At 40.6% G+C, this 71,687-nt stretch overlaps 4 protein-coding genes and 1 long non-coding RNA gene across 6 annotated transcripts in view; 3 read left to right on the forward strand and 2 right to left on the reverse strand.

Moving 5' to 3' along the window:
* The first annotated feature begins 21,867 nt into the window (after window positions 1-21,867).
* Window positions 21,868-23,764, forward strand: tuba8l5 (tubulin, alpha 8 like 5). Its single transcript, XM_056243753.1, has 4 exons — window positions 21,868-21,973; window positions 22,063-22,285; window positions 22,373-22,521; window positions 22,605-23,764. Exons 1-4 carry the CDS (start codon window positions 21,971-21,973, stop codon window positions 23,577-23,579), a joined length of 1,350 nt encoding a protein of 449 aa, XP_056099728.1. The 5' UTR covers window positions 21,868-21,970; the 3' UTR covers window positions 23,580-23,764.
* Window positions 23,765-24,811: 1,047 nt separating this feature from the next.
* LOC130078224 (tubulin alpha chain-like) lies at window positions 24,812-28,572 on the forward strand. The gene is made up of 4 exons (XM_056243752.1): window positions 24,812-24,916; window positions 26,875-27,097; window positions 27,308-27,456; window positions 27,542-28,572. Exons 1-4 carry the CDS (start codon window positions 24,914-24,916, stop codon window positions 28,517-28,519), a joined length of 1,353 nt encoding a protein of 450 aa, XP_056099727.1. The 5' UTR covers window positions 24,812-24,913; the 3' UTR covers window positions 28,520-28,572.
* A 28,868-nt stretch (window positions 28,573-57,440) lies between these two features.
* Window positions 57,441-66,036, forward strand: dnajb2 (DnaJ heat shock protein family (Hsp40) member B2). Of its 2 annotated transcripts, XM_056243756.1 has the most exons (11): window positions 57,444-57,724; window positions 58,467-58,553; window positions 59,538-59,647; window positions 59,766-59,819; window positions 59,894-60,010; window positions 61,040-61,132; window positions 61,364-61,481; window positions 61,793-61,863; window positions 62,936-63,193; window positions 65,220-65,282; window positions 65,590-66,036. In XM_056243756.1, exons 2-10 carry the CDS (start codon window positions 58,489-58,491, stop codon window positions 65,246-65,248), a joined length of 915 nt encoding a protein of 304 aa, XP_056099731.1. In that variant the 5' UTR covers window positions 57,444-57,724; window positions 58,467-58,488; the 3' UTR covers window positions 65,249-65,282; window positions 65,590-66,036. The 2 variants fall into 2 exon arrangements, with proteins under 2 accessions (XP_056099730.1, XP_056099731.1); XM_056243755.1 differs by lacking the exons at window positions 65,220-65,282; window positions 65,590-66,036 and having other exon boundaries at window positions 57,441-57,724; window positions 62,936-63,551.
* LOC130078230 (uncharacterized) lies at window positions 64,988-65,632 on the reverse strand. The gene is made up of 2 exons (XR_008805903.1): window positions 65,451-65,632; window positions 64,988-65,399 (listed from the first exon to the last, which is right to left on the reverse strand). It is a non-coding gene; the product is annotated as an uncharacterized LOC130078230 (long non-coding RNA).
* A 551-nt stretch (window positions 66,037-66,587) lies between the features above and the next one.
* The window catches only part of ptprna (protein tyrosine phosphatase receptor type Na), a 43,587-nt gene continuing 38,487 nt past the window's right edge, over window positions 66,588-71,687 (reverse strand). Inside the window, exons 15-23 of the mRNA XM_056243754.1 lie at window positions 71,449-71,596; window positions 70,853-70,926; window positions 70,630-70,707; window positions 70,281-70,400; window positions 70,024-70,190; window positions 68,413-68,466; window positions 68,246-68,310; window positions 68,094-68,167; window positions 66,588-67,456 (exon numbers count right to left, since the gene is read on the reverse strand). Of these exons, the coding sequence (XP_056099729.1) occupies window positions 67,385-67,456; window positions 68,094-68,167; window positions 68,246-68,310; window positions 68,413-68,466; window positions 70,024-70,190; window positions 70,281-70,400; window positions 70,630-70,707; window positions 70,853-70,926; window positions 71,449-71,596 (852 nt within the window). The 3' untranslated portion in view covers window positions 66,588-67,384. The remainder of the gene's footprint in view (window positions 67,457-68,093; window positions 68,168-68,245; window positions 68,311-68,412; window positions 68,467-70,023; window positions 70,191-70,280; window positions 70,401-70,629; window positions 70,708-70,852; window positions 70,927-71,448; window positions 71,597-71,687) is intronic.

Below are 71,687 nucleotides of genomic sequence, written 5' to 3' on the forward strand. Positions count from 1 at the left end.
AGCCTTAAATCACCAAGTGCAATGCAAGGCATCGAATGCAGTGATGTAAAGCACGCCGCCACTGGACTCTGCAGTGAGTGGACACGTGTTCTCTGGAGTGACGATGGACAAGTCTGGGTTTGGCGGTTGCCAGGGGAATGGTACTTGCCTGACTGCATTGTGCCAAGTGTAAAGTTTGGTGGAGGGGGGATTATGGTGTGGGGTTGTTTTTCAGGGGTTGGGCTTGGCCCCTTAGTTCCAGTGAAATGAACTCTTAATACTTCAGCATACCAAAAAATTTTGGACAATTTCATGCTCCCAACTTTGTGGGAACAGTTTAGAGATGGCCCCTTCCTGTCCCAACATGACGCACCATTGCACAAAGCAAGGTCCATAAGTTTGGTGTGGAGGAACTTGACTGGCCTGTAAAGAGTCCTGACCTCAACAACCCCGATGGAACACCTTTGGGATAAATTAGAGCGGAGCCAGGCCTTCTTGTCTAACATGTACAAATGCGCTGACCTCACAAATGCGCTTCTAGAAGAATGGTCAAAAAGTCCCATAAACACACTCCTAAACCTTGTGGAAAGCCTTCCCAGATGAGTTGAAGCTGTTATAGCTGCAAAAGGTGGGCAGACTCCATATTAAACCCTACGGATTAAGAATGGGATGTCATTAAAGTTCATGTGCATGTAAAGGCAGACATCCATAGTTCGAATTACGGGGGGTCCGACCCCCCTAGATGGGACTTGGACCCTCCCAAAAGGGATGAAAATAATAGTTTGGGGGGTACTGAAAAATAATAATAAGTAGTAATTGTGTAGGCTACACAAATTCGTGTTCACTTCAGTCGTGTTATTTCAGCGCGCTCTTCATCTTCAATCCGCAGCGGCGCAGAGCAGTGCACGTCAGAAACAGGGGACAGTGTGTGTGCGTGTTCATCTGAGTCTCATTGGTCTGTCACTGCTCATCAATGTCAGAATATTTCAGATGACCAATCAAATCAAAGTAGGCAGGCTTAATGTTCACAGAAGCTGCTGTGCTGAGCACGAATTTTAGCAGAGCGACTCAACGCTTCAGTTTATGGTCAAGTGCGAGATAAGATGTAAGTAGCTAAACTAAACATTTCATAATTGACCATTTTTTAGGTCATAAATGTTAAACGAATGACAAAACAGGCAAACTAGTAAAATTTAGTCTAATTTCGCCATTTTTAACAGTAAATAGGCCTAATAGGCCTAACGTGACTCATGTAATGTAGCCTAATAATTAGTTTACTGTCATTGTGAGGGGACAAGACACATTAACAAAGCCGTTTTCATCATGTTAGGCATGAGATGTCACGTTTGATCAATTAACTTTCTCTCTCTCGTCTTGTGTGCTGTGTGTGTGTTTAGTGTGGGCGTGGTCACTGATCACTTCTGATCAGCAGCGCCAGCTGGTTTCACTTTGTATGTGGCTTTATATGCTCAGTAACTGGTGTCTCATGTTGTCAGATCATTGTTCGTCTCTGGTGTGTTCCTGTTCCTCGTGCCCCTGTGTATGAGTGGATTCCTGTTCTTCGTGTCGTCGTCGCTGAGTGGTATTCCTGTTCCTCGTGCTGTCGTTCCCGGTGTGGATTGTGTATCTCGTTACGTGTTCTCTGGATTGTCTTCACGGGACTTCCACAAGCAGTCACGGATACTCACCACGGGATCACCGAGCACCTTCACGGAGGATTATCACCAGCACCTGCACCATCAGCTCACCTGGGTCCCTGCGCCACTGTTCCATCTGTGTTGTGCCGTCTCGACCCTCTTTGTGTCTGTTCTGACCAACCTGTCATTGTGATCTTTAATAAAGCGTTATTTGCAATTGCATCCAGTGTCGTTCTGAAATGTCACAGAATGATCTGACCTCAATGGATGCAGCAAGCGCATCAAACTGGGACAACTTCGCTGCCAACAGCATCGCGAGGATGGACCAACAAGAGGAGGGCATTGAGAACATGGGTCGAGCGGTTCAAGCACTTGTGGCGCAGGTGTCCGAGCTCACCCAACAGCTACAACATCTTAGAGTTCCCACTGCGCCACCCACACCGCCCGTTCAGCCCACACCCCCACAGGATCTGAGTCTTCGCGAGCCTCGCTTACCCACACCCGAGGGATATGCAGGTGAGCCCGAGTATTGCAGAGCATTTTTGACCAGATGCTCTATGCACTTTTCGTTACAGCCGCGGACGTTCGCTCAGGAACAATCCAAGGTGGCGTTTGTACTAACCCTGCTGTCTGGAAAGGCTGCACTCTGGGGAACGGCGGTGTGGGAGAACCGAGATCCATGCTGCGCCTCGTTCCTGGCACTCTCGGAGGAGATGAAGAGAGTTTTCGATCGGGCTGTGGCGGGTAGGGAGGCGGCCAGACTACTCGCCGATCTACGCCAGGGAGACCGCTCGGTGTCGGAGTATTCCATCCAATTCCGCACCTTGGCCGCAGAGTGCCAATGGAACGAGGAGGCGCAGTGGGACCATTTCCTGCATGGGTTGGCTGACCGTGTCCAAAATGAGATTTACATGTTGGATTTACCCGCGAGACTTAATGGACTCATTGAGTTGGCTCTTCGGGTTGATGCTCGGCTGAGCAGGAGGAGTCGGGTCGTCCAGAATCGTCATTTCGTCAGCACGGAGAGGGCACGCGCCTTAAGCGAGGACACGGTCAGCCCCGTCACCGATCACGAGCCCATGCAGGTGGGCAGAGCTCGGCTTTCCCGGGAGGAGAGAGAAAGGCGGAGATCCCAAGGACTGTGTCTCTACTGCGGTAAATCGGGGCACTTCATCCATTCGTGCCCGGTAAAAGAGCAAGCCCGATAGTAACAGTGAGGCTACTATCGGGTGGGATCTCCGCCGAGAAGACCTCATCATCTACTCTCCTCCCGGTAAGGCTCAGGTGGGCTACTCACTTTCACGACACCAAGGCTTTACTGGACTCTGGGGCAGAAGGTAATTTTTTGGACATTAGACTAGCTAAGCAGCTTCTCATCCCCATTTCCCCACTCCATCACAAGATATCCGTCAACGCACTCAATGGTCAAGAGCTCCCTAACATTTCCCATGTTTCTGAACCCATTACACTCACTTTATCTGGCAACCACACTGAAACTATCACATTTTTCCTCATGGATTCACCCATTGCACCAGTGGTTCTCGGGCACCCCTGGCTTACACTGCACAACCCGAGAATTGATTGGGGCCAGAATTCTGTGTCCGCTTGGAGTAATAAGTGTCATGAGTCTTGTCTCGTATCTGCGTGTACGTCTGTACCTGTTTCTGTGTTCCAGGAGGAGGAAGTGAATTTGTCAAACGTGCCCGAGGAGTACCAAGACCTGAGAGAAGTGTTCAGTAAGTCTCGTGCTGCTTCTCTACCTCCGCATCGTCCTTACGACTGTGCCATAGACTTAGTGTCAGGTGAGTCTCCGCCTAAGGGCAAGTTATATTCACTTTCTGTACCAGAGAGGGAGGCTATGGAGAAATATATTTCTGATTCTCTAGCATCCAAGTTCATTCGCCCTTCCTCATCTCCAGCGGGGGCGGGGTTCTTTTTTGTGGGGAAGAAGGATGGATCCTTGCGACCTTGTATTGATTACCGAGGGTTGAACAACATCACGGTAAAGAATACTTATCCTTTGCCGTTGATGTCTTCAGCTTTCGAGAGGTTGCAGGGAGCATCCATCTTCACAAAACTGGATTTACGTAATGCATATCATTTGGTCCGCATAAGGAGGGGCGATGAGTGGAAGACCGCATTTAATACCCCTAGGGGGCACTTTGAATATTTGGTCATGCCGTTCGGGCTGTCCAACTCCCCGGCGGTCTTCCAGGCACTCGTCAATGACGTGCTGAGAGATATGGTTGACCAGTTCATATATGTTTACCTGGATGACATATTGATTTTTTCATCTTCTCTCCAGGAGCATGTTCAGCACGTCAGACGAGTGCTTCGGAGGTTGCTAGAGAATGGGCTTTTTGTCAAGGCGGAGAAATGCGTTTTTCATGCACAGTCTGTTCCTTTCCTAGGTCACATCGTTTCGTCTGAGGGAATGCGTATGGATCCTGACAAGGTTAAGGCTGTGATAGATTGGCCAAGTCCAGATTCCCGTAAGGCCCTACTGAGGTTTCTGGGGTTCGCCAATTTCTATCGGCGTTTTATTCGCAACTACAGCCAGCTAGCCGCACCTCTGACTGCCTTGACCTCCCCCAGAACGACGTTCAGGTGGTCCGATACAGCTGAGGCTGTATTCGTTAAACTCAAGAGCCGCTTCGTTTCAGCTCCCATTCTTGTCGCCCCTGATCCATCACGTCAGTTCGTGGTGGAGGTCGACGCGTCAGAGGTGGGGGTAGGAGCAGTTCTTTCCCAACGCTCTTCCTCAGACGACAAGATGCATCCTTGCGCGTTTTTGTCCCATCGTTTATCTCCTGCCGAACGCAATTATGACATAGGTAACAGAGAGTTGCTGGCAGTCAAGTTAGCGCTGGAGGAATGGCGTCACTGGCTAGAAGGGTCAGGGGTACCTTTTATTGTTTGGACTGATCACAAGAATCTAGAATACATTAGAACTGCTAAAAGACTCAACTCTAGGCAGGCTCGGTGGGCACTGTTTTTCGGACGTTTTGACTTTTCTCTCTCGTACCGCCCGGGCTCCAAAAACATCAAGCCCGACTCATTATCTCGTATTTTTGATCAGACCGAACGCCCGTCTACTCCCGAGCGTATTTTACCAGAGTCTATAGTAGTCTCCGCTCTCAGGTGGGAGGTCGAATCGAGGGTCTTATCGGCCTTAGAAGGGGTAACGCCTCCGCCCGAGTGTCCACCGAACCGTTTATTTGTGCCAGAGGGGAATCGGTCCGAAGTTATTCAGTGGGGACATTCTTCCAGCATAGCGTGTCATCCAGGAGTTAACCGCACCAGTTTTTTGGTCAGACAACGATTCTGGTGGCCCATGATGGCTCGTGACATCCGCAATTTTGTTTTGGCTTGCTCGGTTTGCGCCACTGGTAAGACTTCCAATCGACCTCCAGATGGGTTACTCCAACCGTTGTCAGTCCCTTCGAGACCCTGGTCCCACATCGCTCTAGATTTTGTTACCGCCCTCCCGCCCTCCCAGGGTAAGACTGTCGTTTTGACGGTCGTGGACCGGTTCTCGAAGGCGGCTCATTTCATTCCCTTGCCCAAATTACCCTCAGCCAAGGAGACAGCGGTAACTGTCATAAATCACGTCTTTCGACTTCATGGCCTCCCGATAGACGTGGTCTCTGACAGGGGTCCCCAGTTTGTGTCCAAATTTTGGCAGGAGTTCTGTAGGTTACTGGGGGCGACTGTCAGTCTATCTTCAGGGTTTCATCCCCAGAGCAATGGACAACCAAGACTTGGAGAGAGTGTTGCGATGTTTGGTTTCCAAGAATCCTTCCTCCTGGAGCCAACAACTCCCTATGGTGGAGTACGCCCACAATTCGTTACCAGTGTCATCTACGGGCCTCTCACCGTTTGAATGTAGTTTAGGTTACCAACCACCAGTTTTTGCTAGTATGGAATCCGAAGTCGCGGTCCCCTCCGCTCATGCGTTTGTCCAGAGGTGCCACCACACCTGGAATAGAGCCCGTGAGACTCTCCTCCAGGCGGGGAAGCGCACCAAGGCTAAGGCCGATCGCCACAGGTCAAGGCCTCCCGTTTACGTCGTGGGTCAAAAGGTGTGGCTTTCTACGAAAAATATTCCTCTCCGATCCGTATCTAATAAACTTGCCCCCAAATTCATTGGCCCGTTCCCTGTCACCAAGATCATTAGTCCGGTGACAGTCCGCCTCAAACTTCCTCCGGCGTACAGGAGAATTCATCCCGCCTTCCATGTTTCCAAAATTAAGCCGGTGTTTTACGCACGTATTAATCCGCCAGTCCCGGTTCCCCCACCGCCGCGTCTCGTAGACGGGGAACCAACGTATTCGGTAAATCGTATTCTGGACTCGAGAAGGAGGGGACGCGGATTTCAATACCTGGTGGATTGGGAGGGTTACGGTCCGGAGGAGAGTAGTTGGGTACCTGCTAGAGACATCCTGGATCACTCTCTGATCGATGATTTCAATCGACAGGTAAGGCGTCCTGGGGACGCCAGGAGGCGCCCCTAGGGAAGGGGGTACTGTCACGTTTGATCAATTAACTTTCTCTCTCTCGTCTTGTGTGCTGTGTGTGTGTTTAGTGTGGGCGTGGTCACTGATCACTTCTGATCAGCAGCGCCAGCTGGTTTCACTTTGTATGTGGCTTTATATGCTCAGTAACTGGTGTCTCATGTTGTCAGATCATTGTTCGTCTCTGGTGTGTTCCTGTTCCTCGTGCCCCTGTGTATGAGTGGATTCCTGTTCTTCGTGTCGTCGTCGCTGAGTGGTATTCCTGTTCCTCGTGCTGTCGTTCCCGGTGTGGATTGTGTATCTCGTTACGTGTTCTCTGGATTGTCTTCACGGGACTTCCACAAGCAGTCACGGATACTCACCACGGGATCACCGAGCACCTTCACGGAGGATTATCACCAGCACCTGCACCATCAGCTCACCTGGGTCCCTGCGCCACTGTTCCATCTGTGTTGTGCCGTCTCGACCCTCTTTGTGTCTGTTCTGACCAACCTGTCATTGTGATCTTTAATAAAGCGTTATTTGCAATTGCATCCAGTGTCGTTCTGAAATGTCACATGAGATTAATAATGAATTTGTACATATTGAGAATTAATATAATACATTTTTTAGCCTTCAGTAAATTAAAAAATCTCAGCTTTAGGAGGGGAAGGGACAGGGCAAGATGAGGAGACTGAGAGAAAGAAAGGGTGATGGAGAGAGCAGGTATTGACAAATAATCTACTGCCCGCTAACATGGTTTTAAAGCTATTTCTTATCCTTTTTTTTTTTTTTTGGCCTTCAAACGTCTTGAAATGCACATATCAGAGAAATGACAGAGAAGTGACGTCACCAGTCGAAATAACTGTACCCCCCCGAACTCCCGAAGCTCACATTATAATTCGAACACTGCAGATATCCTACAACTTTTGGCAATATAGTGTGTGTTTTTACATTACTTTAACTCGTCGAAATATTTTAAGCAATTTCAAGTTTTTTTTTCAAGTTATACAAGATTCAACTCATTTTTTTAAAGTCAGTTTACTATGATTTATGGGCACATTTACAAGACAATGATGTACTAAAATTGGAAAAGTTTTTCATTCGTTTTTTTGTGTACATTGTCAAAATGATCCCCGTTCACACGGATCCGCAAAAATGACTAAAAACACTGTATTATTAATGCCAGGCCAGTAGTTGGCGCTGTGACTATGTAAAGAAACACTACACGCCTATAGACTGAACATGTAATACGCCTGTCACTGGTTTCACAAATTCGCGTTATTGTAGTTTACACGGTGACATTTTACTATGAAACCCGTTTTCAAAAGTTTGCGTTTTCATCCCCCTGAAACGCTATTGTCATGTAAATGAACAGCCAAAACGCATAAAAAGTTTTCCGTTTTTAGTTGAAAACAGTGTCATTTAAATGGCCCCTTAGTTGAAATGACTTGCACAGCCAATTTGATTATACTTATAAATTTGAGGCAGCAACTAAACTTATGTTTATAAGTTAAAATAGGTGGATTTATTTTTATTTTAATGAAACATCTAATGAAATGTATACATTTCATTAAAAAAAGAATAGTAAATAAATAAACTAAATACATGCAATGCAATCTCTTTCCAGACATATAAAATATTAAAACAGTTTAATCAGTACATTTCTTTGGGGTCATTTCTGCTCCTGAGCCACAATAATTTATGGGATATCATTCCAGATTCCTGGACCACAATGTAATAACTTCCAAAGTATAGCCGTATTTTTATATGTCAGGGTGAAATTTAATTAGCAAAGCAAAAATCAAACAACATGCACAGAAGCCTGGGCTGAATTGCCGTGGCCTTTGTGTACGGGTATGTGTGTGTTTGGTCAGTCTGGAGATATATAACAGGACAGGTATGATGGATAACTACTACATCTAATCAGGCTCTGTGTTTATCTTCCAGGACCATCCTAGTCAGCTCACAGATTCATCCAGGGTTGTATGTGTGTGTGGCTGTCAGAGGTGAGCAAATTAAATATGACAGTTCAATTAGCCCTGCTCGTCCGAATGGTTGCACCTAATCCTGCTGTAGGATAAGCAGCCCCACCCACCAATAGACTATATGTTTTTTAATCAGACAGTCCTCACTGTGGCAGGAATGAAGGGACCACATGCAGCCATAATTCAAAACCACCTCACTTTTCTGAATTGTGCACCCTTCCCATAGTTCACATGCTAAGCAATGCTTTCTTAAAAGAAAAGAATGATATTGCATATCTTAAGTAGAAAGCAGAAAAGCAAAAACACTACAAAAAACAATAACCTTTAGCTTTTAACCCCAATCGAAATGTATATCTACACACCATTAGCCATTTGAATTTCCCATGAATAGCCAATATTTGAATAGCCATCGTGAATAACTCTGAAACAAATATCTGTGTACAGCCTGCGATCCCTTTATGTACTGATTATGTCTGTGCTTTTATATCATAAACCTGTCATTCATAAATTACAGCATCGGATTTCCATCAGGAATTCATTAAATATTCTCTTAGATAATGACATGCACAAATTAAATCTCTGTGTTTGTCTGGAAGGTTGTCGTTAAAATTTAATATTTGCTTTGCAAATCTATGCCAATTTGCAGAGTGACTCCATAGACTGCGAGGTGTATTTAAATGTGTGATGATCTATAAGGGGATCAAGTCTAAGGGGCACAGAAAGGGTCCTAAAAAGCATGTTCTCATCCAGAAAGAAATCTCACTTGTGAATAATTTAGTATCTTGAACATTACTGAAACTTGGGTCTTGGGAACACTATGAAAATGCTGCATTGTTCAAATTTAATATTTTCCCCTTAACAATAGTGAAAAGTTGAATTGAAAAATTTAGATTTCAGAATGAAATTAGGTATATTCCGATGAACATATTGTGTTTCAATGGAAGCAAGAACATCTGATCTTTTGTACAAAGAAGTTCATATGATCACAAATTCGGGTTTATGAATAGTGATTTGAAAATGCAGAATTTTGGACAAAAGAAATGTAAATTCTATAAAAAAACCGAACTCCAAAACTTTCTGCTTATTTACAAGTTTTAATTCGATTTTAATCTAGTTCAGATTTTTTCCATGTCGACTGTCTTAAATAAATCATCAAATAATATAATAACAATATAATACGTTTCATAATAATAAGATTGACATTATCACTACTCAAAATAATTTAGCGGCCAATAAGCTGAACTGTACAGGCCTGCTGCACTTAAGATCAATGACTATATCTATGTTTCCATCCACCTATTTTTGAGCATTTTGGGATATCGCTGGAATGGAAACGGCAAGAAAGATGTGCAAAAATTAAAAAAATCCTCATTAAAAAATCTATGCACTCAATTGAGGCGTATAATTTTTTTTATCCGATAAGAAGACATGCCCTATACTACAATGGAAACACATTTACCGGATAAATCCCTCAATGTGCAAAAAAACAAACAAACTCGTGACTTTGCCTCAATGTGACTGGATAGGATTAACCCAATTTTATTGTACAGCATCTCTCAAATTTTGGTTTGATCATTCTGAAATGCCTGAGCCAAGGTCCAAAAGGGGGTTTTGGCAGTGATGCCATAGAAGAACCATCTTGTGCTCCCGAAAGAAACTTTCAGTGATCAGATGTTAAAAGATCCACTTTTTTCTTAGTGTAAAGACCCTTTTAATAATCTGAAGAACCTGTGTTCACTATTAATTCATACTGTAAAATCCACTATAAAGAACATTTTGAGCAATGAAAAGGTTCCATGGATGTTAAAGGTTCTTCATAGAACCATAGATGGCAATAAAGAACCTTTATTTTTAAGAGTGTACAAGCATCGGAATGCAAGATAAAATGGCAGGGTTTATTGTGTTTTGTCTGCGTACTCTGAAACGCAAGTCATTTATGATGTAGGAAGAAAGAGCCACAATGGCTTTCTCGATTGCAGAAACCTACTACAGATATTTTTTGCCAATTTCCCAGGAAGCGATGATTTTGTTCTCGAACACATGGGATGGAAACGCCTTATTCGCAAATGTTTTATGCGATACTACAATCTTGTGTAAGTTAAATTCGCAACTTTGGATGGAAACATATGAAGAAGGTTTATATAGACCTTATGCGCCAGAGAAACAAACGCGCAGCCATATTGAGTTTTGTCTTTGAACTTCCGTTTTTGCGGTAGTATTTCTATGGCATCGTTGTCGAAGAGTAATTAGCTGGTGAAGTGGATTTCCTTATTGTAGAGTTAATGAAAGTTATCATTAGCACTGTAATGTCTGAAGTGGATTTAATAACTAATGTCAGTAGAGCAGGAAGATTTTTAAACAAGCGGTTCATTCATAAATTCGTAAGATCTTACCTTTGTGATGTGGAAATACAAACCGGAATACAGAACCCAACGAGCGCAGAGCTGAAAAGGGGAGGGGCTACATAAGGTTTGAGAAAATGTGCAGTCATCGTTTGCTTTAGGTGTAACTGAGACACACCCGTGTATGGCGGTATAATAATGTCAATAATCGCGAGAAGATATGAGATCCTCGCGAGAGGAAATGAGATCCGCACGCGCACAAGCGAAAGCCACACGCGCGCATATTACTTGCAGAATTTCTCTGTACAAGAATCCCATGTACAAGTCCTTGCTCTGCTGCTCGCGAAACTCTAACCTGCTCGCTCGCTAGCGGTTCATCTTTTTGGTAGTAGGTGGGTGGATCCAGTCGGCATCATTTCACTACACATGATTGGTTACAGTTCCTGTCCTCTGTGATTGGCTGTACCATTTCGCTGTGTGCCAAATTATTCAAACATGGAAAAACTTTAAATTACTGTTCAACTGTGACTTTATAATTTCCAGTAGTAAAACATGAATTTATTTCACTTCTTAAGTTCATGTAGTAGAGAGATTAAAGGCTCTTCCCTGGTTGATATTTCTGTATTATACATTCTTTATTCCAATATAAAATGTTCCCTGTCAGTCACTAGTCAAGTTTCCATCCACTTGTCAATCGAATTATCTGAAGTTCGGTAAAAAAACTCATGCGAATAAATAATAATAATAATAAGGAAACACCTTAAAATGTCTCAAATCAATTCAATATACCAATTTGATCGCAAAACAGCATGTGACGTCATTACGCACAGGTTTTTATTCGCTTTAAAGCCGTTTGATGGAAACACACTTTCACCAGCTTTATTCGCATGAGGTTTTTTACCGAACTTCAGATACTGTAATTCGATTGACAAGTGGATGGAAACTTGACTTCAGGGGACAGGGAACATTTTACTGTACAATGAGTTTTTACACATCTATTTCTATTTCATACTCAATACTTGCATTCATGTTTTTTAATTTTACAGTGTGATATTACTTTTACTTTAGTAAATTATCTGAATAGTTCTGCCAATGATTACAGCTCATGGAAATCAAAACTCTATATCTCAGAATATTAGAATAAAGAATGTATAATACAGAAATATCAACCAGGGAAGAGCCTTTAATCTCTCTATACATAAGAAGTGAAATAAATTCATGTTTTATTACTGGAAATTATAAAGTCACAGTTGAACAGTAATATAAAGTTTTTCCATGTTTGAATAATTTGGCACACAGCGAAATGGTACAGCCAATCACAGAGGACAGGAACTGTAACCAATCATGTGTAGTGAAATGATGCCGACTGGATCCGCCCACCTACTGCCAAAAAGATTAACCGCGAGCGAGCAAGCAGGTTAGAGTTTCGCGAGCAGCAGAGGACTTGTACATGGGATTCTGCGCGCGCTCAAAGCACATATTTCTCCTCGCGGGTTACAATTCTGCGCGCAAAAGTAATATGCGCGCATGCGGCTTTCGCTTGTGCGAGCGCGGATCTCATTTCCTCTCGCGAGGATCTCATTTCCTCTCGCGAGGATCTCATATCTTCTCGCGATTATTGACATTATTATGCCGCCATACACGTGGCAAATTTTACATTTTGGAAACTTGGTGGCTAATACGTAAAATTTGTACGATCTCATCTTTTATGTTTCCATATGAATCAAGTAGAATGAATTCATATGAAATCACGACCAAAACTGTTACGTTTTATGCATGAGATGGGGTTTGTATAGCTGCATCTGTGTAAAGTGGCATGTTGCCAGCTCTACATATGGCTTCAGCCCATTTAGGAAATGGTCTTGGACCAGCAGTCCGGACCAGGGAGGCCTAAAAGAGGAATTAGCAATCCGTTAACTGGCCGTTCTGTCAGAGGTTCTGACAAGCTGAAAGGGAGGAGCTGTCAAAAGCTAATTTATCTCCTATGGAGCCCAACATGAAATTTCATTCGCTAATTAGAAACCCCCCACCCTTTCTGTTCTAGCACTTCGTCACCTCTCCTCGATCCTTCCGCCTCTCCGTCATCGTCCCGAGGGCACAACATCACAGTGACAATGCGGCATTATGGAAATAAATAGTTCCATTATGCCGCATTGTGTAGTGGAATTGGACTCGCTGCACTGCTTTAGTGATGGAGGAGGGTTCTACTTTGATTAAGACGGATGATTTATTGAGGAACGGTCACAACATGTTTGGAGTCAAATCTAGGAAGGTCATACATTGCATACATGCATTCTAAAATAAGACCATTATGCTAAAGCACACTATTCCAACCATTTTCATTTTGTCATTCACTCTTAGATCAGCCTTAATAAGATTAAAAAAAAAAAACATTTATGCAGAATCAATTTTAAAAGCACAAGCTATTTTAGTGCATGTATTACAAGTTAAAGAAATAGTTCACCCAAAAATGAAAATTCTGTCATCATTTACTCACCCTCAAGTTGTTTCAAACCTGCATGAACTCTGCTGAACATAAGAGGATATTTTGAAAAATGTCGGTAACCAAACAGTTGATGGACCCCATTGATTTCCATTGTATTTTTTCCCCCCATACTCGTATTATTTCACATATCTTCTTTAGTTGTGTGTTCAGCAGAAGAAGAAAAAATCATAAAGGTTAAGGACAACTTGAGGTTGAGTAAATGATGACAGAATTTTCATTTTTGGTGAACTATCCCTTTAACTGGGAAAACTACAGGTTTCCACCACCTGTTTTTCTCCAAATAAGATTTCTTAGGCAACTAATATATCTTGGTGTTTTTTTCATAAGTGCCTGATAAATAATACGATTTTTTTTGTCTAATGTGTGACTATAGCTGAATTTGTTTTCCTGTGAATTGTCCACTTGGCATCAAGAGAAGCTAATGTCACCACCAAAACAAGTGTTTTTGTGGGAGTGTTTAACAGCTCATCATGTTAATAAAAGCAGGGGACACTGCGGTCACAAAGGGTGTACAGCCACTTAAACAAATGCAGCCTGCGATGTCCTTTTCAAGCAGAGTCAACAGATGTCACTTAGTTGCTTTCGACTGAATAGGTCTTGAGGTCAGTCAGGCAGATAAAAGATTACTGTTTGGGAATCTCTCAACTATCGTCTCACTGACTGACCCCACAGAGACAAGAGAGAGGAGGAGGAGAAGGGGGGGGGGGGGGGGGGGGGGTGACAGATGAAATGAGCCCCAGCACAGCCAAAAACTTGTATTCAGTGACAGAAGCCATTTATCAGGCTGCTTAACCCTTAAATGCGGTGGTGTGGTTGAAGGGTTGGACACTCGCTGCAATTGGACTAATTAAAACACTGCAGCACTGCTTAATGGTACATCTGGTCATGCATTAGTTAAATGTCCTGCTGTCCCTATACTGTGATTAATATGTCCTTTGCAAGCACTGATGAATGCTTAGTGTAATGGATTTTACTAATACAAAAACATTTTGCATAAAGAATGTACAATGCAAAAAAAACTTGCATGCAACTGAAATAGCCAATTTAAATTGAAGCATTAGACAAATGCTTCAAAGCGACTTATAGTACATTTCAAGTACACATTTTATTGGTGTGAGAATCAAACCTGTGACCTTGGCATTGTTAGCTATAACAGTTGTGCTACAGGAAAAACATTTGCCATTAATTCAGTCTAATACAATATAATAATATAACAGTAGTAGTAGTAGTATAGTATATATAATAGTTTATATACTGTAAGCACAGTATCAACTGTTTTCTTTTTCTTTCTTCCTTACAGACAAAGAAAACTTGAATGGGGGATTAATTTCTATTCATTCCCTCAAGTTTATTCAGCAGCAGTTAGATCATCTAAAATGGTCTTTTGAATAAAGAATAAAATGACAATGAATTCTCTATTAAATCATATGACCTCACCCACAAATTTAATCTTGCGTACTTGTGTCTCTGAGTTTGTTTGTTTATGCTGTTTGCATTGGTAAAGAGCCATACTGCAGTGTGACTCTTCAATGGGAACAGAAGTCCTCAATTAATAAGCATCAAAGGACAGATTGTCATTTGTCTTTGGAAATGGTTGACATTTTAACACCTGGTATTGTTTACAGGTCAATGAAAACAAATCACAGAGAACTTTAAGTGCGTATGAGGTATTAAAGGATCTCAGCATAGCTAACGTTATAGAATACATAATCTGTCTTTTATTATATAAAGTGTCAATAATAGAGACCAGGAGATTAAGTTCAGAATTGGACTAAAATGCACTTTGATTCGGGATTCAGGTGCTTTTCAAATTTTCTTTTCCTGTTCTGCATATCTAGAAATGTCTATTTCTGTTTCTTTGACTAAACTTACCCCTACGAAAAAGAAGTTTATTCAAGTGTCGAAGTGTGGTATGCTTCTTTTTAACTAAAAATAAGAAAGTATACTATCAGTCTACTTTTTATGTAATTCTCAGAAATATACTTAAAATTGCACTTAGGTATACTTGACTTATACTGACAGAAAGGCCTAAGTATATTTGGACTATACTAGTAACTCAATCTTTTGATCGGGATATACGTAAATGTATAATGCAGTATACTTGGCTTGTAGTCGTGTTTACTCTTTTGATTGAGTACCCTTTTAAATACTTTTTCACATAGTTTTACATACTGTTTTATAAACATACATTGTTTGAAAATATTGATTTATAAAGAAAACAGATTTGTTACTAATTCTGAGTATCTGAATTTTTGTGGCTAGTCCACTGGTAGTGTACATAGGAATTTACTTCAAATCTACTTTACTCTTTCCCACCATTGACAGAATTTTCCAGCAATCCATGTTTTTTTACTGTTATACGGTAGGGAGCGCTATTACGCATCTTCGGAAAGAATCTCCGGATTCAAACACATGCTGCGTCCCAATGTGCATACTATCCACCCTATCTGCCCTAAATAGTATTGACAATTACTAATGTCACATACTATTTAGGATGGATAGTATGCACATTGGGACGCAGCTACACAGGTGTTTGGATCAAGAAGAAGAAGCAAAAACAAGTGAAAGAAGATTGCTTACGCAAATGTAATGTTTTATGAAACTTACCCACATTCAAGTGTTGATAAAAAGGATGCATGAAGCTAGAATAAAATGTTTTTAAAATGGAAAGAGTTAAAGTACAGTTAAAGGTATATTTCAAGTATAAAAAATGAATACCTAAATAGGAGCATAGTAAAGTGCAAAAATAATATACAAATAGAAACTAAGTATGATGTTATATTCACTTAAAGATATATATATATATATATATATATATATATATATATATATATATATATATACACACACACACTTCATACTAACTAGAAGTTTACTGAGAGTATACTTCAAAGTGTACTTTCATAAAAAAAATCTACAAGTATTAAAATAGTAAACCACTATACTTATAAGTTCACTTGTAGTACAGATGCAGTACAAATGAGAAACGTAGTTGTGAACTAGTTGTGCACTTAAACTTTACTACTGTTATACTTATAGCACACTTAAACGTATAATTTTATATACTAAAAGTGGGCCAATTTAGTCTCAAGCAGTATTTAAATAGTACACTTCAAGTTTACTACTAGTACATGGATATTAGTATACTTACTACATAAAGTATTAGCATGCTTACTTACTACATAAAGTATACTTGCTACATAAAGTATTAGTATACTTGCTACAGAAAGTATACTTGCTACATAAAGTATTAGTATACTTCCTACATAAAGTATACTACAGCACTTACTACATAAAATATACTCTAACTTCAAAACTTGAAGTATACTTCTTTTTCGTAAGGGTTATCATGGGCTACTCTGAAAATGTTCTTTTAAATCCTTGAAATTAGCAAATTAATTCTCAATGGTTCCAGCTAGGCCAAACTCAGCTTTTATTTGTAACCTTGAGTGTGAGAACTAACTATAGATTAAGTGTAGAAACATTTGCAAAACATTTGGTATAATTAAATGCATGCTCACATGGTTGCATATCAATATTACACATTTTCTGATAAAATATGCAACATTGTAGCAAAGTCCTGGTGTTCCAACACTGCCCGTCCATTTAATCACCATGAAGGCTCGTCTATGTCACTGTTTCAGGAAAATGAATAAGGTTTACGGTAAAAGGACTCTGGGGTGTGTGTGTGTGTGTGTGACAGCGAGTGAGAGAGAGAATGTGTGCCAGGGAAAGATCCCACTGAATTATTTCAAAAACTCACACAGAAGGAGGGAACAGAAGTGTGTGTGTGTGTGTGTGTGTGTGTGTGTGTGTGTGTGTGTGTGTGTGTGTGTGTGTGTGTGTGTGTGTGTGTGCTTATGCCCAACCCCTCTTATTCTATTGACATGATAATGGGTACAAATTGATGAAGACTTTTCACTCTCGCTCTGACAACAGTGTGGAAGAATACACAAATGTTACACCACCACCCACTAGCAGGAATAAATCACGATCCTACGCCTCCTCCTGGGCCTGCCATTGTAGAGGCTCCTTTAATCAACTAATTCCCACCGACACCCCTAACTCGTGCTGTGTCTCCTGTTTTGTCTCATCTCTCTCACAGCCACACAATCCCATCAGTCTTAATCGCTTTTAACAAGGCCCTAATCCACCAATTAGACCCTATCAAACCTCACGTTAAGACATGACTGATAAATTACCAGCGTGCTTTAACTGTCACAGGATTAAACCATGTTACAAATTCTGTAAATCCATTAGTACTAAACCATGATCAGAACTTTGAGAGACCGTATAAACGGTCAAAACCATAAGCCTAAAATCACACACACACACACAAAAACTCACACCAAGAACAGATGTCTTCAGCCTAACAACCCAGATTGAGATAATTCCTTGTGTAGCCAATAAGACAAAACTACCTTTTTGTAATGTTTTAATAACATTTTCTCTGATTATATGAACGTTAATTTTCTGGTTATGCAAACATCCTGTCAATGTTCTCACGGAAATTATGCTCAGTGAGCTATAGTGCTAAAATAAACGGTTTCATTACAATAAAAAAAAGTAAAATTATAACATAACAGAGGCCGATAAAGCTGATGATTCATTAACTCGTGAATGTAAATTTTAAATTAAGAATGGTCAAACTGCTCGTACCAACATTTAAAGAATGTTACTCTAACAATGTGTTAATAGCATTTTCATGCTAATGTTTTGAGGACATTTATCTTTAAATTTAACATTTGCATTACCGCAAGAACATTTTGTTCGTAATTTTGAGAGAACCTTTACAGAATGTTTTAGTCAAAGTTCTGAGAAGTTTTGCTGAGAAGACTGGACGTTTTTGTAAGTAGCTAATGATTAACAGATCAAAAAGAGTTTGTCCTTTGCAAACTTACATAACTAAAAACAACACGATGACAGCTGGCATGTTATAACTTTGACTAAGATATGGTTTAAAAGTTCCAAATGAAAAATCAGGTCAAAACTTCAATCTGAATTCCACAGTAAAGGCCAGTTCACATCAAGGACGATAACTATACTGATAAATATTTAGTTCTAAAATTATTCTAAATGTAAAAGAATTCTAGCAGAGTTTACACCACAACTATAACGATAATGGCACAGAGAAACAATATCGTTGGAATCACTTTCAGAACAATTTTTTTCCTTTAAAGAGCTCAAGCATTTAAAGCAGACGACGACAAAACTGTAGTGTATGCATTTAGAATAAACAGAACGGTATCGTCCGATGGTGTGGACGCAGGTGTCATTATAGTTATCGTTCTTGGTGTGAACAGAACTTAACAGTGTCTTTTTAGGCTGCTAAAAAGTTTTTAGATTAAGATCACTGCTCACATACCAGTGCAGTGAAATGTTATTACAATTTCCCAATTTCAACTCTCAAATAGATGATGATATGTGCAAACGATACTTTAGTAAATAGGCCTATGCTATATTGCCAACTTCATATTCTAATTGCATAAGTGAATGAGGAGAAAGTTGAGTGTGTAAATGAATTAAATCAATAATTATCTGCATTGATCCATGTCCGTATTGATTATCCCAAAACGCTTTGCGTTTTCCAATCTGCTCCGTGAGATTCAGAGTCTACAGAAGGGCTCCGGGCTCAAAGCGTTTACATGGAGATGAAATGCTCACCTTCAGAAGTCAAGTGACTGGAAAACAGTCACAAATAAATGGAATCAATGTAATCAGCTAACAGCTGAATGCCATTGCCAGTTTCACACCATTTGTGTTTTAGTTGCTCCCAGGGGCTCCATCTAAATCCAGCATGGGAAATATTCTTAATTAGATTACATAAGATATATAATTTCTTAATCACACAGCATGCTTCGTTGAATTGTAAATAAGAGACATTTTTCCTACTCTAAATTTTCCATCAAAAACAGCCTTTCATGTTCTCTTATGCTACCAAAAACAGAAAGTGGAAGGGTAATGCATGAAAGACAATCAAATACACTGTAAGCATGAGACCCAGGGTTGTTGACGAGGACGTAACTGTGGCAAACCTTAATCAAAGTGTAATTCATTCCTCTGTGTGTGTATGAGCTACAGGGTTAAGGTCACTCTAGTGATTAATTTAGACATGGAAAGAGGTACGACGTCACTTTGAGCTTGCTGACCTTGATGGTTGTAAATCTATTGGCCAACATATTTCTTTGTGATGCTCTGAGACCTGTTGGCCACTGCTTAGTGGATCCTTTGCCTAATTTCATCAGCTGCATATTACAGTAGGCTAAGCAGCTGATTCTCATGTTATCAGAATGTGAACCTGGAAACGAGATTATGTGTTCGCAAATAATATATACAAATAAAAGTGGAATGCCACAAATCGTTTTTTTTTTAATAAGTCGACATGAATTTTTCAATGACTAATTCCAATTTCCACTTTTTAACGTTCCAATTTTTAGCATTTGGTTTTGCTTTGTCCCACTAGACAATATCCTAATTTTTGTGTATTGGAATTTGTAGTATGTAGTGCATTTTGCTAAATGTATTCATTCATCAACCCAAGATCCATATAATAATGGTTTAAATGTTTTAATACACAAGGTTTTAACAGGGCTGCTGGCAGTCATGCACTTTCAATTAGTATTTTATTCAATTATTTTAAATATATAAACTCTTACTAAAACTATATCATCTGACAATGAAACTATTCTCCTCACCACATGGCTTAGAGTTATACTGTCCCCTAGTGGTGTTTTTGCCACAATGCACAATGGATCAGTTATCTTCAGAAACATTTACACCGTTGAGCATTTTGCTGAATAAATAAGCTTTTTGGTAAAAGGTGAATAATAATCACACTCTCTCAAGCAAGTTGCAATAGTTTACATTTTCAAACCATTCTGACTGTGCTATCTAAAGCGACACAGAAGGAATACTGATTGAACAATTAAATATCATAACAAATCACGCATTAAAAGTGTAATCGTATTGCTTTTCACTTTATATCTACCACTTTAAAGATAAACATACCAATAACAGAGGGTTCCAGACAAAGGTGATTGCGGGACACATAGGCCTACTGAAACGTTTTACCCATCTGGACACTCGCTTGGCCCACATGGACAAATATGTTCTGTATGAAAAGAAGAACAAACAAATAAAGATGAAAGATTATTGGTTTTGTTCTGGCATTTTAATGCATTTCTAATTAAGTACTGTCACCCATGCAGCAAACATGAAAGGACACGAAGTTGCCGTCGGTCCAATGTTTGCTGGGCATTTAAATGGGCCTTTACCAAAATTAATGATTTTTTATTCCAGCCACATGCACTATTTGAAAACATAGACAAATTATAAATAAATACCCACTAGCAAGTGTTGCAAAGTACACCATAAGCAGTCGGATGCTTGCATAACGACATCTGATTTGTTGTGACGTCTGTATAATGACCTGATTTGAATGCCCTAACTGCTTTTAAATTCTGTATCCAAGTAAGATGTTTATAAACAAAATGTTTATTTTATTGGATTTGCATATTCTAGATGACAATTTGCCATGCTGTAAACGTAAAAATATATATACGTATGTGCTAAAACAGTCTATATGGTTTTCTGAAAATTTAAAAAAAAAAAAAACTTCTGCCATCTGCTGGTCAAATCGCTAAACGCAGTGTTTATAGATTATGGCATGTTTGTCGTTTAACTTTTACAACCGCTAGGAGCCAGTATAACTTATCCCATCTCTGGAGTTCAACCAAAGCATTAAAGTTGAATGAGGTTAGCAAGTGAGTGGTGACATATGGAGTCAATCTTTATCTGTAAGAAAACCAAAATCCATAAGCCTACAATATACAAAAATTACATGGATAACACTCTACCTTGAAACCCAAAAAAGTCCAAACAACATTGGCATACTTTTTTTTTTTTGGGTTGTAAGATCAATAAATGCCAGAGGGAGGCTGGAAGCAGAGCATGAAACAGTGAAATCTGATCTTCTCACATATGAGTATACTCACATATTATGAGTAAAAGTCTTACTTCTGAAGTAAATATATACCTATAGTTCACCCAAAAATGAAAACTCGGTCATAATTTACTTGCCCTCAAGTTGTTTAAAACCTGTAAGAATTTATTTCTTCTGCTGAACAGAGAAGAAGATAGTTTAAAGAATGTCAGTAATCAAACAGCTGATGGGCCCCACTGACTTCCATAGGGGTCCATCAACTGTTTGGTAACTGACATTCTTCATGGGTGAACTATCACTTTAACATTGCTCTGGAGGCAGATACTTTCGTAAACAGATACATGTAGTCACAGAGACAGAGAAGTATAAAATCCTCTTAATTCTGTTCACAGTTTCTGAACAGCACAGGCTCTGCCATCACAGCAGATACTCAGGTTACAAGAAAAAGGAAGTGACATGCGCTTTCATGCACGATTTTCAGGAAGCCACATAAAAGGAAATTTTAAGGTGTAGTTCTCAGCATACAATTCAATCTGAGCAACTATTGTATTACTATTTTTCAATCTCCTGCAACAAACCTCATTCAGAGCACACACACACACACACAGGGTATCGCATTACTCCAACTCTCTGAAATAAGAGGAGCCATTATTAATTCATGAAAGTGGCTCCTCACATGAGTAACCTACAAATTCTTTCTTAGATACATGCTTCTTTGTGTTGAGAATACATGAACCAAGATTTTGCACAAGTAAAGGCAAATAGTTTGCTCAGCTGTGCTTTTGTCAAAATGTTCCCCAGAGGATCAAAGTAGGTTTTTGTAATATTGTTCACCAGTCTATTCAGTTTTATATCTTGCCCTAACAATAAACTAGTCCTCTGAGTGTAGGACGCACTAACCTCATTCTTTTTCTTTTTGTCTTCCTCATTGTTCAGCCTGAAGATACTATCGACATCAGTGACTTCTCTTATTACAGAGAACAGTTACCGCATGATGCTCCAGGTATAAATATGTTTGGTGTCAGACTTTGACACAGAGCTTCGTTCCGAACCCTGAGCATCGGCTGGAAGACAAAATACAATATGGTAACTCATGACTTTTTTGTATTAGACATGATTTTAATATAATCTTATGGTTAAATCAATATGAAAGTAAAATATTTCTCATTCTGCAGCGTGAGTGCATTTCCGTTCATGTTGGCCAAGCTGGAACACAGATTGGAAATGCATGCTGGGAGCTTTACTGTCTGGAGCACGGTATCCAGCCGGATGGGCAGCTGCCCAGTGATAAGACAATAGGAGGAGGAGACGATTCCTTCAACACCTTCTTCAGTGAGACAGGAGCAGGGAAACATGTTCCACGTGCCATCTTTGTTGATCTGGAACCCACTGTGATTGGTATGGTATGGTATTTAAAATAGCATGTGAATACCACAATGATGAAAAAAAAATCAGATTGAAATGTACAGCTTTCTATCAATGTAGATGAAGTACGGACAGGCACCTACCGCCAGCTCTTTCACCCAGAACAACTCATCACTGGAAAAGAAGACGCTGCCAATAACTATGCCAGGGGACACTACACCATCGGCAAGGAGATCATTGACTCAGTTCTGGATCGTATTCGCAAACTGGTAATATTTTTTGGTCTGATTCAGTTTGTAAAATGACTGTAGAAATATTTTTGGTAAGCTTGATTTCTCCTCTCTTCCAAAAGACTGATCAGTGCACTGGCCTCCAAGGTTTCCTGGTGTTCCACAGTTTTGGTGGAGGTACTGGCTCTGGCTTCACTTCCCTGCTGATGGAGCGTCTCTCTGTCGACTACGGCAAGAAGTCCAAGCTCGAGTTTGCCATCTATCCTGCTCCTCAAGTGTCCACAGCGGTGGTGGAGCCCTACAACTCCATCCTGACCACCCACACCACCCTGGAGCACTCCGATTGTGCCTTCATGGTGGACAACGAAGCCATCTATGACATCTGTCGTAAAAACCTGGACATTGAGCGTCCGAGTTACACCAACCTCAACAGGCTCATTGGGCAGATTGTGTCCTCTATCACGGCCTCGCTGAGATTTGACGGAGCTCTGAATGTGGATCTCACCGAATTCCAAACCAACTTGGTGCCCTACCCACGTATCCATTTCCCTCTGGCTACATACGCTCCAGTGATCTCTGCTGAAAAGGTGTATCATGAGCAGCTTTCTGTGGCTGACATAACCAATGCCTGCTTTGAGCCGTCAAATCAGATGGTGAAATGTGATCCTCGAAATGGTAAATACATGGCCTGCTGTCTTCTGTATCGTGGAGATGTGGTGCCCAAAGACGTCAATTCTGCCATCGCTGCTATTAAGACCAAACGCACCATCCAGTTTGTTGACTGGTGCCCCACTGGATTCAAAGTAGGAATCAACTATCAGCCTCCAACGGGGGTTCCTGGTGGGGATCTGGCCAAAGTACAGAGAGCTGTTTGCATGCTGAGCAACACTACAGCCATTGCTGAGGCCTGGGCTCGTCTAGATCACAAGTTTGACCTGATGTACGCCAAGAGAGCCTTTGTGCACTGGTATGTGGGTGAGGGAATGGAGGAAGGAGAGTTTTCAGAGGCCAGAGAAGACATGGCAGCTCTGGAGAAGGATTATGAAGAAGTCGGCACTGACAGCGTGGGAGATGATGAGGATGGAGTGGAATTTTAAATGCTGTTTTTTTGTAATCTCAGGGTAATCAGATATTTTAATCTGATAAAATGAGTTTTAGCGTGTTCTTTTTGGGAGGCTATACATTCTTTGATATCACTTTATAATGCTATTCTATAAGTTAACATTAGTTAATGCAATAGCCACATAAAATAACAATGAATAATACTTTTACAGCAATTATTAATTTATACTAATAGATTTTAAAAATATATATATATATTATCAATGTTAATTATTAACAAACATTTGAGCAACTAATAAATTAATAAATGCTCTAAAAAAAAGTTTATTGTTAGTTCATGATACCCAACGCATTAACTAAATGTTCCCAGTTCTTTTTCTACATTTTATTTCTTATGCAAAAGTTAAATCAATTAAAAAGTAAAGATTAATTGGAAAAAATACAATAGAATTAAGCAGTCAAATGTCTAGAGACAAAAACCTGCACTCTTTTCATGATATACTGTTGGACATGTCATCTGTTTAACATCTATGTACATTTGCACATGCAAAAGTGATAAAGGCCTACAGGACAAAACAGAACATTTTCCAGCATGACACCCCTCCCCCCACCAGTGTCTAAGCAGCACAAAAATGACCAGCTGCTGTTGCTGTTATTCATGATTCAGCTGTTTGTTCATGTCATTGGGCATCAGTATGAGAGGCTGGATATTGTCTGTGCTTTCACTGTAGCACAGAAATTAAAGTCTGATGACAATTGGGCCCGTGTGTTCATTTTCTTCCTGTATAGAAAGAACCATGTCTATAGAAAACCTTAGTCAATAGTGCTCTTTTTGCTTTGTAAACAGTGAGAAACACATATCTGTTTTCCAATATAGGGCTACATTTACAGTACTTCGACACAAAAGTTGTCTTTCACGCAAAAGACTTGTGAAGTAATTACATATATGAAATGACAATTTCACCCTAAAGTCTTTAAACTTGCCTTTCTTCATGCAGGAATCACAAAAAATAGCCAATATATCAGTTTTCCTGCAGTTGCAGTCATGTTGCACATGAACAAGAAGAACTTTGACTTATAGCATGTAAAAATCATCGCTGGCATCTTTTCAAATGCCCAAAAAGCTAGTAAAGGGGGCAGATGGTTTTTTTCACAGACTCCAAACTCCCAAGAGGGAGCGAGACTATGCTTGTGTAGGAAGGACGGCCCTTTTCTGAATGACTATCCTCACTCCAATGGGCGATCCCACTTCCTGTTAACCCCCTCCCTTACTCCTCCCTCTCTATAAAAACCCCACCTCTCCTTTCTTCTCCACATCTGCCTTCTCTATTCCGAATCCTCAAGTCGGCCTGAAGGGAAATCTGACAAGATGGTAAGTTCTTAGTGCTTGATCGATTCTTACTTCTAATCTATTCATAAATCGCTGACTTAAAATCCACAAGTACATTTTTTTATTTTACATTTTATGCACGTAAGGGATGCTAGGAGATTTCAGTAAACACTATGACACTTTGATAATTCTCTTACAATAATGTGTCATTTTTTGTGTCAAAGACAAAGTTAGCAGCACTGTAGTTAAACTATCGAAACACGTTTTAATGAAAGTGATTAAGAGTGAAGCATTAAGCCATGCAATGTTTCAGGCACAGAGCTGGCCTTTCATTATACAGAGGATGTGGCTACGGCCTTCAAATCCTGATCCCAGACTATGACACATGTCAGCAGGAAACTCCAATACTTCGCTTTTTCTGAATATAACATTTATCTATGCTTGGTGGATCTGCACTCAAAATAGCTCACTGAACCTATGTCAGCCAAAGAGGAGACAAGGGGAAACTACACCATGAAAAATGCAGTTGTTACTCACAGAATGAATGCATTCATGTCTTTTTGACATACAAAGAGGCATTAGTAGATGAGATCATGAGTGACAAAAGCTGGAGCATAGCAGAATAATAGATAGAACTGTTCTAGTGAAAAGGCCCGAGTGAGATTTCTCTGTGTATGACACAAAGAAGGGTGTACAGCTGGGACAGGGGTGGGGGGGGTGGGGTGGACTGAGGCCTCCAAGGAACTCGCTCAGTCTCTTCCCCTGTACTTTAAAGATCCTATGACCAAGCCTAGATGAGAGGGTAAACATGCATGTAAATATGATTGAAAATAAACTGAGTTCTACATTGAACAATACAGGTCCAAAAGCGTAGGAAAATGCATGAATTTGTTACAGTATTGAGCGTTGGGTGAGCTCAGCCAGCATGTTAACAACTAAAAATAAACTCAACTATAAAATTTCCTCATTCAAAACAATAAAAGAACGCATCTAGTTCAGTGGTTCTCAACCTTTTTGACTCCAAGCCAAGGCGTCTCATTGTCCACAAAAAACATGAAGGCTTGTTTTCAAAATGGTAACACTTTACAATAAGGTTTCATTTGTTAACATTAGTTAATATATTAACTAACATGAACTAACAATGAGTAATTTACAGTATTTATTAATCTTTGTTAATGTTAGTTAATAAAAAAGCCAGCTGTTCATTGTTTGTTCTTGTTAGTTCACATTGCATTAACTAATGTTAACAAATACAACATTTGATTTCCATAATGTATAAGTAAATGTTGAAATTAACATTACCTAAGATCAATAAATGCTGTAGAGGTTTTGTTCATTCTTAGTTCATGTTAACTAAAGTAGTTAAGTAATGTTAACTTATGAAACCTTATTGTAAAGTATTACCTTCAAAACTTATTTTAAAGGGCTAAATTCTATAAAGTATAAAAGTAACTAAAATAATTCTTTTAAAAATAAATCATTTTAATTTCAGAATTTCAGAGGATTTAGGAACAGAACGTTCTTCAGGGTTCACACTCTTTTTAACCAATGAATGTCCATGACTCTTCCAGTCGTTTATGATTTCATGGATAATAATGTTTTAAAAATATTTCATTTTCTATACAATAAAATGTTATTGCCTAGTAAAATAACATAACTTTAGTTAAATGAATATTCATTATAAAAATGCCCATTGCATTTTAAGATTTTAGTAATTAAATATTTTTCCAGGTCTAGAAATCCTAATGAATACTTTGATTTTTACTTGTTTTAGCTTATTTAGCTTGTCAAAGCTTGTTTTGTCTAATGTTAAGTCACTTTGAGGCCCCCTTGGAAATTTGCTGAGAACCTGGCCCCCTGATCTAGTTAAATATTTGAAGCTACCATGTTACTGTATCTTTAATTTCTTAGACAGCCATAATATGTTAGAGTATTTAGCAAATGTACAGCTGACACTTATATTCCTATATTTATATACTTTACCCTCCTTCTCTCTCCAGCGCGAATGTATCTCTATGCATGTTGGCCAAGCTGGGGCCCAAATGGGAAATGCATGCTGGGAGCTTTACTGTCTTGAGCACGGTATCCAGCCGGATGGACAGATGCCCAGTGATAAGACAATAGGAGGAGGAGACGATTCCTTCAACACCTTCTTCAGTGAGACAGGAGCAGGGAAACATGTTCCACGTGCAATCTTTGTTGATCTGGAACCCACTGTGATTGGTAAGTTGAACCTGAGGAACAGAATATAATGAATCTAAATGATCATGAAAACATTTGACAAAATATTGGGAAAACAACATATCTTTCAAAAAATGTATTTCCTTATAACAAGCAATCAAATACAAACTATTGTTGGATTTCCCATTAATTATTATTATTTATTTGCTATTGAAAAGAATAGGAATTTAAACTAGTTTCTTTCCTCTTCAGACGAGGTGCGCTCAGGCACATATCGCCAGCTGTTCCATCCAGAGCAACTAATTACAGGCAAGGAAGATGCTGCCAATAACTATGCCCGTGGTCATTACACTATTGGTAAAGAGATCATTGACCTAGTGCTGGACAGAACTCGCAAACTGGTATGGTTTATAAAAACTTGACTTAGAAGCATTAATGATTATGAAATGTAATTTCTAATAAGCTGATTTACTACAAATCCAACAGGCTGATCAGTGCACTGGCCTTCAAGGATTTCTCATCTTCCACAGTTTTGGTGGAGGTACTGGCTCTGGCTTCACTTCCCTGCTGATGGAGCGTCTCTCTGTCGACTACGGCAAGAAGTCCAAGCTCGAGTTTGCCATCTATCCTGCTCCTCAAGTGTCCACAGCGGTGGTGGAGCCCTACAACTCCATCCTGACCACCCACACCACCCTGGAGCACTCCGATTGTGCCTTCATGGTGGACAACGAAGCCATCTATGACATCTGTCGTAAAAACCTGGACATTGAGCGTCCGAGTTACACCAACCTCAACAGGCTCATTGGGCAGATTGTGTCCTCCATCACGGCCTCACTGAGATTTGACGGAGCTCTGAATGTGGATCTCACCGAATTCCAAACCAACTTGGTGCCCTACCCACGTATCCATTTCCCTCTGGCTACATACGCTCCAGTGATCTCTGCTGAAAAGGCGTATCATGAGCAGCTTTCTGTGGCTGACATAACCAATGCCTGCTTTGAGCCGTCAAATCAGATGGTGAAATGTGATCCTCGACATGGTAAATACATGGCCTGCTGTCTTCTGTATCGTGGAGATGTGGTGCCCAAAGACGTCAATTCTGCCATCGCTGCTATTAAGACCAAACGCACCATCCAGTTTGTTGACTGGTGCCCCACTGGATTCAAAGTAGGAATCAACTATCAGCCTCCAACAGTGGTTCCTGGTGGAGATCTGGCCAAAGTACAGAGAGCTGTTTGCATGTTGAGCAACACTACAGCCATTGCTGAGGCCTGGGCTCGTCTAGATCACAAGTTTGACCTGATGTACGCCAAGAGAGCCTTTGTGCACTGGTATGTGGGTGAGGGAATGGAGGAAGGAGAGTTTTCAGAGGCCAGAGAAGACATGGCAGCTCTGGAGAAGGATTATGAAGAAGTCGGCACTGACAGCGTGGGAGATGAGGACGAAGAGGGAGAAGAATATTAAAGAGTCGGAATCAACCAAGTTCTACTTAGCTGCCCTGCAAATATAAAATCTGATCATTAAGATTTTCGCAAAAATAATTACTTGAAATGCCATTTGCATTACAATTGGTTAGATTAATAAAATTTGAACAATAAAACAAATAATTATTTTGTTTGTGTGTTTTCTCACTCATCTCAAGACATAATACCCCTCTTATTTTTTTTCAGGTATGGGAGCTTCTATCCCTTCTGTGATAAGGTGGTCGAGATACAACAATCATAAAATAGCAATGGAATTTTTTTAAGTAGTTAGAGAGATTGAATGACTCGCATAACAGCAATAAAAAAAATCGGTAGGCATCAAGGAAGTCTATAATATCTGGAGAGGACCATCTGTTTGTATCCCCATTCATCTTAATGGCAGTTGCACTAAATTCTTTTTCTTTTCTTTTGTTCTATGTGACTGATTACTCTGTGTTTAAAGTTTTCTTTATATTTTCCACATTCAGGGAAAAGTGCATTACACTACACATATATGTGAAGCATCAAAAATATGGACAGTGGTAAAACATCTACTACATTTATTCATTCAGAATATACAGATACATTTGAATACCTGACAACGGAAATACAATGGGATGGGCAGTTAGCCAATGCTCGTAGATGCTGCAACTATATTCTGTGGGCAAAAGGTCTATTTCTTCATTGAAATGTGTGTAATTGACTTATTTTTTCCCTGAATGCTGCAAGAAGATCTTTTTTTTTCATGGCAGTCACATGGTGTTTACAGCTCAGTTGATTAGCTCAAAAAAAAAAAAAAAAAACTCAGGCCAGAACCATATTCTGTATAAGTCTTATCCTGACACCTAATGTTATGAATGCAGCAGCATGCAAAACTTTAGTACCATTTACCCATTGTAGAATTTGGTGGACACTCTGGTGGACGTAGCACACAAATAAAGTAAGTGAGTAACAATACAGATACCCTAATGAGATATATCTAATAAAAGAGTAAGTGCTCCTTTTATATTTTACTTCAGTAAAAAAATATATATAATTTTAATGCATATACTATTAAAAGTACAGATTTATGGACCGTTGTATTATTTTCCCCCACAATTTTACATGCTCCTTAAAGTGGGATCTTACTGGTCAAAACTCAGTTTTAAGGAGAGAGAGGTCCATGTTCTAATCTAGACACACAGATAGGATTAGGCTTAAATAGGTTTTCATTCAGTCAGACATTAATATCAGCTATTTACAATTAGTCATCATAAGTCATCAAGAATGATTTGTTAACTTAAAAGATTAATTCAACACACAGATTCACTCGTTAACCAACCACTAACGTAGAGCAGTTCCTAATAGTGATGCTGGCCTTAACAGACAGTACTACACCAACACACACCCATATAAACAGACAATATATATATATACACTCACCTAAAGGATTATTAGGAACACCATAGTACTAATACTGTGTTTGACCCCCTTTCGCCTTCAGAACTGCCTTAATTCTACGTGGCATTGATTCAACAAGGTGCTGAAAGCATTCTTTAGAAATGTTGGCCCATATTGATAGGATAGCATCTTGCAGTTGATGGAGATTTGTGGGATGCACATCCAGGGCACGAAGCTCCCGTTCCACCACATCCGAAAGATGCTCTATTGGGTTGAGATCTGGTGACTGTGGGGGCCATTTTAGTACAGTGAACTCATTGTCATGTTCACGAAACCAATTTGAAATGATTCGAGCTTTGTGACATGGTGCATTATCCTGCTGGAAGTAGCCATCAGAGGATGGGTACATGGTGGCCATAAAGGGATGCACATGGTCAGAAACAATGCTCAGGTAGGCCGTGGCATTTAACCCTCTGGTGTCTAAGGTGTTTTTGGGGTCCTTGAGATGTTTTGACATGCCCTGACATTTGTGCTTTTTTCAGTTGCTTATAAACATATTAATGGCACAGGTGTAATTACACTCTATTTAGCACAAACAGGGCTACCATCATATGTGAGCAACATGTATGTACTTATTTGTATTTTTGAGATAATATTGTTAATGCATGGTTATTGAAAAAAACTAAAAATTAAAGTTTCTGAAATAAGGCCACAAAACACATATTGATTATTTCTTCACAAGACTTTTGAAAATTGTATCACATAGCCTAGAATATTTGCTCCAAAACTATGTGAGAATCATCCTGACTACTCATTCAGATAAGACAATAAAGTATTTTACATTTTTAATGACGTGTTTTGTGTCAGAAAGCTTTATGCGAAGGGGCATGATCTCTCATTAATATGTATGCATTTCACACCTGAGAAAGACAAAGACCCTCCCATAATGGCCCTATTAGGTGTGCTACCAGGCCATATCATTATGAGGAGCCTTGCACAAAGAATGAGGAGATTTAAAAAAGAATGGCTTTTAGATTGTTTGGATTTATTTACAACACAACATAATCCAAAGATACACAACAAAGGACAAAAAAGCACATTAGTAAACACACTGATCTAAAGACAGAGGCTTGCACAGTCACACAGCATTGTCCCATTCCTGAAACATAGTACATACCTGTCATTTCCAAGGTGTTTGATTTTTCATTTTACCATGTTCATGTACAGAGACTGTTGAATGTTGAAGTCAGCAGGACTCATCAGTGGCATCTCGTCCCTGTAAAAAAAATAAAATAAAAAAATAAACACCTTTGAACATGCTGATATCAAGAGAAACTATATGGCTGCACGACTTTGGGCATGCATTGTAGATTTTTCTGGTTAAAATAGCGATTTAATTATATATATATATATATATATATATATATATATATATATATATATATATATATATATATATTAGGGGTGGAACGGTACATGTATTCGTATTCGTATTGAACCGAAACGGTACGGGCGTCACGGTTCGGTGCACGAATTTACACGGAGAATACACGGTATAAAAATAAATAAAACTCGCGTGCAAATTAATTAATGTAATGCGGAACTACTGTTAGATGCTCGGGTTCTTTAGGGACACATAATCTGTACCATCGGCTTAGCTCTGAACGCACGTTCACTTCAAACGTTGGCTTTATACGCGCGTCCTATTCGCTTTGGACTAGCGTCGAACTAGACGCGATAGACGCGAATTTGATGCTCTATTCGCGTTTGGTGTGACCGCATAATGAACAGGCTGCGATGTCAAGATTGCAATGTGTGTGTGTGTGCGAGAAAGAGAGAGAAAGAGATGCGCGGGCGCGATCGAACTGTGTGTGTGTGAGAGAGAGAGAGAGAGAGAGAGAGAGAGAGAGAGAGAGAGAGAGAGAGAGAGAGAGAGGCGCGATCGAACAGTGGGAACATAAAAAAAACATACTCCGTCATTTTGTTCATACAGATCATTAAACCTGCAAAGTGTTTACCGTAAAACTTCAAATAATAGCCGAGTCCCAAATAGACGCCTGTCTCTTTTACACGCCTGGTGTGGCTGCAGGTTTGGGTAAATAAAGGCCGGTCTCAAATAGAGGCCGGGTCTGTTTTTTAGTTTCGGGTTGTATTTAATCCTCTAAAACCGCCAGATCGCCCGCTTTTTGGCGGCCGCCAAAGCACATTTTTGTCCCTCCAAAGCCTTTTTTTGATCGGTGAGTGATGTAGAATAGAATGACTGCTGCGCTTGACAGGGCGCGTTACGAGCAGAGAGAGAGAGAGAGAGAGAGAGCGCCCCGACCGCGCGCGCGCACTCTCCCGTCTTCAAACAACGAGCGCTGTCTTGCTCTCTCTCCCTCGCGCATATTAATCAAAATCAATTGACGCGATAGTAAAAGGTCGGAAGACCGCAGTTTCACGTGGAGCATTTGGAGATTTTTTAGAGATTAGAGACAGGCCTATACACTCAATGAACGACATCTCAACACTAAATTATAAAGGCCTGTCTCATATAGACGCCTGTCTCAAATACAAGCCGGTGCAGTTCGACGATTTGGGTAAATAAAAGCTCGGGCTATTATTTGAAGTTTTACGGTACTTATATTTGTGTACACTCGCAATAAAACACAACATTGTGCTTTTGTCACACTGTAAACTCTTGTCAAACTGTAACCTACAACTGTCACCCAACCAAAATCACACACACACACACACACACTGGCCCAATCCCAAATGGCACACTTCATGTGCACTTTCGGTCTTGTGGACTTACAAAGGCTGCCGCGTGTGCGTGTCCGTTAAGTCCGTGAGACCGCAGTGTGTCCCATTTGTCATTTTTAGATCTCAGAAGGGTGCTCGCGAGCGCCCCCTCTGCGGTCGATTTGCGCCCTTGATGCACACTTTTGCTGAGCCCGCGCTGATGCGGACTCCACAGCAGACTTCTTCCCGACATTCAAAGCGGCGTTACGTCGTGTTTTTAATGGTAGTATTATTTTATACAGAAATCAATTATTTATAATTCAGATGAGAATAATGTTACATTGTTAATTAATAATGTTAATTAAAATTAAGGAAAACAAATATATTGATCTGAAATATAGCAAATTAATTTTAAATTAATTCAGGTACAATTACCACATATCGCAAGGTCTTTTTGTCTTTTGATTAATTTAATTAATAAACTAATTATATAAAACTATTGTCAGTGACTACAAATAAACTGGTTCTATGCATTTAATAATAAAACTTATTTAAAAAATACAATGCCTTCTGCATTTTTGTTTTGCTTTTCCCTCCATTGTACCGAAATCGTACCGAACCGTGATGTCTGAACCGATGTATGACCCGAACCGTGACTTCTGTGTACCGTTCCACCCCTAATATATATATATATACACACACACACACACAGTGCTTAGAATAAGTGAACACACCATGCTAAAGTTGACTACCCTTCACAATATAGACATGGTTTTATTTCAGTTAGCCTAACTGAACATTTATACATAAATAATATATTGTATTTAGACAGTATCACATATTTTACTGGAGGCTAAAATATATTTTAATAAATCAATATATAACCTAAGCAGTTATTCGCAAACAAAATAAATTACGCATAAGGCAGTATTTTAGCATGATAATCAGTGTCATAAACTAATCTCAAAACTGAGTGAAATATATGTAGTAGGCTAATATCACATTTAAAAAGTTTACACGAGCGTATAGGCCTACGTATAGGGATATTGTGACTGTGAGGTAATCTTTCCTATGTCAAAAGCTAGTCAAAACTAGGCAAAATCTAGTCTGAAAATTCATTTGAGCTCTATAATCAGAAAAGGAATTATATAACACTAAACAACTTACTCCGAACTTGTATCCTCGGCTGGGTCAATTCGTTCTTCAAAATGCAGCCGTTGGTCGTCTGAGTTTCAAATTCCTCTGAGGAAAAGGTGAATTCTTCCCCGCTGTCCAGAATCATCTGAAGGAGTAGAGTGCCATCCTCAAAACGCGATGAACTATCAGTGAATCTGATGAAGAAACTTCGTGTTTTTATGCCATTGATCGCTGGGCGTGTGCGATGCATAACGTTAGTTCTCTTTCATAGGTTCACTCAACGCTGCGGAAAGCGCAGTGGGATATCCTCTGGATGTGCCGATTGCCTGAAGCCCTATAGAATCACGCCAATTCATTGGCTGATGGCGCTCGCGCAAAGCTGGCTCCGCCCCGACGCTCTTACGTCGTAGCATGATGAACGCGCGCGCGCCATCTTCTCCTCAGATTTCTCTGCCTTCACGAAGCGGTCACATCTCGTCCTTCATTCGGTTTTTCTGAGCCCGAATTCTTCAAATTCAACTTCAGCTTTCGTCTCGACACTTCAGCGACTGGTATAAGTGGAACTCTGTTCTCCTTACAGTGAAGTGTCATGGATTATCGACGCTGCTCTCCGCCATGCGTTCGTTTTATCTCGAACGACGACCCTCACAGTAAGTGTGTTAAATGTATGGGTTTTTCGCATGCGCGTGAGGCTGTATTAGGATTGTCAAAATGTAAATTTTGTGACAATCTCCTTCTCAAAACCCTCCGCTCTAGACTCGCGGTTTTTGAGAAGGAGTCATTTGTTCCCCCCCGTCGCGCTCCCGAGACTGCTGAGGCCTCTCGTGGATCCGCGGCCTGGGGCTCGGATGTTGAGCTCGAGGATATTGAGTATGAGCAGACGGGCCTTGCCCTTTCTCTCCCTCCCTCTCCCGAGCACGCACGCGGCGCGGTTGAATTCGCGCATGATTATTTATGCCCCAGCCCGGGAGCCCACGAATCGGTTTCTTTCGGTCTGGATGACGTGATTTACACTGCAGCCTCCGACTCCGAGGATTTCGGGCCTGCTTTGGCTGATGACGTTATCCCGCCTAGCGGCCAGGACGCGCGGCCTACTCCGGCCTACACTGAGCTTATTGACGTGCTGTCGCGCGCTGCAGAGAAGCTCTCTATTGACTGGCCTGATGAACCCCGCGAGTCTCAATCGTCCAAACTCGACGAGAGGTTCCTACGTGGCCCTAATTCTAGGCCAGAGCGAAGAAAGCTGCCCTTTTTCAGCGATCTGCATCACGAGATCTCCAGATCCTGGAAGCAGCCTTTCTCCGCACGCCTAACTAATGCGGCAGCCGCTGACTTCACCAACCTTGTGGGTTTTGTGGAGCAGGGTTATTCCGCTATTCCAGCGGTCGAGGACACGCTGGCTAACCACCTCGCCCCGTCGTCTGTACCGTCTTGGAAGGCGCGTCCCCTTCTTCCTTCCAAGGCTTGTAGGACTACTTCCTCCCTTATTGGGAAGTCTTACATGGCGGCTGGTCAAGCAGGCATGGCCCTGCATACCATGGGCATCCTTCAAGCCTACCAAGCGGACGTCTTGAAGGACATGGATGAAGGAGAGGGACTGACGCCCGAAGCTGTCAAAGAGCTTCGCAAAGCCACAGATCTGGCCCTAAGAGCCACCAAACACACTGCTCGGGCTGTAGGTCGCTCTATGGCGGGCTCGGTTGCTGCAGAGCGCCACCTTGGTTGAATCTCACGGAGATCCGAGACAAGGATAAGAGTTTCCTCCTGGATGCCCCTATCTCCCACTCAGGTCTTTTCGGGGAGGCGGTCAACACGGTGGTTGAGAAGTTCCGCGCCGCTAAGTCTCAGTCGGCCGCGTTCAGGCAGTTTATGCCCAGGAGGGTCAGAGGGCCAAGAGACTCCAACCCTCCCCCTTCTCAAACCCGAGAACGCTCTGCTCATAGGGCTGAATTCCCTACTAGCAGGAGTGACCCGGCTCACCACCCACCAACTACGGTCTGGGGAGCCCGAGGTCGTCCATTTCCCCGCCAGCGCCCTCACAAGCGCCTTCAGCTGAAGCGGTCCAACAAATCGGCCGCTCCAGCCTCCTCGAGCCGTTCCTGACCCGCAGGTCAGAAGGAGGAGAGCCTCACCAGATCTACGAGGTTGGGACAGACCGCGCAAGCGTTTCTGCCCTCCTCCAGCCGGCTCTCCTCATCCAACCCTGTCACCTTCGCCACCCAGCGTGTTTCGAAGTGCAGGTCCTGTTTCACTCTCTTCACCCAGTCCGGCGCAGGAGGAAGGAGACGCGTCTTGCTTTCTCCCCTCGCTCCCGGTGCACGTTACACCCGCCAATCGCTTCCTCGGAGGCACAGTTCGTTTTCCTCTGGAGCAGGCGGACCCAGTTACTTCTATCCAGGTGGTGGTACCCCCCAGTACGTGTCAGGACGCCAAGCGCTCTCCTCCATGGTCAACCGCGCCTCCCCATGGGAACCAGCGCGACACCCTACCTCAGGTATGTCCCTTGCACTGCAACACTCCTCTCCCTCTATCACATTTCGTTCAAGAATGGGAGCGTTTACCAGGGGTATCGCCTTGGATCCTTCGCACAGTTCGGCTCGGCTACACGCTTCAGTTTTGTCGCAACCCCCCCTGCTTCAACGGGGTCTTTCCTACTGTAGTCGACAGCGCCGCTCAGGCTTCTGTACTACAGCAGGAGATTTCATCCCTTCTGCTGAAGGGGGCGATAGAAGAGATTCCTTCGGGGGAAGTCGAACAGGGCTTCTACAGCCGTTACTTCCTGGTCCCGAAGAAGGGGGGCGGCCTGCGGCCGATACTAGATCTTCGCCGGTTGAATTTCTCTCTTTACAAAGGAAAATTCAAAATGTTGACGCTGAAGGCCATCATATCTCATATCCGGCTGGGGGAGTGGTTCGTGACGGTAGACCTCAGGGATGCTTATTTCCACATCCAGGTCGTACGGCGACACAGGAAGTTCCTCAGGTTCGCCTTTGGAGAAAAAGCGTACCAGTACAGGGTCCTCCCCTTTGGCCTCGCTCTAGCGCCAAGGACGTTCACAAAGTGTATGGATGCTGCTCTGGCCCCGCTGTGGCTCCAGGGTATCCATATTTACTCAACTACCTGGACGATTGGCTCCTTTTAGCCCACTCCAGAGAGTTGGTGACTCACCACAGGGACATTGTCCTCCGTCATATTCAGTCTCTCGGTTTGAGGTTGAATACGGAGAAGAGCATTCTTACTCCAGCTCAGAACACGGTTTTCTTGGGGGTATGCATGGACTCCGTTCTTATGCAGGCCCGTTTGGCTCCTGCACGGATTTCCAGTCTGGTGACATGTCTGTCCCGTTTTGCACTAGGCCAGCATGTTTCCGTGAGCACCTGCCGCAGACTTCTGGGCCTTATGGCCGCGGCCTCCCCTGTGCTACCTCTGGGGCTACTCCACATGAGACCTTTTCTGTGGTGGATGAAGCTCTCAGGGGCTCGGCCCACGGGGCCAGCCCTTCGCCTATTGAAGGTGTCGCGCAGTTGCTTTCGCGCCCTGTCAATCTGGTGGGACCCCCTCTTCCTTCAGAAAGGAGTCCGTATGGGTGCGGTATTCCGTCGCCAGATGGTTACGACGGATGCCTCTCTGACCGGCTGGGGAGCGGTTTTCGAGGGCAGGCTAGCGTGTGGGGTTTGGACTGGCGAGACCCTCTCGTGGCACATAAACAGCTTGGAGCTGAGGGCTGTCTTCCTGGCTCTTTGCCACTTTCTCCCTTTCCTCGAAGGACACCATGTCATTGTCAGAACGGACAATATGGCAGTAGTGTCCCATGTAAACAGACAGGGGGGTTCACGATCGCGCACCCTAGACAGGCATGCTTTTCTGTGGTGAATGCTTTTCTGTGGCTTTTCAGAGGCGTCACCTTCTCCTGTGGTCCCAGGACAAGTTCCTCTCTCTGAGAGCAGTTCATGTCCCAGGGATTCTGAACCTCGCAGCAGATTTTCTGTCGAGGCAGAAGCTCAGGTCTGGGGAATGGATGTTGAACCGCCAGACGGTGGCCCTGATCTGGGAGGTGTTCGGGAAAGCGGAAGTGGACCTCTTTGCATCTCAGGAGTCGTCCCAATGCCCGCTTTGGTTCTCTCTGAGCCCTCCAGCTCCATTGGGGATAGATGCGTTCGCCCACCCTTGGCCGATGTAGAAACTCTATGCCTTCCCGCCCATCAAGCTGATCCAGGCGGTTCTGTCCAGAGTGAGGGAGAGCGGAGTCCGCCTCCTTCTGGTAGCCCCATTCTGGCCGTCCCAGCCATGGTTTTCGGAGCTGATCCCTCTGTTGGAATCCTCCCCCTGGGAGATACCGGTCAGGGAGGACCTGCTTTCCCAGCTTCAGGGCAGGATATGGCATCCTCGCCCCGACATTTGGAAGCTGTACGTTTGGCCTATCAGAGGCCGTTAGCTTTAGGCTTTGATCTCCCAACCGACGTTCAGGAGACTATTGCGAATGCTAGAGCCCCTTCGACGAGGAGGCTATATTCCTCCAAGTGGAGGGTGTTCGAGGCATGGTGCTTAGCACATGATAGGAACCCAGTTAGCTGCCCAGTAGGCTCAGTGCTGGAATTCCTGCAGGAAAAGTTTGCTTCCGGAGCGGCCACTACCACTCTCAGAGTATATGTCGCAGCTATTGCCGCTCATAGAGAATCAGATGAGATTCCCTTGGGGAAACTGAGGTTAGTTTTGGCCTTCATGCGTGGGGTTAGGCGCCTGAAACCGGCTCGTCCCCCTAGTGTTCCCTCGTGGGACCTGTCAGTCGTCCTGGAGGGTTTGACAGAGGCTCCCTTCGAGCCCTTGGAGTCAGCCTCTGAGCGGATTCTGACTCTTAAGGTTGCTCTTTTGTTAGCTTTATCTTCACTAAAGCGGATGGGGGATTTGCAGGCTCTCTCTATTAGTGAGTCATGCTTGGACTTCGCTCCTGGCCTGGTTAGGGTTAGCTTGAGGCCGAGGTCGGGGTATGTACCCAAGGTTCTTTCCACGGCGTTCCGCTCTCAGGTTGTTAACCTTAACGCTTTCCACCCTCCTCCTTTTGCCTCTGAGGAAGAAAGGAAACTTAACTTGTTCTGCCCGGTCCGTTCTTTGAAGTTGTATGTAGATCGCTCAGGCGGTTGGAGGAAATCAAACCAGCTCTTGGTATGTTTTGGTGCTGGCCGCCGCGGGCTTGCAGCATCAAAGCAGAGGATTTCCCACTGGGTAACGGACGCTATTTCGCTGGCTTACGAGGTGCGTGGTTTGCCTTCACCTCTTAGCATCAGAGCACATTCCACCAGAAGTGTGGCTTCCTCTCAAGCTCTCTTTAGAGGGGCCCTCTTGGAAGACATTTGTGTGGCGGCAGGTTGGTCCTCTCCGCACACCTTTGTGAGGTTCTATAATTTAGATCTTGACATGACTCCAGGTTCCCAGGTTCTATCTGCTTGAACCTATCATGGTTGTTATTATTATTTGGTCTAGTACCAGTTATGGCAGCGCTTAGCTTGGCGAGTTTGGTATTTCATTCCCACTGCGCTTTCCGCAGCGTTGAGTGAACCTATGAAAGAGAACGTCTCTGGTTACTTACGTAACCTATGTTCTCTGAATAGGGAACGAGACGCTGCGTTCGCTGCCAAGCTCCTCGCGCTGCCGACAGTTTTTCTTTTCGGCAGAGAAATCTGAGGAGAAGATGGCGCGCGCGTTCATCATGCTACAACGTAAGAGCGTCGGGGCGGAGCCAGCTTTGCGCGAGCGCCATCAGCCAATGAATTGGCGTGATTCTATAGGGCTTCAGGCAATCGGCACATCCAGAGGATATCCCACTGTGCTTTCCGCAGCGTCTCGTTCCCTATTCAGAGAACATAGGTTACGTAAGTAACCAGAGACGATCACCTATTTACCATGTGAAAAGCGCTGGGGGCGTGGCGGCCTCGGCTCATTAAAGCTGCAGTCCGTATCTTTTCCTCTTTGTCGCCATCTCTCTGTTCGAAATCTGTAACTGCAGTGATTCGCGGAATTATCATCTTTACGTGGGTTGTAAATCGGCATGAAACAGCGCGGATGAACACAGTGCTTTGAGGCGAGAGCTGCTGTCAGTCACCGCGCTGTGTGGATGCTGTCATACAGAATCACAGATTCACTTTTTGAAAGTTTGACCAACATAAGAATTTTCATAAGAAAATGTCTTCTGAACAAGTAAGTAACATCCATTTTTGTTCTGACCAACTAAGGGGGAAAAAGCATTCGACATGATAAGCTTCGTTAGATTTAATCAACGCGATTTACAGCAACCGTGCAAATTATAGCCTACTTTGTTCTCAAATTGTTCATGTTAACAACATCAGCATTGCGTTACTAATGTTAAATGTAATGTGTTTTATGGTTAGCAGCTACCTGTGTAGTTCAGAATTCATATTCTCCATAATAGCAAAACGAGAAAGGCACAACAAAGGAAACTCCATAACTGTGTGAATTAAGAAAACGTACTGTTACACGATTGAACTATTGAAATGTCTTACTTGTTCAGCAGAAAAAAGCTGTCTCTTCTTCCGTTTCGAACCCCTTCAAAACACGGAGTTCACGCACTTTTCAAAAGCCCCGCCGATGTTTAAATCCTTGTGTTCACATGAGACGGTTTCTTTCTCTTTCTCTAGCCACCTTAAATCCGAAGTACGAAGTCTTTTGGGTTTTATAACAGCTGAATCTCCAGTTGACACTGATGATTGTTGTCTGGATCTTTCTGGATGCCATAAGTTTAATTATGTAAAGTGCTGCTAGAAAAGCCTATACATCTAAACATCTCGTCACGCGCAGTATAGCCGGCTAGCCGAAACTCCTTCTTTATGTGTACGGGTGTGACGTCATGACGCAAAGACATGCTCGAATTTCCTGCGGAAACCCACCAGTACCACTGGAATTAAAATCATTATTACAAGCAGGGCCGGCTCTAACCCTTTGGTTGCCCTAGGCGATATTGAGTCGTCCCCCCCCCCCCCCCCCCCCCCCCCCCCCCCCTCCCTCCCTCCCTCCCTCCCTCCCTCCCTTTAAAACATTATAAGTATTTATTGAACTAAACATGCTCTTATAGTTACTCAAAAACTTAAACAATAAATTGTTCATACAAATGCTACAAAGAACGTTCAAGGATATTTATATCATAGTATCATTGCATTGTTCAACTATATTTTATCTGACCATAAATAACTTTTAGTAGATAAATTACAACTACTACCACCACTAGGCCTACTATTATTACCGGTACAATCTATTGGGCTGCTACAAGGTTAAGGTGGTTTCGGGGGTATTTCCCCGTAAGAAAATTTTGTGCATTTTAATGTTAAATTCATCAATCTGGTGCACTTTGAGAGTTCAAAACTAAAAGCTCCAACCCATATTCAGTGTGCAAATTGAACAAAGAAAAATTCAAACCTCTTTTAATTACAGTGTCTGTCTACATTACACTACTACTAATAGATATAATATTAATCCCATGACAGTAGGCTAATTGCCATAGGCTATATTGTAAAACAAATGCAATGAAAAATAAAGGAAACTTTCATGAGTATTGTAGGCTACAAATGTCTATAGCCTACTTGAAAGTAAGTTATATATTTGGAAGTAGGCCTAACCCAGCGCCGCCAATTAAGCAAAACAAAACAAAACGAATGGGCCACAGATGTACGAGTTTTATGGGCCGTTAAGACAAAAATAGAAAAATAAAAGTATGAGATATGTATCGGCCCAAAAAGCACGTCGGCCCGCGGGAATCTCCCGGTAGTCCCGATGACCAGAACATTTTAATGGCTGAGATGAGAAGACTTACCTCTATACTGGGCTTTCTTTTTATCTTGTTGCTTTCTCCGTTTTCGTCCCTGTGCACCAGAGGGTTTAGACCGCTTCATTTTCGATCAAGCGCCAGCAGCTGAGCACTCGCCTAACGTAACCATAGAACGTAACGCAACGCAACTAACCCCCGCCGCCCCTTTAGGAAATGATCGACAATAATCATCCATTCAATCTAATAATCAGGTTGACAAGTAATTAAACGTATGGCTAAGGGGCACCTTAGGATGATCATGTTTAATAAACATGTTTTTGTTTCGCTTGTCATTCTAATACTATGATTAATGGGAAGTAGGCCAGGGGCGACACTAGAGGGCGCCCGCGCCCCCAACACATTTGTCGCCCTAGGCAACCGCCTAGTTCGCCTATAGACCAATTTCCAGCCGACGTCACAGTTACGTCACGGCGCTAGCTGGTGGCAGAACAAAGGGAAAACTGGAGGCGGCAAATACAAACCAGCACAGATTCGGCTACAAAATAAGGATCTTAAATTATTCTTCTTATTATTAAATGTCATCTTGTTGTGTTGTTGGGTGCAAGAATCAATGAAAAATGAATATGCTTTATCTGCAATTTTTTATTTCTAGAAAATATTCACCTCATTAAAATTGCACCGTAATGTCACTCTTTACATTGTCGTCTTCATCGCGCTGGCTCGGCAGAACTGCGGATCGTACCACACAAGTCTTGTACTTGACCATTCAGCACATAGTTATAGGCATCTAAAGATTTATATGCCCTCTGTTTCTCTATCGGGTAGGTGTAGAAGTCAGGCCACTCAACCGGAGGTAGCGTTAACGTTAATCCTGTCAGATCCTGAATCAATGAGTGTAAGGGTCGGCCAATCTGGTTCCGTCCGTTAAAATTAACTTTTGGAAAAAACAATCGTGGTCCTGGACAGTGAGCGACCTTGCACATTAAGATAAAATCGGATTTTCTCCAGTCATTGTTAAAAACAAGCTAACAAAACTTGCAGACTTTACGTTAATGAAGCGGCCAGAGGGATCGTTCTGCCTCCACCTAAGCTCCGCCCACAGAAAAACGTCACCATGTTTACCAACTGAAAATTGGTCTATAGCAATCGCCGGCCCTGATTACAAGCTAACCGTTTTGAATCTAGCTATGGCAAGCAGATAGTTTTGACCACTGGCAGAATAAGTTTTTTTTAATATAATTATTTTGGATTATTTTTAACTTAAAAAAGTTACGGACTGGAGCTTTAAAGATAATGAAGGAAGAACGAAAAAACGATACCTCTCCTTGGTTTCAAACGGATTACATAAACTGGAAATATAAAAAAAAAAAAAAAAATTACTTCATTTTAAAGAAGAGAATTTCAGCTTCATAAAGAGAAATCTCTCGTATCTCTGTGACAAGTATTGACTGAGTTACAGTAATTTTTCGGACGCGTTTCAGAATGGACTTTACTGACAGAGAGAAGGCAAAACGGGCATCAGGTTTATTTTTCTTTATTTGACGAAAAGCACAACACTTTTGTAACCCTTTCGAATTTAACATTCAGAATGAAAGTATATTTATTTATAACTACGGTTGAATTATATACCATAAAAGGAGTTTCTGTATTTTAGGTGCAGTACTATCCTTAACCTCTAGAGGGCGATTAACGCTGTGGTATGTTGAGAGTCAGCGTATGTTGAAAATCAGATGAAGAAGCCTGCTGACTATGTACGCACGAGGTAGCGTGTAGCTGCAAAAGACGATCTAATTTTCATTTGTTCTTCGGTTCAATGTGCATATTCTTTTATAAAGAGTAATATTAGTCATCGAGGTTGTTTATTTATCCAGTTGCTGAGGAAAACAACCGGTCAAAGCTTTTGGTTACTGGTTTTTCTTTTACACGAACTCTGGTGAGTTTTGCTTATGCATTACTTTAACTTTCAAATTGATATTCCTTTTCTTTATATGTGTCTTAAAGCCAATCAGAGTTATATATTATGTTTTAGAATGTATTTTTTTTGTATGTTTATATGGTAAAATTAATACAGAGTCAAATCTGTCCGTGTATAATGCTAGTTTAACTGTTTAGTTAAATTATTTTATTTTCTACAAGTGTTATAAATGCAGTAAATGATAAAAGAAATGTTGTACAACTAACGAAATATTCAAATAAGAGAGATTTATTGCATATTGAAATACTTTTATGTGTTTAAGCTGTTTATTTGCTCTTATATTGTCGCGTGTTGAATTAACACTGGTAATAACGGACATGTTGTGCATCTAATAGAAAATTTCGGTGTAAAAATTGTTTATATTGAGAAAAATGTTTAATGTGACTGCATTGTTTTGTGCAGATTGGTTTTTTTGAATGCTGATTCAATTTGAGTGATCTACCATTTGAACGGCGAGCCAGACCCTGATCTGCCACTCAAAGAATCGTCGTGGTCCATCACGGATGCACACAAGAGAGCTCAGCACATACATACTACCCGGGTAGCAACACAAAAGGCCTTTACACACAAATACATTGAAGCTCTTTACACACATTGAAGCTCTTTACACACACATGACCATTGGAGCTTAACACATGGACATTTGAGTTTTTTTTATATAGACATTTGAGCACTTCATATACTACAAAGGATCCAGAAGAAATTATTGAGACTGTTTTATTTTGTTTCATTTTATTTCATTTTTGGTATTTACATTCAACTTCTGGATCGATATGAATCATTTTGTTGTTGGTTCATAGAGTTGAGTGGAGACCAGACAAAGAGTCAAACTGTGAGAATATTGTTTAAATATTGAATGTGAATTATTGTAAATAAAATTGCCGGCTGATAATTACTTAAAATTGATTTGGTCCACCCTTTTGCTTTTAAATCCTCCCAGAGCCGAATAGGCTGAATTTAATCTCTGTGGAGTAACATACATAGAATATTACATTCGTTGTCCCCGTTACACTTTGTTTTTGTGAGTACCCACAATAAAAATAGACACTTAACAGGATCTAATGATGTACAACACTTATATGTAAGATCAAAATCAACAGAGTAATTTGATTCTCTTTTGCACTGATAAGGAAAAAAATCGAGCTCGGCGCGACGGCCGACCCCAGAGGGTTAAACGATGCCCAATTGGCACTAAGGGGCCTAAAGTGTGCCAAGAAAACATCCCCCACACCATTACACCACCACCAGCAGCCTGCACAGTGGTAACAAGGCATGATGGATCCATGTTCTCATTCTGTTTACGCCAAATTCTGACTCTACCGTCTGAATGTCTCAACAGAAATCGAGACTTATCAGACCAGGCAACATTTTTCCAGTCTTCAACTGTCCAATTTTGATGAGCTCTTGCAAATTGTAGCCTCTTTTTCCTATTTGTAGTGGAGATGAGTAGTACCCGGTGGAGTCTTCTGCTGTTGTAGCCCATCCGCCTCAAGGTTGTGCGTGTTGTGGCTTCACAAATGCTTTGCTGCATACCTCGGTTGTAACGAGTGGTTATTTCAGTCAAAGTTGCTCTTCTATCAGCTTGAATCAGTCGGCCCATTCTCCTCTGACCTCTAGGATCAACAAGGCATTGTCTGAAGTATAAAATCATTGGTTACCCGTAAGCCAATCACATTACGTTTGGTTATGACGTGTTATTCGCCAGCTCAGCCGAATCGAACTTCCACTGTAAACACATGTATGATGCGAAAACGAAACCATCGAGCGAAATACCGGAGAGAACATGGCTGACCGAGTTTTGCTGCCTCCTTAACCTGATCCTCCATGAGTGCAACCAAGGGGGACACAATCACAACTATCGCCTTGCCGGCCTTTGGCCTGCCCAGTTTCTCGCTGACGATCGGTAGTAGTTGATAAATTAAACTTTTCCCAAAACCTGTCGGGAGTAGGGCCACAACATCACCTCCATTTAAAATGTTTAACAAACACTCTTCTTGTTCGGGATTCAGTTTGCAAATGCCGGGAATATTCTCCACAACAGAGCGAATTGCATCCCGTGTCTCCATATCCGCGGTCACAATCTTAAACTCGGTGCTTAGCGTCTACGTCACTGCTCTCAGCCCGCCCTCTGTTCGTTGATTGGCCGGCTGTTTTCAGGCCGTAGGAAAACTGAGAGACATGTCGATGTCTCAGACTGAGTACAGAAGCGAACTGAAATAGAGCGGAAGTACGAAGTCTGACGCAGTCAGGCTAAGATTAACTTACGTATTACTGCACATAAATATTAAACAAATCAAACACACAATACCTTGTTCCCGTTCCAGCTAGGTGCTTAATTATCCTTTTTAAGAGCTTTATACCTTCATAGGCCTTCATGGCTCTGTCAAAGACTCCAAAAAGCATTCCAGAAGAGGTAATTTCCATTGTTGAGCTCTTCACAATTCTCCTCTACGATCGCATCAGCAGCCAACTCAACATCGATCAACCTCGTTGGGAGTGGACCCCAGGAAGACTAGCGACCACCATGGTGGGAGCTAATGGGGATCCAAATAAAACAATAAAACAATACGATTTCAGAGCGACATGTGATTTTCCTCCTTACTTCAGTGGGTGCGTCTCACTAACTAGTCCCCCCTTTTAGATGCGAAATTAACGTCCCACAAGGAGGCGCCAAAATAAAGGACTCATAATATTAACAGAGGAAACTAATAAAATAAAGCTATGAAGTGTTTACCTTATTTACACTTTCCTTAGAGTTAGTTACAGGGGCCACAATATAATTCTTTCAAAATGTTAGAGACCACAAACATGACGATAAAAAAAATCATATATTTATCCGTTTTGTTCCTCTATAGTGTGGAGTGGCGCGAATGTGACCAGGAAAGCACACCACACACTAACAGATTCCATTCACAGACAACAGAGTGCCGCCTTTGAACAGGAAATCCCGCAAAATCTCTTGCATCAAACGTGACTTTAAAGTAAACAAACATGCGGACAATTGGCACAAAGAAATGGTGTTTATAGTGTATGGATTGCTTTTTAAGCCAGAGACACACCAAGCCGGCGGTCGGCCGTCAGATTCGGTCACTCTTAACACCTCAAACCAGAGGAAAATCTGATAAGATGATTTGTAGAATACAAATCGGGACTTTACCTGGCATTGTGGGAAGGTGAGAAATTGGTTCAAAATCACCCCAAATATCTTGTAGTGTGTACCAAGCATACCAAGTGATGAGTTTGAGAATGCCATGGAGTTCAGCATTAAGGGTGTCTATGGAAACAGACATCATGAACAGGCCAAAAGTGTCCAGCTGAAATTCAAGACATTTGAGTTGGTTGACGTGATTGAGGAAATAGGAAACCCCTTCGCAGAGGACAGCAACAAACTTCTGAAGTTGAACTCAAGAGAATTAGCAGACCAAGCTGTTGTGGATGCTGTTTGAGTTGCAGAGGATGGACCAAGACAAGAGCAGTACAAACTCTTTGTTGCAGAGAGGATGCAGGGCACAAAACGCATCACTGCCCATTTGAAGAGGAACAAGCTCCCTCTTTGTAAAACAGCTCCGATAAGAGGACAGTCCAAGACAAAACTCGCTGAAAAATTAATGTGCACTGTTTTCCAGACTCTACATTGCCTGTCAGACCCGTGATGGGAACCAAGAAAACTTCTTCAAAAACGGAAATCAGGCCTACCCTCCATCACTCTCACTTCATGGTGGTATAGGTTTGGGAAACAAGGTTGATCTGCCTAAAAAACAGTAAAAGCAGTGCCCCAGACAGTGAGGTCTAAATATTATATGAATCAGCAGTCATCAACATGCTGAAACCAGGCGTAGCTAAAACCTTCAATGACTTTTCCAGCAAGATCTTCATACCTTACATTAAAGAGAAACTTGAAATGGTCAACAGTGTGGATGTTGTATGTGACTGCTATGAAGTTACCAGCTTAAAGTCCCAGAAGCAGGGAAAGGGGACAAGAACAAGAGTGGATGGAAAAAGACAAGTTAACAAACCAACAGGAAAGGCTTCCTGAGAGTGGATAAAAACAAAAAAGAGCTCTTTTACTTTCTGGCCAGTAATCTTGTGGAAATATCGACTACCAAACAAGTTGTTTACACATGCGGACCCATTCATCTCACCCACAAGAATCAGATCAGATTACACCTTGCACACATGAAGAGGCACATACAAGGATGCTACTCCATGCGGTGGATGCTGCAAAAAAAAGGATTAAAAAAGATCACCCTGGGCACTGTGGACCAACTGTTGTGGTTCTAGCCATAGCACGTGTCAGAGCTGGACATTGAGGAGTTGTGGGTGGCATTTAGGACTGTCAAGAACTTCAGATACATACCTGCCCATGAGATTGCCAAGTCTCTGGGTCCTGACAAATCCAAGGCCCTTCCTGTGTTCCATGACTTCACTGGCTGTGAAACAGTCTCTGGATTTGCAACTAGCGGCAAGAAGACAGTATGGGATACCTGGAATGCAGATGAAATGGCAACATAGGCCTTCATGGCTCTGTCAAAGGCTCCAAAAAGCATTCCAGAAGAGGTAATTTCCATTGTTGAGCTCTTCACAATTCTCCTCTACGATTGCATCAGCAGCCAACTCAACATCGATCAACCTCGTCTTGGAGGAAGGAGGAATGGAGCAAATCCCCCCCCTAAGGATACACTGGTGCAGTCAAATCAAGTCAAGTCACCTTCATTTATATAACACGTTTTACAATATAGATTGATTTAAAGCAGCTTTACAGTGGTAATAGGAAATTCATTCAACAAAGATTGTTTTGGCCATACAGCAACTCTAGGAGAAAATCATGTCCTGCTTAAGTAAGTTTTTATTGATTCCTTTCCGTAGTAAAACTCATTAGGTATTAACTTAGGGGCCGCTTACACAACACCTTTCTCAACTGAAAACAGAAAACCCTCAATGCACTCCAGCCATTCATCCACACGACAACGGCGCCCTAGTGCCCCGAGAAAGCAAACCCCGAAATAGGTTTCAAAGTGCAAGCTCTTGAAAACAAGTTTTGAAAATGATACCGTTCTCATTTCTGCGTAAACTTAAAAAAAGTGAATCTGTGAAAACGGCGATGGGATGCACATGCAAATTACGTGTTCGGTCCACAGGCATGCACGTTTGAATGCGTATGTGCGCGGACGCATAGTCTTTGTTTACAAAATGCAGCATCTCAAAAGAGCAGTGTACCAAGGAGGACGCTGTTGAGGAAAAGCACTTGAGGTGGCACCAAATGTGCCATCTCCAAGAGACTGGGGTTGGATGGGCCCAAGCGATTGGAGACCATTGTGGTCAACTCTTCCACAGGCAAGCCAGTCCATCCTTAAACTCTTAAGTTGTGGCCGCAAGAAAGGCTGCCACAAAAATCTTACTTAAAGTGCACAGCTCTGTGTCAATGTGGAGGAGATGGTGAAGGACACATTGAAGAATAGGTTCAACAACAACAAAACAATCAAACAAACATGTTTCTGAAATAGATGCTATGGTCATATAGCCTGGGAAAACCCAGACAACTTCCGACAAATTTAGATTTGCTCTGAAAGTTAGTCTGGCAAAGAGCTCATTCAAGCCCATTTCCAATCCGTCAAAATCGAGGCACCAATCAGAAACGTTGGGGCGGGCTTTACACGATGACGACAGCGCTGGGATTTTGAAGCAGATTTTGTAGCCTACATTACAAAGATGGATGCCGCCGTCGAACATCACTCGTTCTGTTTTAAGCGATTTGAACGTTTCCTTTTTGTTAAAAACCGAGCAAAGAACAACACTCGGAGATGTTTCTCCGCCGCTCTGCATACGTCATCTCCTTCATCGCTCTGATTGGTTTTGGGTCTATCCGCGACGTCCGTTGATGACGCCCCTCTGGAAATGATTTGTCTAAGACGCTTTGCCAGACCATAACTCAGTTACAACTGAGAATGGTCTGGTTTTAACCAGGCTAATGGTCATATTGAATATTCTACTCTTTACAGTTACTGCATTGTCAAGGTTAATTACCAAAAGGATTAAGCTTTTAAAACTCTACACAACATGCATGCAAAAGACATGATATTATAAAGTCTAGCCTAGGTTCTCAGATACTGTGATTTTTTTCTCACAACTCTGAATTCATCATTAACTATTCACCTGAACAATTTCTGATGTTGTATATGGTATCATTTAAATCCTTGGCCATCAAAAAAAAAAAAAAAACATGGGGTAGACATCATCTTTTATATGTTATCATGTTTGATTCAGGAGATCTGATACAAAATACATAATTTGGCATCATGTAAATAAAATAAAGTAAAATGGCCGCCACGAGGCGTTTTTGCGATGGCTCCATTTCTGAAAATGTTCAGGGCCCCTAACTGTACAAGAGTACCAAGTTTCATGCTTTTATGAAAAAGTGAACATATCACCTCAAATTTTGCACATATCACCTGGACTAATAGTAGGCTACTTGTAACAGAGGTGGGTGAGGGACGTAACTTGGGGAGTTTGAAATGGCTGAGAAAAAACGTACCCGTAGTCAAGTTGTAGACAAAGAAGATGAGACCAGCGCGCTACTGAAGGAGCTCAGACTGGTGAATACTAAAATTGATAATATTGAAGAAAAGCTGACTTCCAAGGTGGATGCGCTTGGGATTTCGTTGGAGAGGACATTGAAACAAGAACTGAAGAAAATGAAAGACGACTTTGACTCGGAAATCGGCGAACTTAAAGGGTTAGTTCGCCCATTTAAGACATGAAGTTGTATGCAATCCTTACCAGCACTACAGTGCATACACACTGACCCACTCTGTTGTCACCTCCCTGGTCAGAGTTCTGGCCGATGGAAGTTTTTCAATAAAGTACTCCCGGTTATTTTCCGGGGCCACAAAACTGTGCGTTTTTACGTGAAAAAATGATTTGCGTTTCAAAGCTTGATTAATTTACCACACAAAAAACACGCCGGTCAAAATTCATGAACCTCAGTTTTAATCGGCACTATTTTCTATCCATTTCTATCAATCCGCGCTGCTGTCAACGTCAACAGTGCGCACGTTCCGATCAGCTGTTCCATAGTGTTTACACAAATGATTTACAACGACGTAAAAAGTATTAAATTAACAATGGTGCGAACTTGTAAATTCCCAGGCTGTGACCACAAGGATGTGCCGCGATCAAAGTTCAGATTCCATCGTATTCCTGTTTCGAATATAACTATGAGACAGCTTACCGAGCATAATCTCCATCTGCTGTTAGTCGATCTCACCAGCAGGGGGTGCAAGCGCGTGTTGTTGATTTGGCTGGTTGCTATCGGCTACTCTGCGGGAGCTAAAATATCCAGAATAAAGGATTTTCGTGTGTGTAGTGCTCACTTCAGCGAAGACGATTACATCCCCAACCAAGGAGGAAAAGGAAAATTAAAGAGTTTTGCTGTACCAGTACCACGGGTAAGCTCTATTTACTAACTTTATGATCCCATGTCTAAACTGTACGGTAAACAAGCTGATGTTTAGACTCCATTATAAAACACGTGAATATAAAATATATATATTCTAATATAAAAACAGTATATAGGGATATTGGTACAATTTGCTGAGAAAACTATTTGATTGAACACACACACAATTGAGGTTTTGTGTTGCAATCAATAACATTGTCGTTGTGCTAAAATTACTTTCATCATCTGATCCGTCTGACATTGTGCTAAAATTGGTTTCATCATCAGAAGTTTCGTAGTCAGACATGTTGTCAGCGAGTCGCGCTATCAACAGCTGATCGGAACGTGCGCACTGTTGACGTCGACAGCAGCGCGGATTGATAGAAATGGATAGAAAATAGTGCCGATTAAAACTGAGGTATGAATTTTGACCGGCGTGTTTTTTGTGTGGTAAATTAATCAAGCTTTGAAACGCAAATAATTTTTTCACGTAAAAACGCACAGTTTTGTGACCCCGGAAAATAACCGGGAGTACTTTATTGAAAAACTTCCAGCGGCCAGAACTCTGACCAGGGAGGTGACAACAGAGTGGGTCAGTGTGTATGCACTGTAGTGCTGGTAAGGATTGCATACAACTTCATGTCTTAAATGGGCGAACTAACCCTTTAAATCCAAAATGCAACAGTTGGAGGAGAAGATAAAGATGTATTACAGCTGTCCTTCAAATACATTTGACCCAGATGTCTCTATTGTGGTCATGGGTTTGCCTTTTGATGAAGATGAGAACCTGGCTGATAAGATTGAGGAAGTGATTGAGGATGGTTGTGCTTGTGATGACGGGGTGACGCTGGTTGCTCTGGAGAGGTTGCGTGCACGAGGACCAGGCCCCGGCGTGGTGAAGGTGGCGTTTGCATCGGCTAAGGAGAAAGTGGCAGTGCTTCGGGGGAAATCGAATCTGAAATCTAAAGATAAGTTTAAGAAAGTTTTTATTAGAACCGCAAAATCGCATACGGAGCGTGTAATGGAAGAAAACTTCAAAGTGCTTTTGCATGATCTACCAAATGGATCCGATTATTTCGTGTCGGGGAATGGACGGATTCGCGGTGAACGAGGAGCGGAGCGCGCGCCTCCGCCGCTGGCGTCCACAGCTGCAGGTAGCAGAGGAGAAGGCCAGGCATGGAGACGTAGCCAATTCAGTAAGAAATGACTCATCTTGTTTGTCGTTAGTGCACTGGAATGTAAATGGCTGGACAAAGGCAAACTGTACACTTAGGGCTCAAATGCTACAGTCTTTAAACCCCGATATTATCTCCCTTAACGAAACGCATTTGGTGGCTGATGATGTTGTCGAGAGCGGCTACAGCTGGTTCAGGAACAACAGAAAAGGACATATAAAAGCGCCAAAAGGCTCCGGTGGAGTTGGATTTTTGGTTAGAAGTGAACTTTTTGAACACTTTAAAATTAAGGTGATGGATACGTTTGTGGAGGACATTATAGGAGTGCACTTTGAACACCGGAATACGAGCTACAACTTTGTGGTGTTCTCTTGCTATCTGTCCCCGGAGGGATCTGTTAGAGGGAGAGACTGTGAAGGGTTTTTTGCCCACTTATTGACTCAAGTGTACAGTTTAGAGGTGGATGCGATTTACATCTGTGGCGACTTTAACTGTCGTATTGCTGATAAAGCGGACTGCATTGAGGGTTTGGACAACATTCCACCGAGAGTGGCGTTAGATCTAGTTTGTAATAGTCATGGTGACTCTTTTCTTGATTTTTTGAGAGATTCAAAGTGTTGTATTTTGAACGGCAGGCTTAATGTAAATGATGATAATTTCACCTCTGTTTCAGTTCAAGGCAAAGCCGTTGTAGATTATGTTGTGACGCCTCATACCTGTCTAGAATTTTGCGTTGATGTTAAAGTGATTACTGTCACAGACCTCCTTAACAAAAATGCAGTAGCATGTTTGCCTCTTATTGGAGATAGATGTCATTTACCAGATCACTCCTTAATTCAATTCATCTTTAAAGTGGATATCCAACTAACTAATGAAAATAATTCTTCCTGTGTACTTAAAAGGAGACTTGGACCATTCCCTGAGACATTTTTAACATCTACTAGCTGCCAAATGGCAGTGCAAGGGCTAGAACATAAGCTAGGGCTGTGCCACAATACTCAGGATAAATGGTATGAGGATTTTTGTACATTTATTAGAGGGGAAATAAACTCATGTAAAGATAGCATACCTACTAAAAAATATTCTAAACGGGGTGTGAAGCCTTTTTGGAATGTCCATCTTCAAAAGTTATGGAATGAGCGAATAATAGCAGAGAGAGGGTTTCTTAAGTGTAAAGTGCCACAAAATAAACTAGATATGAGGGAAAATTATAAGCAGAAGCAGTCACTTTTTGGTAAATATATAAGATTTTATAAAAGAAGGTTTAATAGGGGTCAAGCATTAAAACTTGAGCATTTACAAATAAGTAATTCACAACAATTTTGGAAAGAGAATAATAAATTGGGTCCATATAGAATCAAGACCATTCCTATGGAAGTTGTTATGGAAAATGGTGCAGTGGAGCTGAGAAAAGAGCGAGTGGTTAAAAAATGGGAACTGGATTTTTCAACCTTGACTAATATTGAAGATTTTGACCTTGCTTTTAGTGTTCTTTCAGTTCAAGTAAAGGGAAATCTTGAATTAATTATGGGTGATAACAGCCGATCAAATATTTATCTGAATTTTGATATTACTTTGGAAGAAGTGAGCGTTGCTCTCAATAAGGCCAAGTTGAGGAAGGCTATGGGAGTGGAGGAAATTCCAAATGAGGTGTTAAAGTCCTTAAATCTTAGGCATATGCTTCTTGGTTTATTTAAATTATGTTTTGACAACGGTATTGTTCCTTCTACATGGTATAAATCAATTATTAAACCTATTCCTAAATCAGTGAAAGATGACCCCCGCATACCTCTGAACTACAGAGGAATCAGTCTCCTAAGTACTGTTTATAAAATCTACTCTAGTATTTTAAATGCTAGATTAAGTAATTTTTTGGAAACAACAGAGCATCTAGTAGATGAACAAAATGGATTTCGAAAACACCGGGCATGTATTGATCATATTTATATAATCTCAACAATTGTCAGAACTAGGCTAACTGAAAACAAACCCACTTTTGTTTGTTTTGTGGACTTTAAAAAGGCTTTTGATTGGGTGGATAGGGATTTGTTAAGTTTGAAGCTTCTCCAGGCAGGGGTTGATGGGAAGTTTTACTGGGCATTAAAGTCCCTGTATGCAGACTGTGTGGGATGTGTTCAGGTGAATGATGAGCAGACTGAGTGGTTTCGTATTCCCTTTGGTGTAAAGCAGGGGGATATTTTGTCCCCAAGCCTATTCTCTCTGTTTATAAATGATTTGGCTCTTGAAATTAAACATCTAAACTTAGGGGTGCGCCTAGACAGTATCATTGTTGGCATTCTGCTCTATGCTGATGATGTTGCAATTGCATTACTGGCTGAAAATGCAGAGGATCTACAGAAAATGTTACATGTTTTACAAAACTGGTGCTGTAGATGGAGACTTGTTATAAGTCAAGCAAAAACGCAAATTATACATTTTAGGAAAGGTGTTACCTTGCGAAGCACAAAAGTTTTTACTTTTGGTAATACCGTTCTTGAGTATGTAACCTAGTATAAGTATTTAGGATTTGTATTTGATGAATTTATGTTGTTTGACAGAGGAGTTAAAATCCTAGCTGCTGCAGCCAGTAGAGCCCTGGGTTCTGTGATAAACAAGTTAAAAATCTGTAAAGATCTTTGTTATGGTACATTCTCTCAGTTGTATGCTGCCTGTGTGTCCCCTGTGTTAAACTACGCTGCTGGGGTGTGGGGGGCCGTGCAGAGCCCAGCCTTGAACGCTGTAGAAAATCGTGCAATTCGTTGCTTCTTGGGGGTTCATAAGTTTGTCCCAGTGCTGGCAGCGCTGGGTGATATGGGCTGGGTTCCTGGATCAGTCCAAAGGAAATGTGAAATGGTTAGGCTGTAGAATCGACTTGTTAATCTCTCAGAAAATAGAGTAACAAAAAAAGTTTTTCTGTGGAGTAAGAAAAAGTCCATCTGGGCTGCAGAGCTCCAGACTGTTTTTGCTGATGTACAACTCCAGTATGTATTCTGTAATAATTTGCCTTGTAGCGTCAATAACATCAGATCCAAATTGATGTCAAATTTTGAACATAAATGGCTGATTGGGATTATGGCTAAGCCAAAGCTAAGGACTTATTTGCAAATTAAAGATGTATATGAAACAGAGTTGTATGTAAAGGCAAATTTGACAAGGAACCAACGATCTTTTGGTGGCTCAGCTGCGAACTGGCATCCTTCCCCTGGCCTTAGAAACTGGTAGGTTCACTCAAACTCCTGAAGAGGACAGACTCTGTGTGAGTTAGGAGAGGTTGAAAATGAAACTCATTTTGTGTTATATTGCCCACGGTACGATAATTATAGAAATGTATTATTTGGTGAAGTGTTTGTTAAAAAGCCTGAAATGTTCTGGATTAGTGATGACGACAAGATGAAATGGTTGTTTAATTTTAATGTGTTTAAATTGGCTGCTTTTGTTTGCAAAGCCTGGATGAGACGGCAGACTTGTTTATTTAAATAAGTTCATGTATGTTGTGCCTACTGTCTGACAACTGGTCTTTTGCCCATTAGGGCTGGGCATACAGTAATATGCAAGACACAATAATAAAAAACTATTCATTCATTCATTCATTGTAACATAGAGCTCATGCTGCTCTAATTGACTTACTGCTGATATCAAGTGTTGTTTACATTTAAATGAGCCTCAACATTTTATGTCAGTCAAGCAGCTTGAGTTGATATTTGAGATCAACACAACTGTTTCTGAAGCCTTGATACCTGTTCACACATGCTACAAGCTCTTCACAACTCTTCACAAAATCTTACAATTTTATAAGATTCATCAAAGTTATTCCTGATTTATCTTTATGGAGCAGCGTCGCCCGAGAAGAACCAGGGCTCTCCCCACACACCTGAGGGGATTCTTGGTGGAGGACGTCTCTTCCAATCCGGACCCCTGTGAGCTTTCACAGCTGGCAGCTGTAATGTTAGTCAAGTTAGATCACACTTACAGCTGTATCTCTGCCAGAGCTCAAAGACCCACAGGTTTGGAGAAGCGCTACTTGAAAAACGCTGCTGTTCTTTCCGACATCCGTCCAGCAGTCTCAATCTCTTCAGTGGACGTGTATCAGCAGGAAGAGTCTGTCTCCATCCACGGCTATAGTGTACAAGCCTACCAAGACATGTGGCTATATATTCATTTACAAACAAGATTGCCTCGATCAGACTCAAAACACAGACTTTCAGTATTCACAATCACAACCAACGATGCTCCTTCACGGGCAGCACTTGAATGTTTTCTCTTGTGCTATAGTTCATATTATGATTTTAGAATAGATAAATTGTTTGGAGGCGGATTCTGTTATTTGCTGTGAGAGATGTGAACTAGCAGACAAAGGAAGAGAATCACCAGTAATATAAATACTTCTTTCTTTTTTATTATTAAAGTAAATGGCCTATAGGCTACTATTTATGTTATGCTTCTATTCCCTAAATAATGTAATACTAGGCTATTATTCATACTTATTTTTATTTGTAGTCTATCATGCACAAATAAAAACAATTAAAATATACAGTCAAATAAACACTGTATAAAAAAGTCACATGGGGGGGATTATTAACATTTTAAGAAGAACTCGAACTAGTTTTATAGCTTAGGCTACAATTTGTAACTTCTGCAACAGCTTGAAACTGCTGGTTCGTTTTGAGTCATGAACAATTCAGTTGTTAACAGGAGACTCGAAAAAAATAATCATTTTAAAAATAATTTTATTAAACCATACAGAAGAATCCTCCATCCCTATCGCGGAGTTTAGCCTACTAAAGCTAAACCTTTACATTTGTTTAGGTTGCTGAAACATAGGCCCTACCTTTGCAGAAGGATGTGAAATCTATATAAAGACTGTTTAACATAAAAATGGGTAGGTTTTTCTTTTTTTTCTGACAGCTGGCCATAATTCTTACAATGATAAACAATGCTGCCAACGATCCTTGAAAAGCACGTATGGGATATAGCCTATGACAGAAAATAAAATATTTCCAATCCCACGACCTATGATTTTATTAATACTTTATTTTTATTTTTTACTTTTATTTTACATTTAGAAATGTTAGCCTAATTTATAAGTCCACTCCATTTATGGTGCGGTCTGTTTTTATGACATTTGTTAATATAGTGTGCCTCGTACAATCCGTTAGGTATTTTGAGCCTGATAGGATGCGCTATCTTTGTTTAAACACCTTTATTAATATAGTAGTTCGTTTTGATAGGTACTTTCCACCTCTGTACTACACATGGCTCCAGTGGTGGGCGGGGCCTGTGACGTAAACAAACACAGGCATGTTCTAAACGGCGCAGCTCAGCTGATCGTGACGCACCGCATTCGCACTTTCGCAGCAAGAGGGCGAAGGACAGATATAGAAGTTGGGTATCGGTTACACGCTGAAGTAATGAAGCCCGGTGTGCCAACGGTAAATGGGTGATTCTGACGGAATTCCGTACTCAAGCGTACGTTAAAACAGCGTCAGTTCCTGTGATCAGCGTCTTGGGAGTCGGAACGGACTGTCGCTCCCGTGGCTTCACCCGAAATAGCTCAGTCCTGTTTACAGAAGCACGGCTTCTCCTGGCTGGACATACTTCTAAAAAAGGTACAAGTTATTCTAATATGGCGGCCTTAATGATTGCAGGATCTCTAAAATGCTGTATTTATGGAGTTGTGTGTGTGTGTGTGTGTGTGTGTGTGTGTCTGTGTCTGTGTCTGTGTGTCTGTGTCTGATGATCAGGCGTGTTTCAGCAGCAGCTGTCAGTGGCCATATGGCCCACACACACAAATCGCGTTTTAACTTTGGGCTTGAAATAACATCACATTGTGTCCGGTTTCCAGAGAGTTCCAGACATGGGCAGGCCAGACTCCAGGGGAATGCCAGTCTATATTCAGTCTATTAATCCAAATCCAGCAGTTTCTGATAAACTGTCATCTTCAGCAACAGTGCATTGATCTGTTGTCATTCTTAACACCATACCAGCAATAATAAAAAAAAGTAGTAGAAAACCTACCAAAAGTTCTGCCATTAAAGTGCTTAGTATTGTAAAGTTGTTCAAATAAACCCTTAACAATTGTGTGATACATTAAAATTATAGCTAAACCAATGTATTTACATAGCGGTGTCAAAAACACAGGGTATGACCAGCAGTGATCTATATAGATCAGTGGGTATATGACCCAAGTTGTTGTTATTGTATGTTTTGATGGCATGGCATTTGATTTGAATGATCACAGATGCCTAATTGTGTGAACATGACTGTAACTGACATCCAGGGTTTCAGAAACACTTCATGACACATTCTGGTGATTTATAATGAGGTCATTTATTACTGTTTGAGTAACAGGTGCACTACACCGAAGGCCGCAATGGTGGATTACTATGATGTTCTGGGAGTGTCACGAAATTCTTCTCCAGATGACATCAAGAAAGCGTAAGTTAAAACTGCCTTCACTTATCAGTAGCTTGCAGTATGGGATGGCCTTGGCATTGTTTGCTATTGTATGTTTCTAAATTTGTCTCTTAACCAGATGCAAGTGAAGATTCAAGTAATTTTGAGACAGTTTACCTATATAAAGTATCCATCAACCACAGTGCTTTGTCTACCATTCAAAAGTTTGGGGTTGGTAAGATTTTTTATGTTTTTGAAAAAAGTCTCTTATGCTAAGCAAGTCTGAATTTATTTGATCTAAAATTGTACTATTGTGTGAAATATTATAACAGTTTTAAGTATTTTTATTTAAATATATTTTAAAATATAATTTATTCCTGTGACGCAAAGCTGAATTTTCCGCATCATTAATCCAGTCTTCAGTGTCACATGATCCTTCAGAAATCATTCTAATATGATGATTTGCTGCTCAGTTGTGCTGTTTAATATTTCTTCTCAAGATTCTTTGGTGAATAGAGAGTAAAAACAAATCTTAATGATCCCAAACTTTTGAATGGTAGTTTGAATATATTACATCCATAAGAATATCATAAACATCTTAATGTCATGACATCTTATTCTGCCTGTTTGCTGTGGTCTGTTACTCCAACTATTTGAGATATGCTAATATATTTTGCAAAGCCACACTAACAGAATGACTAATGGATTTACAGTTTTTCTAGTTTTACATTAATGAAAGTGTCCGTTTTCTGATTTCCCTTCAAATGAAGGATGCTGATCAAGCTGATATGCCTGAATTTTAAAAAGGTCCATTCACACAGGACATTTTAAAAGATTTAAACTGTTTTTTAACTTACCTTAGTTCAACAAGATCACTGTGATATGTCAGTCTAGTGCATGTTTATACAAAAAAACTATTATAAATGCACATATGGACGCAATAACGTGTTGTATGCGCATGGCCTCTGAACCCTAGTTAACCCTAGTCAAGTTAACTTAACTGTTTATTTATGTGTGTGTATACAGTTACAGGAAACAGGCTCTGCGGTGGCATCCTGACAAAAATCCAGACAACAAGGAAGAGGCAGAGAAAAAATTCAAGGAGATAGCAGAGGCCTATGAAGTTCTTTCAGACAGTAGGACATTGGACATTTTAACTCTACAGCAATGTTATAAATGGTTAAATCACTTGTTAGGAAAGGGTTAGGTTACTTAGGGTGTTACATTTCACTGTTGTTTTTTCTCATTTCCAAGAAAGCAAACGAGATGCATACGACAGATACGGTAGATCGGACATGCCAAGCTCAGGTGAGGAGAACTTTACACTGCTTGATACTCTCTTATTGTTACATGTGCTTATGTGAGCTCTTTCTGTTTTATAGACTCTGGTGGTTCTTCATTTCCTGATGACTTCCCAGGATTCTCCTTCACATTCCGCAGCCCAGATGAGGTGTTTCGAGAGTTCTTCGGAGGGCAGGACCCATTCGCTGACTTCTTTGGTGGGTTCTCAGGGAGTTAAGGCCCGTTCACACCAAGGACTATAATGATAAAGATACAGTTCTAAAAATAGTTTTGAAGTGTAAAAGGATAGCAGAGTCCACACAACAACTAGCCTATAACAGTAATGGCACAGAGAAACAATAACGTTTGGAATCACTTTCAGAATAAATTTGTCCTGCTGCTGAATGATAAAAACATTGACAATCAGAATCCATCCTGCTTTAAAGAGCTCAAGCATTTAAAGCAGACGACGACAAAACTGCAGCGCGGCGCACTTAAAAGAAACAGAACAATACCGCCCGATGGTGTGGATGCTAAAATAGTTATAGTTCTTGGTGTAAACTGCTGATCTTGAATTTTGCTTTGATACCAGTAAAGGTGTTTTATCTCTGTCAGAATTTCCCTTATAGTAGTGGTTCTCAGCCAGGGGCCCACTAGGGGGTCTCAGCAAACTTGCTGAGAAATGTTGTAAAATTAGTTATATTAAAGGGATAGTTCATCCCAAAAAATGAAAATTCTGTCATTATTTACTCCCCTTTCAAGTTGTTCCAAACCTTTATGAATTTATTTCTTCTGCTGAACACAAAGTAAGTTATTTTAAGAGAAAGTCGCTAACCAAACAGTTGTTGGGCCCCATTGACTTCCATAGTATGGACAAAAATACTATGGAAGTCAATGGGGTTCATCAGCTGTTTGGTTACCGACATTCTTCAAAATATCTTACTTTGTGTTCAGCAGAAGAAATAAATTCATACAGGTTTGAACTATCCCTTTAATGATGAAATCTAAAAATAAAGATGTACAACATTAAACTGACATCATACTTTTGAGTCTATTTGTATTAATAACAGTAGATGCAGAGTACTGGAGTTATATATCAGCTTATATAAGAGGACCCTCGAATAAAGTATCAGACAAAGGGCTCTCTGAGTCAAAAAGGTTGAGAACCACTGCCTCACAGACTCATCGTATTCTCCCTGACCTTACCCTCCTAAGCCCTCTCGCATTTTTCTACACTTTCCCGCTAGATGATTTCCCGTTTGGTGGAATGCACAGTGGGTTTCACAGCTCCTCCTCCAGGCTTGGGCCCAGTCGCTTCTTCTCCTTCCCCTCAGCAAATGGTTGGTTTTTAAATATGCTTTGTGCTCTTTTTGTGTATTTGTGGTCAGGCTCCAAGATGAATACTTAATTTAGGTAAACTTTGCTGCATATGTATTGATAACATTGATAACAATTTGGTGAAAAACTATTCTTTTGTAGATTTGGACCATGGCAAATAAATGAGTTGATAGTCACTTTATGAGAATTTTTTTCAAATCCTTAAGAGCTGAATTATTATTTTTTATCAACAGCTGACTTTACCTCCTTCTCCTCTTCCATGGGTGGGATGGGCAGCATGGGAGGGGCAAACTTCAAGTCTGTTTCTACTTCCACCCGTATTGTCAATGGAAAACGTGTCTCCACAAAAAAGTCAGTTTGCTTCTCTTTAAACTGATTTTGTCTGCTGTTCTCCTTGTTCCATATGTGGTACAATTTAACAATGCAACCTACTGTTTTTATTTGAAATCAGTGATGTATGACAGTGCATCTGGCAGATTAAACAAAAAAGACAGTTTTTGCCTAAATGAGTAATTAAAATGCAATTGGTGTAGAATAGTAAAAGATGGTTTATATTTAATGCCATAATGTGAAGGTCTGATTTACAGAAAGTCACAGGAATTTAATTTTGTTTACATATTTCCCTTTTCTTTTCTTTATAAACATTACATTTCTTCCCTCAGGGTCAGAGAAAATGGCCAGGAGAGAACAGAGGTTGAGGAGGATGGGGTTCTGAAAACTGTCCTCATCAATGGTAATTCTTTTTTTGCTATTGTTTAATAGTAATATTGGGCTGAGCCAAAAGGCAATCTCTATACTTAATGTCCATGTAAAAAATCACCTTGCAGACTCAGGATAAAACTCAGGACTGTAGATGTGGAAAGTAGATGTGTTTGCAGTCCTAATACACATACTCTACCATTAAAACATTTGGGGTCAATATGATTTTTTGTAAAGAAATTAATACTTTTATTTACCTAGGATTAATTGGTCAAAAGTAACAGTAAAGACAGATTTCTATTTCAAATAAATGTTCTTTTTAACTTTCTATCAATCAGAGAATCATGAAGAAATGTATCATGTTTCCACAAAAATATTAAGCAGCACAACTGTTTTAAACATTGATAATAATCAGAAATGTTTCTTGCACAGCAAATCAGCATGTTAGAATGATTTCTGAAGGATCATGTGACACTGAAGACTGGAGTAATGATGCTGGAAATTCAGCTTTGCCATCACAGGAATAAATTACATAAATATATTCAAATAGAAAATAGTTATTTTAATTTGATCAGATATTTCACAATATTACTGTTTTTATGGTAGTTTTGATCAAATAAATGCAGCCTTGGTAAATATGAGACTTTTTAATGTTCAAAAACATAAATTAAAGAAAATCTTACAGACCTCAAACATTTGAATATTAGTACATGTGCAAGTCATAACCATTTGGCCTAGTTATAAATGTGGATATATTATAATATAAAATTGTTCTTAGCTCAACAATCTTGCGTTCTGGTGCTTAAACATCATTTTCAGTACGTCTTTATCCTTTATCCTAATTTAATTTCATTTAAAACTTTAATAGAGTCACATTACTTTATTGGAGTCAGATAAATAATTAAACAATAATACCACATATTCCTTCAGCTGTTTATTTTCACAAATATTGGCTCAAAACCTCAGCTTAGGCTTGCAGGTAGATTTAGCAAACTCATTACATTTTACGCCAGCTTCTTGTATTTCCATATATGCAAATTCCTAATTTCCGTGTTGAGGAGTTGCTGTAGAAGTGATCTGACATTGAGCTGTGTTTATGTGTCTAGGTGTTGAGGATGAGATGGCTTTAGCTCTGGAACTGAGTCGTAGAGAGCAGTCCAGTCAGCCTCCCAGACAATCCCAACAGCCACTGCTCCACCCCCCCAACAACAGCTCCCCAAACCCCGCCTTACGATCCTTCAGCGCCGCCCCGTTCTACCACTGCCCCGATGCCAGTGAAGACGAGGACGAAGACCTCCAGATGGCGCTGGCCTACAGCTTGTCGGAGATGGAGGCCCAGCAGCGGGGAGAGGACGTGATCTCAGGTGCTGGGGGAGGGAGGGGGAGGGAGCCAGGTGATGGGAATGGGAAGGGAGCCGTTCAAAAAAACAAATACGAGAGAGAAGTGACGGATGATTCAGACCAAAGCACCCCCTCATCTCCAGAAGACAGACTTACAGAACAGGGTCTAGATACGGGTTCAGAAAGTTTGCATCCAGAGAGTGTTAGAGAGGATAAAGAGAATGATAAAATGGCGGCCAATGGGAATAATGTGGTAAAGAAGAAAAGGAAGTGTCAGTGTGTGGTCTGTTAGTAAGACTGTGGAGAATTATCATGCTTGTGTGTGAAATCAGCAGTGTTAACCTTACGTTCTCTCTATGTTTTTTTTTTTTTTTTTTAATCCTCAAGTTTTGGATTGTGCTTTAACAGTTTTGTCTCTTGTGGCAGGGCTGATGGCATTGCACAAAAATGACAGTGTTGAATTTGTATTTTCTTGCCTCAAGGAATGAATAACAGGTGCCAAAATGTGTTTATACTACACAAAGACAGGACACTTTACAGTAGGAAGTTTGAAGGTACTGTATGCAGTATTTTAGAATGTCACTCATATCTGACAGATATCACAGAAATGGGTGTCTTGGGATATCATTTGCCAGCCTTGACTGTGTAAACTGTTAAAACAGTCAAGTGGCTTTCTTAGTCGATCAGAAACACACTCTGCCTGTGAATCTTTTGGATTGCTGGCATCAGGTGGACTGACATGTCTTTGAAGGGTGTGTTTTGGGGATATTGGAGAGCCGGCATATGGATAGCAAACGTTAGCATAATGGCTAACCAGCATAATCCAGTATTCGACATGACGTTTTAGTGTATTTTGAGTATTGCAGAGCATTTTAATAGATATCTTGCTGATTAGTTGGCATCCCATTCCCAATGAACGCTCCATTTATTCTTCCAGCAGTGAAGTGCTCTATTTCATCATTGTTTGCTATTGTTCCTTCTAGAAAGGAGAATCTCTGACTCTAGTCTGGGTGCTTTGTGATTTTTACGGTGCATTTGTCATTCCTTCAGAGGTACCTGTTGAATGTGAAGGGGACTTTTTTGTAGATGGGGAAATTTTGCACAAAGACTTAAAGATAATCTGCTTCCGAGGGCTAATTTTTAGGGATTAGCACTCCTATTACCTAATGCGTTACAGACAGACATGTAAGGGAATGTAGATCCAAAATGATCTAATTTTATAAGAATGTGCCAAATAACTGACTGACAATGTCTCTCATTAGTTTTATACGCATCAGAATTATTCAGTATTGATATTTTGTTTGTGCCTTTTATTTTGCTAGGATTCAAATGATTGGCTATTGTTGCCATTGCTATATTTCACATGCCTGTTTGTGTACAAGTTAGCCAGAGCACATTATACTTTTTTTTTTTTACTTGCTTGTGCGGTTTGTTTTATAACTATAAGCTTTGTGATATAAAATGAACAAAACATCAATAAATGAACACTAAAAAAAGCACAAAATGTGATGCTATGTGAATATTAATGAACATATTTTTGTCTACAAAGTCATTCACACAATAACTACTTTTCACATTTGAAAATGTTATGCGAGACAACATTGTTATCTCAGAACAGAAGTATCCTAATTCATATTCAGCACTCGGTCATTGTTAACATGATGTTGTTGGTAATATGAAGAACAATAAACTGTATTAAACCAGCTCTGCTCATAAGAATTCATTTTTACATTTACACAAAAAGTATTTTTGATGGACTGCTCATTTCTCCAGTTTACCTGATATAAATGGACAGCAGCCCTTTATTAACTCTTTACTTTTTACAGCTGAAAGGCCGTACATTACTATATTAGGTTGAATACATTTTATTTTTCTTAGTGATACACTGTTCACAAAAAAGCATGTAATTCAGTGTGACTCTTGTCATTACCGGCACATTCATCATTCCTATTAATGGGTTGCATTTGTAAACCTCATTTGCATTTACTATGTTAATGATTTTGTTTTTACCTGGGCTTTTTACCTGACTCATTCTCCCTGCCGTTACAGAGTCCGACTTCCAGGCCTTCACAGGCTGACCTGTGGCGCTGTGACCCCCTCTTACCCCCAGAGGTAAAACGTAGTGTTGTAGACTTCTCTGTACATGACTGAGAACTAAAGCATAGTTTTTAGATCTTCTCCCCACTCATAGTTAATGAACATGCATTTGTGTAATTACCTGAGAGTTTGCTGCTCCTGCTGCAGATCAAGCAGGAAAATATTGAATTTGTGCATAGAAACTTGAGTACACTCAAAATGGCAAACAATCCTGTTTTATTAGTCTCAGTTTCATTAGTCTGTGTAGTTTTAATTGACCAAACACAACACAGAAGATTGTGAGGCAACACTAATACTGAATTCATCCGTCTGCTCTTAACAGGTGAAGCATTTCCCCGATGCTCTGCTCTGCTCTCTCTCTCTTTCTTTCTGCCTGGCTCACCTGCTGCTCAGACCCTTTTCAAAGTTTTATTTGGAAAAAAAAAATCCCAGGCAACACTACATAAAGGTCAATAATGTACGTGCTAAGTATGTATGTGTGTTAATGTGAGCCTTGGAGAGGGAGTACTGGATTACTTTTTATATATAAATTATATTTATGGCCTGCACTGATGAAATATGTGAGCTCGTGTACAAATTAAAGTGTCTTGAGGACAAAATTATTCTTTCACATTTTTAATAATGAATGATTCAAACCTGCAATGAATGTATAGTTGCACTTGAAATGCTATATTTGAGAATTTAAAATCTTCATAACTAATGAAAGGTTTATTATTTATTCTGAAAGGTTTCTTGTGTATTAATTAAAATATCTGCATTTCATAACCCATTATTCTGTAGTTTTTTTATACGCTACTGTTCAAACGGTTGGGATCGGTACGATTTTTCAAATGTTTTTGAATGAAGACTCTTCTGCTCACCAAGGCTGTATTTATTTGATCAAAAATACAGTAAAAACAGCAATGTTATGAAATATTACAATTTAAAATAACTTAATATATTTCAAATGTCATTTATTCATGTGATGGCAAAGCTGAATTGTCAAAGTCAATGCTCTTCAGAAATCATTCTATGTTGATTTGATTCTCAAGAGACATATATTATTATTATTATTATTGAAAACAGCTGTGTGTTTTTGTGGACACAGTGATACATTTTTTTCTTCGATGAATAGAAAGTTAAAAAGAATAGACATTTTAAATGTCTTATAAAAAAATCAGACATACAAGAATACACATTTCTTTGTGTGTGTGCGATTTAAAGGTGAAATGTGTAATTTCGGTGCCAAAATAATAACTAGGTTTGTATATATGACTTCGGTTTGGTCTTAACTACACAGTCTACAGGAAAAGCATCTTTCTACATTCAAAGCCATATATATTTTGTTAATAAATTGCAGAGTTCAGTCTGCGTGATCATAATGAAAGAATAAGCCACACACATCAAGCAGTGCTGCTACACAGATTCACATTTAATTCAGAACCATTTAAAAATTATAATCATATATTTCTCTGTTTTTTTGATAATTTTCTAATTATTTGCTACAGGAATAGACAAACCGAGCTCTCCATGAATTATTCACAGTGATCATCACACGACATAAAGGCTGCACTAGACATTAAGGATGTGAAAGCACTGAATGTTTGTGAGAGATTTGACAGGAACCGTAAGATATCACAGGTGCCTTTCAGGTACATTCCACTGAAACAAACCACTCTTGGGTTCAGACGTGAGTCATGACTGTGCATATATGTTCTCATGTTTGACTGCATGAGACATGGTGGGTTCTTCTGTCATTTTTGGCCATACCATGATCAAGAAAGCATTTTAAGAACAACAAAATGTAAAGATTCCGCATTTTCAACATCAAACATTATATGTATATATATATTTATAAAAAAAGACATTATACTGTCAATGTTCATAAATTAGGTCACTTTAAATCACTGTGTTATGCTTGTGTGGAACGTAGATGTCTCTTAAAACCACTGTTTCTCCCTGAAACTCAATTAGGACTGATTTGGCCCCTTTAAATAATGTTTCCAGCATACAGAAAGCGTTCATAGTCTTTTATAGTGTGACAATATTAATTTTCCGACTTTTGAAAGTGAGTGAGGTGCATGAAAAGAGGTGAGTACAAGTCGAAAGGATGTGATAGGGACACAGTGGGAAGTGGCTCACTGAGGAAGGGCTTTCAGAATGGCATTGACCTCTTCTGCCACAGCTGTCAGGGCGAACTCAAACTGGTCCTGAAGAAACAGTCAAGCTTAGTGCGTAAATACACAATAACACAAGAAAGCTTGTTTCTGCCATAGAGTAAAAAATAAAAAAGGTAATTGCGAGTTTATATCTTGAAATTCTGACTTCATTTCTTGCCATTCCAAATTTCTAAACTCTTAGATATAAACTCAGAATTGCGAGATATAAAATAAGATATAGAATTGTGAGAAATATAGTTAGAATTGCAGGAATAGCAAGAAAAGGTCAGAATTACAAGATGTAAACTCGCAGTTGTGAGAAAAAAAGTTATATATCTCACAATTCTAACTTTATTTCTTGCAATTCCGAGTTTATAAACTCGCAATTCTGAATTTTCTTTTAGGAATTGCGATTTTTAGATATAAACTCGGAAATGCGAGCTTGCCAGAGAAAGTCAGAATTGCAAGTTCATAACCTCAGAATTGCAAGAAACAAAGAATTTCAAGATATAAACTCAATATTACAAGAACAAGTCTGAATTGTGAGATAAACTCGCAGTTGCTAGAAAAAAAAGCCTGAATTATGAGATAAAAAGTCGCAATTACCTTTTTTGTCAATTGCGTCGCTGAAACAAGCTTAACATTCACAATCACATGCTGAAATCATCAAAAAGCATTTTTTACATACCTTAGTGCGTACCATACTTGGTCTCTGGTCACGAATATGCTCCAATGTGGCGGCAATGTCAATCTCCTTCACACCTAAAACAGACAAACAACCTGTGAGCATGGCGTACAAGGCGCACAAATAAAACGGCTATAGAGTAATAAGGCTCGTACCTTTCGCCATGCGGTTAAGTACCATGTCAATAAGAATGTAGGTGCCGGTTCTACCAGTACCATTGCTGTTTGAAACAGGAAACCATTTTAATTTAAATCATTCATATTCCATGAAAGAAATTCATAGCCCATATTGTGAGCCTGAGACACAAATTGTAGCCGTTTACCTGCAGTGCACAATGATTGGGCATGAGCGTCCTCTGTAGCACTTGTTTACTTTTCTGAGGGAAAAAAAGGGAAAAAAAGATGCACAATGCAAGAATAGAAAGGTTGCTGGGGAAGAAGGGAGAAAGCATGTCATAATGAGCATAACTGTCAATTTGTCAAACCCTACGATTCATTATTCTGGCGACAAAGAGGAATTGAAGGATGCATGATGCTGGGGAAGGAAGGGGGAGAGAGGAGATGGAGCCTCACTCCTGCTGCACTCACACCTACCAATGATCATTTTTGTGACTATGCAACTGGACCCAGACTACTAGCTGCAAATCACAAAAATGACACTGGGAGGTGTGCTACGTCCAGGGACCTACCGATCTCCATCAGAGACAGAGAGAGTGACGGAAGGAGGAGAGAAAGACGGGGGTGACGCGGGGCCCGTGGCAGGATGTCGAGCACAAACGGAGAAGGTCCGAAGTGCAAATGCATTCAAGGGAGAGGAACTCATTCAAGGGGGGGGGGGGGGGGGGGGTTGGGGGGGGACTGGGCTTCAAGGTAAAGAAAACATCCACAGGTAATTAGAGAATCCCAAGTGTGAAGCAGATCCTCATATTAGGATGAGGAAAAACAGTAGGGGAAGTATTTGCAGTGAGACAGATGTGGATGAAAAACTTGTGTGCGTGTGTTTTAGTCTAATGTAAAGTGAGTTTATTTGATGTGATTAATACAGTTTCTGGAACACACTTGACCTCACACTATCAACAAGAATTTCTTTTTTTAACTATTTATACTATTGAATATTATATTTACTCATTACGTTTATGCATTAACAATAGGGTTTAATCGGATAACATTAGTTTACATTAATGAACATGAAATAATAATAGACACTTCTAAAGCATTTATTAGTCTTAGTTAATGTTAATTAAAACATTTACTAATACATTAATACAATCAAATGGTTTATCTGTTAATATTCTTAAATAGACCTAAGATAACATGAACTAACAATGAACAGTTGATTTTTATTTAACATTAATAAAGATGAATACATACTTAAGCAAATGTATTGCTCAATGTTTGTTAATGTATAATATAATGGGATCTTATTCTAAAGTGTTACAATGTACATTTATTTGTTACTAGATGTTTTTTGGCTATTGTTATTAGTAGTCAACAAATCTTCAGTAAAAATGGTCACAGGCACAAAGGCCTTTCATTTAACCGAGTGCTCTCTAAATCATTTCTTATTTTCAATTCGGATGTGACCTAGTGGAGATGTTGTTCACTCCGTAATTATTTCCATCATTTATCAATTTTAAGACCGGTTGCATACTTGATGTCATGCGAATTTCTCATTTTGTTCTCTATGAGAACATATTAAGCTCAAGGGAGGCGAAAAGTACGCTGCCTCCTTCCGTCCGAACCTTATTACACTGATGTTGCTATTGGACAGTATTACTTGGAAAATAATTTCCACACTATTATCTTTTGTAATATCTTTGAGGAGCTACTACCTCCCTTGAGAAAACACCTGATGTGTGTGTGATCTGTTTGTAGTCCTATCACAATATGAGCTCATTTATTATCAGCAGGAAGGGGTTCGGTTTCGGCAGTACCTGCGGAAGTCCAGCAGGGGGCGTGTGGAGGTGGGAATGCCTTGGGCAGGCCAGCTCAGCAAGTGAAACTGGGTCAGAGTGCGGGTCTCTTGAGTCTGGACGTTCTTCAGGTAGAAACTACGAACCAAGAAGTCTTTACACCAGATGTGTTCAGACACAAGATTCACCTGAGACGTACAGGGGGGAAAAAAATGGATAGTAGCCTACATACTAAAAGCATAAGGTTCATAAAGGAAGTGAATCTTAATGTTTCTCACCTCATAGATGTTGTATAAAGACGATCCTTCATCAGGCCAGTAACGTTCACATTGTTTTTCTCCATCCTCCACTAAAGCGGTCATCATCACTATTACAGTACAGCCATTTTCCCATACCATCTAACACATGCACCAAAACAGTGTCAGCACACAAATAATCATTTATATAGGAAATGCATTGTAATACCATGTTTCTATTATTTAATTTACGGCCATTTGGTCATTTAGATTTGTGATCATCCTTTACCTTATAATCATATATATATATTTTTTATATTTAAAACTATTCCAATATTTGTTCTATCTAAATCTTAAAATGTCATCATTACTCTCAACATGTGTAACTTACCTGCCAGAAATCAGCAATAGTGTGTGGTAAAGGTCCTTGAGTTGCGATATAAGCAGGTAAACGTGGATCATGATCAATCTATGGGTAAAGATAGAAAAATGTGACATGATCACATTTACCTTTTTTTATAGAGATAATGTGTTTTTCTACCAGTATTTACGTATCCAGTATATATACAGTATATGTATACTTCTTTAGTGGAATAAAAATCGTTGTTTCTTACTATAGTGCTGGCATTTATGTAGTCCTCTTTGGAGGGGTTGACCTCTGCCTTTAGTTTCACTCTCGAATGGTCATCTAAAACAGAGTTTTTTTTTTAACCATACTGAATGTTGAAAAAAATAAAAACTCATTTTGGTAAACCTTTATTTGTATTTTCCAGTTATATGATCTGATGCCTTTCCTACTAGTGTAAAATATTGTTCAAAACTTTAGCGTGGTTAAGATTTTAACGTATTTGCTCCTCGTCTCTTATGATCACCAAGACTGCATTTATTTGATTAAAGATACAGTAAAAACAGTAATACTGTGAAATATTATTACAGTTTAAAATAACTGTTTTCTATTTGAATATATTTTAAAATGTAATTTATTCCTGTGATGCAAAGCTGAATTTTCAGCATCATTACTCCAGTCTTCAGTGTCACATGATCCTTCAGAAATCATTCTAAATGTCTTTACTGTCAATTTAGATCATTTTGATGTGCCCTTGCTGAATAAAACTACAATTACTTCAAAATAAATCTCACTGACTTTTGAACGGTAGTGCACAGCATATGGATGAGATCACTGAAATAAATGTTGGCACATTGCTCTTACAGGGCACAAAGTCAGGATAGCGGTTCTTCTCCATGTTGCTCTCACACTGGGCGATAGAGACGGAGCTCGGCTCAGCCTGGTACGAACACAGAGCCTCCCACTCTTTCTGCAAACGGTCCTTATTCTTCAGATGGTCCTCCATATATGCCTGCACACCACAAATGAACTTTAAGCATTTCATTGTCTGCTTATAAAAGACTAGTTTGATTCTATGTAATTAATAAAAGAGTTCAGGATAC

Source organism: Rhinichthys klamathensis, unplaced genomic scaffold (assembly GCF_029890125.1).
Source record: "Rhinichthys klamathensis goyatoka isolate OS25496 unplaced genomic scaffold, OSU_Roscu_1.1 h1tg000838l_1, whole genome shotgun sequence".
Lineage (NCBI taxonomy): Eukaryota > Metazoa > Chordata > Actinopteri > Cypriniformes > Leuciscidae > Rhinichthys > Rhinichthys klamathensis.

Bases quoted from the DNA above. Each gene is read 5' to 3' on its own strand.
- tuba8l5 (XM_056243753.1), top strand. The intron at 22,286-22,372 runs GTATGGTATGGT...CTATCAATGTAG, and splicing joins TCTGGAACCCACTGTGATTG to ATGAAGTACGGACAGGCACC. The intron at 22,522-22,604 runs GTAATATTTTTT...CTCTTCCAAAAG, and splicing joins TGGATCGTATTCGCAAACTG to ACTGATCAGTGCACTGGCCT.
- LOC130078224 (XM_056243752.1), top strand. The intron at 27,098-27,307 runs GTAAGTTGAACC...TTTCCTCTTCAG, and splicing joins TCTGGAACCCACTGTGATTG to ACGAGGTGCGCTCAGGCACA. The intron at 27,457-27,541 runs GTATGGTTTATA...CAAATCCAACAG, and splicing joins TGGACAGAACTCGCAAACTG to GCTGATCAGTGCACTGGCCT.
- dnajb2 (XM_056243755.1), top strand. From the start codon at position 58,489: ATGGTGGATTACTATGATGTTCTGGGAGTGTCACGAAATTCTTCTCCA. The intron at 59,648-59,765 runs GTAGGACATTGG...CTCATTTCCAAG, and splicing joins CTATGAAGTTCTTTCAGACA to AAAGCAAACGAGATGCATAC. The intron at 59,820-59,893 runs GTGAGGAGAACT...TCTGTTTTATAG, and splicing joins ATCGGACATGCCAAGCTCAG to ACTCTGGTGGTTCTTCATTT.